General features: G+C 40.1%; 2 protein-coding genes and 1 long non-coding RNA gene across 4 annotated transcripts; 1 reads left to right on the forward strand and 2 right to left on the reverse strand.

The window, feature by feature from the left end:
* Positions 1–451: 451 nt before the first annotated feature.
* On the forward strand, positions 452–1,871 carry LOC308411645. Its single transcript, XR_013974430.1, has 2 exons — positions 452–1,042; positions 1,285–1,871. It is a non-coding gene; the product is annotated as an uncharacterized lncRNA (long non-coding RNA).
* A 6,928-nt stretch (positions 1,872–8,799) lies between these two features.
* On the reverse strand, positions 8,800–19,131 carry LOC308412309 (RING finger protein 222). Its single transcript, XM_080906562.1, has one exon. The coding sequence runs from the start codon at positions 11,251–11,253 to the stop codon at positions 10,633–10,635; it is 621 nt and encodes a 206-aa protein (XP_080762688.1). The 5' UTR covers positions 11,254–19,131; the 3' UTR covers positions 8,800–10,632.
* Positions 19,132–33,855: 14,724 nt separating this feature from the next.
* Positions 33,856–59,334, reverse strand: arhgap44a (Rho GTPase activating protein 44a). Of its 2 annotated transcripts, XM_080906561.1 has the most exons (22): positions 59,045–59,334; positions 49,109–49,148; positions 48,314–48,433; positions 48,158–48,234; positions 47,892–48,003; positions 47,682–47,758; positions 47,460–47,574; positions 47,209–47,277; positions 46,521–46,602; positions 46,135–46,262; positions 45,882–45,993; positions 45,362–45,443; positions 45,108–45,188; positions 44,508–44,621; positions 44,322–44,413; positions 43,305–43,488; positions 42,443–42,460; positions 42,146–42,334; positions 40,493–41,005; positions 38,768–38,913; positions 38,257–38,658; positions 33,856–36,532 (listed from the first exon to the last, which is right to left on the reverse strand). In XM_080906561.1, the coding sequence occupies exons 1-22, from the start codon at positions 59,095–59,097 to the stop codon at positions 36,381–36,383; spliced, it is 2,958 nt and encodes a 985-aa protein (XP_080762687.1). In that variant the 5' UTR covers positions 59,098–59,334; the 3' UTR covers positions 33,856–36,380. The 2 variants fall into 2 exon arrangements, with proteins under 2 accessions (XP_080762687.1, XP_080762686.1); XM_080906560.1 differs by lacking the exon at positions 40,493–41,005.
* Between the last annotated feature and the right edge of the window lie 1,614 nt (positions 59,335–60,948).

The following is a 60,948-nucleotide window of genomic DNA, read 5'->3' on the forward strand; positions in this document are numbered from 1 at the left end:
AAATTCGTGAGCCTGATTCCCTCTCCCATTTATGCTTAATGTACAGCGTAGAGTGATTTTTAGAGGCTTGTATACTACCGAATTTAAGTAACTTGAATGGCTGAGAATCTCCAAAGACATTCACTAAAAACAGTATAATATATATTTATAACAGTATTAGGAAGAGAACATCTTTGGATTGTAAAGCTCTAAGGTTATAAGCAAAGATTTATTTTTTTAATCATAAAAATAACAATTGTAATAAACTAAAAGCACTTGAAAGTCAGAGTGAGTTATGGCTTTAATTGGGATTTTAATTAACATTTTAAAAAGTCAACCAGGTTGGTTACAATTTTAAATGTGCTTTATTTTAATAGAACTAAGATAACCTAAGATAAAAGGTCAGCCCTCTAACCAAATACTACCAGAGATACCTACTCAACAACACTCACACCATTGTGTAAGGTTTGGGGGTTGGTAGGCAGCGGACTAAACTAATTTGAAGTCTGTGAGGAGGGATAACGTCTTACATATATCAAGTGTTTTATATGTTTGATTAGCACAAGTGTTTTAAAAGGAAAACACTGTGTTGTTTAGTATTACATAGTTGTTTTGATTTTTTGAGGGACACCGGGTTAAGACAGTTAGGGGTATACTGAATAACTCCCACCCACAGTGGTACCCCGTACTGAAACTTGATAGAGACCCTTGGTCCTGCACACACAGACTAAAAGGGCAGAGAGATCTTGCTAAGGAAAGAATTTGGGGAGCACTTCACTGTAGCAGCAGCAACCCAAAACTAGTTCTTGGCCATACATCTTCAGCAGAAGCACAACAAATGAGAACAATGGCTGATGAGGCTGCTGATATAGATCAGCTTGAACCACAGCCCAGCCAAATCCACAGTGACTCTCAGTTTACTGGGCTAGACTTTCTCTTGATGCTACTGGAGATTTTGACTATTTTGCTATCAACCATTTGTCTTTCGTTTGATGGATATTTTGGCTGTTTCCGACTTCCAGATATCGAGGCCCCAGAGAGGTTAGCGCAGATTTTGATAATGGTAAGGCTCTTTTATTCATTCATTTTTGTATTTATTTAATCATTACATTTATTGTGCTCTGTATTTTTAAGAACAAAAAAAATTGATGTAACTTAAATAGTGTGGCTGTTTGTCTCAAACATGAAGCAGGGGGGTTTGTTTAGAAATTTCATTCTGGAAGTTAATAAAATAACAGAGCCTTTTATGATGTTTATTAAATGTGAAATTGTAAGTTTTCTTAAGTTGTTTCTGGTTCTTTGTAGATGCATTAATGAAATATCCTGCCAGAGGTCGTGCAGACAAAACAGAAACGTCCACAACAAGCTGCAGCTGCTGATTCTTCAGTATTTGTGCTCCTGACAAGTTTCCAACACACCAGGATATTTTGTGTCTATACGTTTGTATTATAGCCTACAGGCTTCCTCAGTAAGATCTACAATTGCTGACAGTAATTTGTTTCTTAATGTATTAACAAATGGCCTTGTAGTGTAGTGGTTTACACATTGCCAATTTGATTCTGTGAGAACCTTTGGGCTTACATCTGGAAGGGGATGTAGTATAAAAATCTGCCAAATAAAACATCTGGAATGGGCTGTTGTGGTAATCCTTTGTGTACAAGATAGCAGCTGAAACTCATTTACAAGATTGGAAAGTATTACAGTACAGAACCTAATGGAGGCCAGTAATTGTAACTACCCAAGATCCAAGCAGTTGGAGGAGCCCTTGGAAACCTGGAATGAAGAGTTTGTATCTGTTTGCCATTTTTATTTCTAAATAATTGAGATCCAAATAAGTTGCCCGAATAAATCAATTGTGTGACTGTACTTTGATTAAAATAAATAATTAAATACTGGAGCCTTTCTTTTATCACTCATTCAAAGTTAGGCAAAATGGTTTAGTTCACCTCACACTCCACTAATTTAATCCTAATAATTTCCTTAGGGATTAATAAAGTATGCTGATTCTGATTCTTAAGTATTTTTATTCATCTTAAGGCATGAGAAAAAGATTTTTGAACTTCATTTTTTTAAACATACTTTTCAAAGAGTTTTTTTTTTTTTTTTTACATGTGGACAACTGGCTGACCACTGTGTGTGAAAGGGTTAAAAGTTGTGCTGTGAGATAAGCAGAGCAATTTGAGGAAGCCAACATGTTTATTTATCTTTAGCGAGTTCTAATTAAACACTGTTGGGTAGCATACCGACATAACATATTCATATCTTTGTAATTCCAGTATCAGAAAGAGCATTAGACCACACGAGTATGTCATCCCTAACTCTTGTGTTTGAAACCATCAAAGGTTTCAGCACTGATAGAAAAGCCACTCCTGTCCTTTATGTGGAATATCTGCTCCAAGTGACTCAGGTGCTTCTTGTCTCTTGATGGCTATAATATACCAGCAGTGAGGGCTTACTTTGCTGCAGTATGATGGCTACCAGGATGCTGTAATGAGAGCATTACATTAATGTGTGCCCGGAACACATTCTGAGCACACCGTCCTGGCTGTTTTTACCTCTATTACAGTGCAGCATCACTGCATTCAACCTTGTGCTTTGGGTACAGAAACTGGTTCTCTCTTGGTTTGCGGTTTGTTAACATATAATGGTAATGAGCAAAGGTAGATTTTGACTTTCTTATGGTCTCTCTTGAAGCACCAGTGAGTATGACTGAGCCTTACCATTGTCAGTGTGAGCAAACTTGTCTCCATGTTTTGTCTCTGACCCTTGCTGGGCCTATTTTGACACTGTGGGTTTTGACCAGGCAGCAGAGCTTGTCTGCAGATAACAATGTCTTTCGTGCAAAAACAGATTGAAAAACCGATTCTGAGCATACAGGATATTGTGTTCCATAATTTTAAACAGCAATGTTGTCATGTTTATTGTACATGTTCAGTAGCTGGGGAAGAAACATTTACAGCATATTGAACATTCTTGAGTCCCTTTGGCTATCTTCAGTATCAATTGCCTACAGTATTGATACTATTGTCTTCAGCCTTGTACTTGTTTGGGTACAACAACTGGATTTATGTTCTTCTTAAAATTGATCTCAATAATTTAAAAAAATAGAGATCAATAATCAGTCATGGTTGTATCTCTGAAAGCACCAATCATAATTTGGTCTTACTGTTGCTGGTGTGGGCAAATATCTTGTATCTCAAGATCTGTCTTGCGAATGGACACTGGAAGTCTGCAGCCAGGACATCCTCTAAACTGGTTTACCAAAAGCCATGCTAGCACAAAAACTCCTACCACAGAGCGGTTTTACTGCTGAGAGGAACAGAGAATGAGTCAGACATTGTTTTAGCAAAATTACATACAAACTGAATATTGATTCAGCTGGGTGCCATAATCCCAGCAATACAACAAGAATGCGTCTTGGCACCAAAGGAATTTTGATTTGTAGACATGCTTTTGGCTACGATTGTCTTGTCAAAATGCTGGTGGCCATTCATAGTCATGAAGGCATCACAATTATTTGTGCTGTCTGCTAACATCTCATTTTCGAGTGTCAATCATCTTACACACTTGCAATAAATTAAGGTCTACCCAGCACGTGTCGACCTTGACGCATGTTGACTGATGCATTCTGAGCACAGCCAATGCTTGAAACTTTGGCTTGTGTAGTTATTACTGCACAGGGGTGGTAAGTGGCCTCTTTTTACACTCCCTGCTTCCACTGAGTTCAGATGATTTTAGAGGACACATAATGGGTCATCTGGTTGAGAATTTACTTCTGAGTCATGTTTGACATCTAAACAGGAACAACAAATCCAGGCAAATGGAAAAGTAGACGTTCATTACTAAGAAAAATATAACTGTCTTTACTTGATGATTGCTTCAAATGCTTGTGAAATCACAAGTTAACATCATACTACACTGCCCTCTTCTGTTTCAGGAGGATCCTGTCATCTTTAGGACAATGATATCTGAAAAATATCTGAAGGTAGAGTACTTGATGTTTTAAGATGGAGAGTAAGATGGGAGAATCATATCACCAATATAAGTGCACACAAGTATTTGCTATATTTTATGACTACATTAATGTCAAGTTTGTAGTAAAGAGGTTTTGAAAAGATTTGCATCATAAATCATAAACTATAATAAAATAACTTTCTGAGGAATAAATCTGACTCAGTATGCAAAGTTATTTTGTGAAAACATCGTTTAACATGATTGAAGTTAAATTTTATATAACTTCAATCAACCACCTGAAACCTTGCAATTTTTTTTCTATCAAAATTCCTCGTCTGTTCCTGTTGCTCTGTTTTATCTACTCTGTTTACCATACTCATCTTTATATATCTCCATTAGATATCATCCATTAAATTTTGTACATCAGTGCCAATTTAGGCAGGTTCATTAATGAGTTAAGCTATGCCCTCTACAGGATGTCCCTGGTAGTGACATATTTCTGACACATTTCTTTATGCCAGCGGCCAAGTTAAAAGTATCCCAGTAAATACATTTAACTCTTACTAGTGTTCATATTCTGTGCCTTCACAACATGGTTTGAGTTCATTTTGACCTAGGCTAAAAACTCCCCCTGTCAAATCCCCAGTGGCGTGTCTAGAAAATTTTTGTTGGGGGGGCCAGGTAGGGGCACAGATTTGGAGAAGGGTGGCAGATGTAATTGGCAGATAATGTTAAAAACAATTCTACCAACCGTTAACCATAATTCAATAACCCTGTAAACCTAATAACCGTAACCTTATTAGAATGAGATTTTAACCACTACGGTGCAAAGTGTTTAGATACTGTGTTGATTAAGTACAAGAGATACAATCAGTCAGTGTTTATTCAGCATTCAAGGACATCAATATTTGCATAGTATTTTTACTGACATGTAGTGCACATGTGTTTTGGGCAAAAACATTTTTGAATATTAAAATACGAACATTTTTAACATACAATTGGCAAATTAGCCAATTCCAATGCAAAACCAATGCCTGTTAAAAAAAAAAAAAAAGAAGATAATCTTCTCACAAACTGGTGTTTGATTTTGAAACAGGAAAAAAGTGGAGAAACAACTGAAAAGACTAACATTTGAATAAAACCTGAAAGCAAGTAAATACTTTATATGCTGCCTTACTTTGGTAATATTGAGAACAACACTGGCTGATGATGAAATGCAGTCAGCTGGCATGGTGACACTGCCAGTATTAACCTGCAGGGCTGGACTGGGACAAAAAATTGGGCATTTTCACTACAGATTGGCCCACCAGGTATTAAAGCCATAAAGCCTTTGAATGAAAACAAATGCTGTTGTGACAGTGATGTACAGTCTTTTTGGTATATGTATGATTTCTATACATTTTACGTCAGATAAAAACTTTCTTCGCAAGATTCAGATAATTATTTAATAAAAGCTAGATATTTTAAATGAGAATAAGAAAGAAAAGTATTTCTTTATGCCCTCCTTTCCCTGTTAATGCCCTACCTGGCCCCCTGGCAACACTTTGCTAGACCCGCCCCTGCACAGTTACCAGCTGTCAGCTACATAAAAAAAGGATCCTGGTGTTATTTATCTCTCAGAAACAGTTCATAACTTCCCTTCAACTCATTCATGTAACCTAAAAGGTAAACCTGTTTCTCCATCACCTGTTCAGCTCTGATGATTCAGTAAGGACATCTCCTGGTTTCATCTTCATGTTTCCCTCTCACCACATATCCAAACCAACATCATGACCAGCAGCTTTACAGCTTTACAGCTGTGGCTCCAGCAAACATTCTAACTAAATAAATTCTAACAACAGCTGATCAAGCTTAAACGTGCTGCTGCTGTTTAGCGCGACATCTGCTGGTTTCCTCTTTCTGGCTCAAAGTGGGTGATAAACAAACAAGAGAGACGATCAGCTGATCATTGATCAGTTTCATGATTGAAGTAGCAACAGGAGAGAGAGGAGAGATAATGAGAGGAGAAGAGGCAGCTGTGCAGCGTAAAGACAGAATAACTCCAGTTTTGTGTCTTTTTCCATCCTAGCTGAAGTCCGGGACAAACTGCGTCTCTTCTCAGCTCAATACCAAACCCGTAATATTTTCTATGAATGAGGGACCATTCCATTTTTTAAGGAGCTGTTGGCAACTCTACTAACTAACCTTATGAATAAAATAAAGTTCACTATCAGTAACATCATAGCAACCGAACAGCTGTATAAACTCGTCATGCTAGCTCACGCAGTATGAGGTATTGTAACTGACTGTAAAAAGTCAGCACAACGAAAATAAACTCCACCTAAACTTGGTTTATATCTGACCCAGATAGACTGCAGGTCATAACTTCTTACCTGAAGTTCAGTTCACCTGACACTCGGACTGGTGGCCGCCTCGGGTCTCTCCTCCTGCTTCCCCTTCCCTCATCCACCTGCTGGCCTCTGTGGAAGCCCCGCCATAGCCACCACCAAACCACTGAGTTATTTTTACACATCGACCTGCATCTTATAACTCATAACTCTTATGTTAGCTGCCCTCAGTAGCATACTGTCTGAAATATTCGATGGTTGCAAAAATTCTTTAAGTGTTATTTTTTTCCTTGGTATTCTAATTTCACCGAAGTTTACTAAACTCAACAAACTTAATATTACTTACCGGGACATTTATTCTGTCCTCATTTTCTTTCACCGAAAAATTGTTTCCTGCAGTGTTGTCCTTCGTGCTTGGCTCTCCTACCTTTGCTAACGTGATGCGCATAGCGCAGAAGCCGATGCTGCATTCACTTACACTCGGATATCTGAGCTTCACCGTGAAAACATAATCGTACATTTGATATTTGATTGAATTTTATTGTTTTACCTTTGGGGTGGCACCTGGGGTGGCCAGTCTGGTTGGGGGGGGTGGCCTGTGCCCCCCCAGGCCACCCCGCTGGACACGCCATTGCAAATCCCCTCAAATTTTGAGCTACAGATCTGTTTAGGATGTTTATAAAGCCATGTCTGTGTATATAATAAATGGATGATTAAGCTTTAATGGTTTCAAGAGCAGCGGAAATTTTTTTTTAAAGGTTTTACAATCACTTTTAGACAAAGCAACTATTGTCACACAATAATTACTATAATTTTAATCTAACTTATTTAAGAATAAATGGAGGAAAGACCCTGCTGTTATTTAACTAAAAAATCACCTTACCGTGATGTGATGGTGCTAACTACTCTACTACCATACCACCCTTTTTCAGGTCACATCTCTGGGTCAAGACACCCTCCAACCTCTGTATGACCTCTGTTGCATATAAGCAACACTGTTTGTAGATTCACCCATGACCCTTGTAAGACCAGCAGATGTCTCTGCAGGAACCCATTGGAAAAAAAAGTTTCAAGATTCATCTAAAGTCTTAATTTTCTTCATTTAACACTGACTGGATCTGAAAAGCTTTCAAATAGATGCTGGTTAAATTTTTACCAGAATAGTCTCATTTCGGGCTGAAAGAATAACAGAGTTTCTGCTGCTGTCAAATATCAAAACAGGTTAAACCTGACCCAAACACAATGTGTTAACTGTCTTCACTGAGGACAAACTTGCTTGACCAGTATGTGCATGTATGTCATTGACTGACACATATGTGCACTGACATTAATGAATAAATCCACAAACTCAGTAGATGCAACAAATATCTGTGCATAAATTACAGTATATTCTATTGAGTTTTGGGTAAATTCAACTTAATTCAAATCGGTTTTATTTATATAGCCTTGAAAGTTGCCTTGAAACACAGGACTTAGCAGTCCTTTGTCATGGGTCACTCATTTGAGACTAATAAACACCACATTTCAGCTGGGTATGAAGTTTGGAAAGACATTTTGGAAAGAATTAATGACCATTTGATGGTACTGATTGGGAGTGATTGTTAAAATATATACAATCAGTGTAAGTTGAAAATTGTAAATATCAGTGTATCATCATACATTATGTTTTTTGCACAGTTTTGTCATCTAATGCCATCTAACTTTTAAGGTACAGCAGCCTCAAGACCCAATACAGTTAAACATGTAATTAGTTGTCATGAAATTATATATAAGCTATAGATAATAAAATTACTTTTCAAACCAGTCCTAAAAGTGTTTATTCTAAAGTTAGGAGTCTAAAAAATTGGAAGCCAGCCCTCAGAGGTCTTAAAAAAAGCAGTTTTTGATACTTAATTTCGACCTTAGTGTTATTAGCATCAGAAGTGACTGCCTGTTTAATTCATATCCGCTGCCATAAATACACAGCAGTCAGTTCTATCACACCAAAACACCTAAAAATCCGAGAAAACTAAGCATTGTAGGATTTCATTTGTGGTCCCTGGTCCACTTAAAAATAAAGAAAGTCTTGAGGAAAGAGGAAAGAGGAGTAAAGTTCACTCTATTAGTACGAGAAGTCTACTTTTCTGTAATAGTTATTGTAGGTAAGAATTGTTGAGGTTCAAAAAGGAGACAGGTGGCTTAATAAACCTTACAAACACTAATAATTTGTTTTAAAAAATGTATTTCATATTTACTTTCAAAGGATTATATTTAAAAATCCAACTTTTCATCAAAAATAACTTAATAGTTTTACGAGACTTGTTTGTGATTTTCAAAAAACATTATTCAGCATTTCGATTTAAAAAAATACTTTTGAATTAAATGTAAGCATCTCTTACTGAATAATTATAGCTAAAAACTTACAAAGCACCATTAGCATGGCAGATATATTTTCCTTATATTGAAACATTGCTACACTTTGTTCATTAAATGCTGCTTTCCTTTTCTACTTAAAAAATACAAATCCTGCATTCAATATATCTGACATAAGATAAATACCTTAAGCACTTGAGATAATATATTTTATGATGGACAGCATATTCAGTATATATTGCAGCTGGATCTAGTTTATATACTGATCTGTGGCTTAGCTACATTCACACAGCAAAATGTACATATCTCAAAATAAGGTATCAAAGCTTTTCAATACTTGAGTACAGTGTACATTGTTTCTCTCTAATATACCCACTTCATACCAGCAAAGCATGTAGAATCCTATTTCAATTAAAATGTTTGTACCTCCATCTGTTACTGAGGAGGAAAGAAAGCCCCATAATGTTTTTCCTGACGAGCTAATATGTTCAATTTACATCTGAAAGGTCTGAGAATGGCAGTGCTTTATATTGTGCATTTTGTTAGTCGCACTGAGAAGTAACTGTGTTGTATCCGTTTGATGATTGACTGGACTGACTTAAGATTTAATGATTTTCTTTCTTAAGTTTGTATCAAGTGCTTCAGGTTCAATGACCTTCGACCCCTTGCAGTAAAAGCAGAGAGAAAAATACATAAAAAAAAATTTCCTAGCCATACGTAATGTAAATAAATATAGTTATCAGCCTGTGTTGTTAGACTGATTGCATGTTTACTTGTGTCATTAGCCAATATTGTAGCTCAGAACATTCAAAGATGTTTCTACAATAATCATATAACAGATGCTGCAGTTTCACTTTGATAATCTTTGATAATTAAAGAGAAAAAGACATATATAGACAGTTCTCCTCTCAAATGGTTTAATTTATGTAAATATTCTATGTCTAAAAACACACACAGTATGAACATGTTCACTTTTTGCTGTCAATAATTCGAGGCTATTTCTCTTGTGCTCTTGTATCATCACAAATGTATTCTCAATGTGGGGCCATCTATCAATATGGAATCCAGTAACAGGGTATATTATCTAAAAGATAAACTAATACTTTTTAATATTACCATTATGGAGACAAATATATCTGAAAGGAAGAACCCTCTGCAGGTTGCAACTTGTAGGACTGGCTCAGCAAGACAACCAACCCAGAGACTGACAGAAACTAGGAGTGTACGGGTTTCCCAGTATGGTGGTGATAACTGCACAGCACACTGTCAAAATGAGTCTTTGCATTTGTCATGAGGCTCCACCTGCACTGCCATATACAAGTGTTTTAACAGTTTGCTCAAACGTTTAATGTTAAACTTAGTGTATATTTTTAATATATCATTTGCAAGTATGTGTGTTTTTTAAGTTCTATAATCTCATTTTGTCTGCAAAAATAAATAAACCAAGGTCAAGTTCATATTAAATGTACCATTTTGACTTTCTTTTTTGGGCAAATGCAGACAAACTAAACAATCCTGAGATCGGGGTTGAATGTGCAGCTTGGCTTTGCGCACAAAGGTATTTGCTCCTGCTTGGAAACAGGGTGTTGAACAACAAACAGGGTAACACAACTAAAGTTAGCAGCTCTAACAGCAAAGTGATTGTTTTCTTCACCTTTTTAACAGTTCAATTACGTTACTGTGTCCACTTTTATTGGATTTACTATCTATGGGCTGTGATATGTGGTTCTCCAGCAGGTTGAACACGTCAGACAAGATTGCAGAACAAAAGGTTTTACTGTTTGAGGCTTCCTAAGATAAACACTTGCTTGGCGATTCTCAGTAAAGGACAAGTCACGTGTATAAACTTTTCCAAAGAATCAAGGAAGGAAACTGATAACATCTTAAAAATCCTCACTCCAACTAAAGCACATCACTCCATTTTCAGTAATTCTGGACACTGAATACAGCCAATCGCGTGTCTTTCTTTAAATGTCAGTAAATTACTCAATTCTTTGACCGAGGGATGCGGATCGCTGGGCTACATCAGTACAATCCAGGGAAAAACCGAAGCTGTCACTGCGAGTAAAACAAACAAAGACAGCAGGCAGAACAACCATCCCGTTGTCGTGCAAATCCTACGCCTGCGCTGGGGGCGAGCCACAGATATTACAACACCGGGCGCATCTCCTTCAGTCATGGGTCGCCCTTGGGCGCTTATGATGAATATCTGGGATCCCTTTTGGCAGGGGCTGATCCGCTTCTGTCGGCGAGCTCGCTGAGAAAAGCCTCTAAAGCAGCGAGTGATACAGTAAACTTCACTCCGTAAACTGTCTCCTGAGGCGCGCCGTGCGCTCTGCTGCTGTCCCACCGGCAAAGGGAGAGGCACCTTCAGGGTCTGCCGCTCTTTCGGATCATTATCGGCTTCGAGTGAGTTCAGCGCTTCATTTTGTTTTTCGATGAATGTAAGATGTCGGCAGATCGAGCAAACGATCGTGTTTCTGATATTTCCATCGCTGTTGATGGTCACCAGCGTTTTGACGAGACAATCGTGGCAGAAAACATGTCCGCAGCTCAAAGTTCGTTCGGTCCCAGAAAGATACTCGTAACATACCGGGCATTCTGGTCCGTCGTCCTGGCTTTCGTCCTTATAGAGTGCCATACTTCCAGTGTGAACTTAATACAGAGAGCATGAAAAGATAGACTTTGTTTACCCGTTGAGGGAAAGCTCCAAGTTCTTTCTCTTCGATACAACTCTCTTACTTTTAACTGTGGGTGGAGCAGAGGCGTGCATAAACGTGTGGCACAGGGTGGCAGTAATCCTTGAATGGTCTTACCTCCTGGGTAGGTCTTACTTTCAAACTTGTCCTGCCTTTCTCCAAAACTTAATTAGCTCTGACTGGATCTATTCTCTCAAGAATATTTTTTTTCATTTTCATTGTTCAATGATAAAAGCATCAAGATATTTCATCATAGTTTTTGCGCAATCGTTTTTATTTGATTATCATGTTGTTTTTGTCAGGTTGTTTGCAAAAACTATGCAAGGAAAGTTACTGGTTAACAAAATTAGTACACAGCAAATTCAAAAGTGTTAAATGTATTGGTGTTAGTAGTCTTCTTGCAAAAGTAGAGTTAATTTTACTCTAAGTAGAGTCACATTCTTTTAATGTAACTCTGAGGTGTAAAATGATAGTAGTTAAAACCGAGTGTTAAAAATTAGTGTTTCTATGTCAAATCTGGAGGTGTTAAAATGGAAACATTAACTCTTGACCTCTTAACTCCGAACTCCTAGAGGGGCTATGACCAGAGGTGGGTCGAGTATCCAAAAATTGTACTCAAGTAAGAGTAGCATTACTTTAAAATATTATTACCCAAGTAAAAGTGAAAAGTAGTCGTCAAAAAAGTTACTCGAGTAAGAGTAAAAAAGTACTTGGTGAAAAGACTACTCAAGTAGCGAGTAACTGTTTGAAATGTCCGATTTATTTTATAAATAAATGCTATCAGACAAACAAAATAAATATACAAATTTTAGTATTTTCAAAAGGAATATATGTAAAAAGATCCACAAAATAAGGCACAACAATTCTAATTTCAAGATTTCAGATTTTCACAACATTTTTCAAACAGGCTTTTTTCACCAATACCTACAGTAAGTAATATATAAACAGTGCAAACAATTTCCAGTGACAAGATATGCTGTAAACTTTAGATTCATTTTTGCTCCAAATGGCACAGCAGCTTCAGAGAAAACAGAACGAGGCATCTTCAACATATGTACATACAAGGCAGCTCAGTTTACCATAAATTGTATAAGTGTGCATTTTTTTCTGCATATTTAGCAAAAATGTGCCCTTTCTTCACTCGGTGAGGTGATGGTTAAGCTTCAGCAGCAGTTTGCTCTCAAGGTGCATACACATAAGGTAAATGTACACCAATATTCCAATGACAGGTGTGTGATTCATATCGAAGTTATGTGCGGATTAGTGTACAATGATAGAAATTTAGTATGTTTTTAGAGGCCCGTGTGCAGTGTTGGTGCCCAGTCTGGAATTGTTACATCCATTTCACATGCTGGTTTGCCTGCAATAATGTATATAAAAATGTATATAAAAATTGGTGTATTTCAAAAATAAAACTATGAAGATATTCAAAATAAATTTCCTGTGGTGGGAAACTATTTTGTGCAACTTTTTTGTATTTACAGTTTTGAGGCATAAGCCTCTTAAATTTCTCTAACTAGAAATATATGTTAAAAAATCAAAAGCGATTTTCTTTTTTTTCTTTTTTTTTTTAGCTTATTGCACTTTTTTGCAATTTATGTAATTACTATGCACTTAATGCATACATATTATTAAAATTTGGGCTATAATGGTTGTATTGATAGCAACTTGGAATGCTCCCACAAATGGCACTACAACATGTAAAAATATAATATAAGCTCTAAGGTTCACAGGAACAGTTTAATTAGACACACGTTTAGCATTTTTCTTTATATTCTTGTTTCCATCACTGACTAGGGATGGGTATCGTTTAGGTTTTATCCGATACCGGTGCCAAACCGGTACTTTTGAAACGGTGCCGGTGCTTAAACGGTGCTTAAACCGGTGCTTAAAGAATGGAGAACACAAAATTGGTCCAAAAACCTCTCATGTTCAGCTGTTTTTTTGTAAAAAGATAACAATGTTAGCCTTTTCTGCAGCTATAGGGGATTTATGGCATCACTCTTGGCTGGAAGCAGTGCTTAAACAATGGAAAAAACACAAACTTTGTCCAAAAACCTCTCATGTTTAACTGTTTTCCACTTTTTCTTGGCCTTTTTGGCCAGGGTGAAGGGAGTATCTGCCATCAAACAAGAAGACAGCCACATGTAGCTATGATGATGTTTGCTAGTTCACCTTACATACATTAATGTAATAACGTGGTTAGCCTACTCAACGTAAATTACACACGAACAACATTAAGCTACTCATGCAGAGAAGAATGGCTGCTGCTGCCATCATCATCCGTCATCATTTCTGCTACACTGGCAGGGCTAGGGGCCAGGCCTCTCCTCTTCGTGTTTTTGGGGGATGTTGCTAACTCCGGGTCCGATAACAGGCAACCCACCCGCAGTAGATGCGCTCGGTGTGAGGTCTCACAGCAAGCTATCAAATACGGCGCATTTCTCGGCTTTTAAAAAAAACGCTATGCATCGCCAGGTGTTTCATCAGATTTGAGGTGTTACCTCCTTTGACAGTATTACCTTAAATCACTTGTTGCAGGCTGCTGAGTTTGCATATTTTGCTGTGAAGTACAGCCAGACTTTTGACCGCTTTGCCTTGGTCATTTTTAATCTGTAGCTCTGCTCTAAAAGAACGTACGTACCTGGCCCCGCCTGCTATCCTCGGAAACGTAAAATGATTGGCTAGAATCTAAAGTGTATCACAGCTCAGGAAAAAAAAGCACCGAAATGTGCGCTGCTTTTCGGTCTGGTTACTACCGTTTATGTCAGAAGTGGTACTGGTACCCATTCCTATCACTGACATGTTCAATATGATTACTATCAAAGGAGAAAATAAACCCTGTGTAGTTTAAAAAAAACTTTAATTTAATCAAACTGAAATGTTGCCGAACTCTGATGGACATGTCTTTTAATCTTGTCAACAAAATCCGTAATCATCTAAAGCTGCCATTTATCATCTTGTAAAATGTTCCCTCTGCTGCTGTTGCACATCTCCCCCGACACTCTCTTCTTCACCTGTCATGTGCAGCTGGTCCAACCCCTGCATGCCTCCTTAAACTGGTGTGTTTAAATCTCTTTACCTCTGTTGTGAACTTTACACAAAGTTTGTGGTAACAAAATCAAACTGATGAAGATCTCCTTTGAAAAACACACACTCACGAGACAAAATAAAACCAGACTTCTCAAAGTAAAAGCAGAGACCTCAAAGCTGGTAGTACAAAACACAGTGACAACGTGCGTATTAGATACCCTCACTCCAAAAGCATAAATATAAAAAAAATGAATCTCCAAGAATATCACCCTAAAAAATGGCACTGAGGGGGGTGTTACAGTGGAAAAAAAGCAGCCATATTTTCATCAGAAAATGCTGAATTTTAGTAAAAACAATGCTCTGCAGTTTGATACTGTCATTACAGACAAAGCGGATGTTTAAAGCATTTGGACGCACATTTGAAATGCCATAAGTCTCCTTATCAGCTGGAAATATTAAAGCCATAAAATGACTTTTGAGAGTGGATAAAAACTATTGAACAACAGCAATGTTGAGCCTGTTCCAAAATTTGAATGTACATGTGTTGAAGGTGCGACTCTTGTTGAATTATTAAACATATTTTTCTTCAATCTTTCGAGCCATAAAAAAACAAAACAACTTTTAATTTTCTTCTGCTTGAGTCTCAGCCTCGGGTAGCTCTACTTATCATTGATGAGTCAGTTGTCTGTTTGTGTTACTTTTTTCAAGGAACAGTCACCCTTACCAACATTATTGTGGATGTACTGTGGAAAGTTTAACCTTACATACTGTTACACCCCGGCCTAGGCAACCGGCGTGCAACACAGGAAAAATAAAAATAAGGAAAAAAAAAACAAAACAAAAAAAACTACTACGGGTCTCCACAAAAAAATCCCAAAACGAAAGTATCGACAACTACTTACATCAAAGCAAAATAAGACATTTATTTACATCAAAACCCCAAACTATTTACAACCGGGGGGGAAGATCGCAACCCTCACAAACTGAAACACAAGGCTTAAATACATAGAGGGAGCAATCAGGGAATGGACCACAGGAGGGAAACACAGCTGGGGCAAATCAGACCTGACGAGACAAAAAAAGGTGAACTGAACACACTGAGATACAACAGACCTTCAAAGTAAAACAGGAAACATAACAGTCATGCCTAAAACAAAACACTGACAACACCGAATCGTAACAATACATAGATCTGACAGTACAGGTTCTGAGGTAACTATTTACAAAATGTATCCTATCCAAAAGTTCTTTGCAATGTTACATTGAGAAACATTATCCTTAACATATTTGACCCGCATAAAGTACTATGGCCATCACGCTGTCATTTAGAACTGTTTAAATAACTCGTGTCTTAAGTCATCCCATCATACAGAAAATAAAATAGCCGCATGGTTCACTTTTACATCACAAAATGTTAGAAATATAAGCCATTCATAACAACCTGAAAGGTTGGGAGTTTAAAATGCAAACCAATGGAAGCAGAAGTAGAAGACCATAATGTCACAGAGCACACGATGTCTCTTATTGTGTAGACATTTATAAATAAGAGCTTAATAAAGACGCTTCATTTCTTAAGAAATATGCAGGTGGAGTGGTCTTTATCAAAAGTAGAAGTCACGTCTGTGGCTATGCCATTGTACACCACAACTTTAAAAATCTTTAGTGTGTGAGGCTGTGCAAATAAAGGGTGACTTGCCCTTCTTGAACCTGCTGTTGTGTTGCTTTTTGAGTGTTTGAACCCAGCGTGTGACAAACCATCTGTTGGGGATTGTGGATTTGACACCTTAGCATTGTGAAAGTGGGGAAATACGCTTCAGGCTGAGCATAATAAAAACGCAGTCATTCATCTTCCAACTGTATCTTTCTGTTCTGACTTCAGAGTCCTTGTTTGTTTACTGAGTCGTACTTTGGGAGTCATACTGTTGTGATGCTGGGGAGAAAAGGGTAAGGTGTGAGAGGCTAAACCATTACACACAAAACTTCAAAAATCTAAAGAGTGTGTGAGACTGCTAGCTGTGTTGTCCAGCAATAAACTTATCTACAATGTGTTAGTGACTTGTACTTCTGTCCCATTAAGCAACGGTTTAACAAATTTCACTGCAAACTATAAAAGGAATCTGGATCTGTCAAATCTGTCAACTTTGAGTAGAGTTCTGTTATTTTGACCTCTTTTATGGGCCCAAGATTTTGATTCTTTTTGCATGATTTAACCAATTATGTTTTTTGGGTTAAATAAAAAAACATTTTTTTGGACTTTAACCTGTGCCTAAGTTTCCTTCACTGCTCGGTCCATCACACATAATGTGCATGAACTTAAAATCTTTAGAGTTTCATACTTATAAAGTATAGAAAAGAATACATTTATTCCAATGTATGAAATACACTTCTTGTAAAACAAAAAAAGTTGATTCAAAATGCATTTAAAAAAAAGAAGCTCCTGCCATCACCTTTCTCCTGTACACACACACACACACACACACACACACACACACACACACACACACACACACACACACACACACACACACACACACACAAAAAGTGCCACATTAAAAACAAATCAGCAGATCCACGAATTATGGATACAGACTCTTTTCAGCTATAGAGGTAAAGGTATACTTCATGCACTTATCAGCTTACAGTTTAAAGGCTTGCATTACAGTGCATTGGTGCACACTTAGGCATCTTTTATTTAACATGGTTATACCATTGTGAATTTTGCTATATAAATATGCTCAAGAGTCTATCATATGTGTGACATCCAGCTAAAAATCGAAAATATATATTTTTAAATCAGTAACTTTGCAAATTTAGAGGAAATGTTTTTGGACAACAAATGAGTCGCCTTTAAAACAGGGTTTGAATAATTAGCGCTGACAGACAGACATACTTACCGTGTGAAAGGACCGCGGATGTCTTGGAGCAGAGAAGCACGCTGTATTGTTCCTTCTCTCTTATGCATAAGCAACGCCAGCCTGTCAGAAACGCTCTGTGCGGGCAAAGCTGGTTCCAACGCACGTCGAGGCATCAACTGGCCTTTCTGCCGGCTGGCTGGTCCCTCAGCTTTCATGCTGGGATCTGCAGCACAACTTCGCACTGGCCACTGGGGCACGGCAAAACTTGCAAGTCCTAGTCTGACTCTTCACTGCTCGCAAAGAATTAACAATTAAAGAAAGTGATCCAACACGAAACTCAAATCAAACAGCGCAGTCGGAATTGTCCACAACCACGCTCAGTTTCACAAATAAACAAAAAACTTGCACCAGCCATAGACACAGGAGGGAAAACTGAAAACTTCCCAGAAACTGACATTGTAATAAATTAATCACGCTAAAGTCACCTCTACGCCTTTTTGGATAGGTCCAGAGCCTTTATACATAGCATATGCCAAGCAGACTTAGTGCGAGATAAATAATGTGTAGCCTTAGAATTTAACATTTACAGTATAAAGAGACACACAGGTCAGTACCTTCGCCATTGTCTCTAAACATTGAGATCCATTAAAAAAAACAATCAGTTTTATCAACAGAGGACCCATGAAACGAGCAAAGCTGACAGTTCTGAAGAGCACGGTGCATGCTCTCATTTCACAAGTTGGCCTACATTTTCCAGAAAGACCACACAGTTAAAACCTGTAAAAATACTGAATTAAGAGTTTTGCACTATGTTTCACCAAATTAAAAACAAATCCTGCAAAGCTGCTTCTAACACAAACATTTATCTTTCAGATCAGTGTCTAAAAAGCACCAAGCGCTGGAGCTTGCTGCTACTGGCGGATATTTTACCTGGATCTTTGTTTAAAAATGTCTTTCAGTCTATTGGTCCCTGTGTGCTCACAATCATCAATACCTCACTGGTTTCTGGTCAGGTCCCTGTTTATTGTAAGAATGCTGTTATTCACCCACTGTTAAAAAAAAACCTAAGCTTGATGCTTCTCTTCTCAGTAGCTACAGACCGATTTCAAAATTACCGTTCATTGCTAAGATTTTAGAAAAGGTTGTGGCTAAGCAGCTTATAGCTGTTCTAGATGAATACAGCATTCTGGATAAATTCCAATCTGGCTTTCGTAGAGCTCACTCTACTGAAACTACACTTCTTAGAGTCTCCAACGACATTTTGATGAGATGTGATGGAGGAGAATGCTCCGTTCTGTTGATGTTGGACCTGACCTCTGCCTTTGATACTGTGGACCATCATATTCTGCTAGATAGGCTGAGACACTGGGTGGGTATATCAGGGGCTGCTTTGGACTGGTTTGAATCCTATTTGCATGAACGATCCTTTTCTGTGGCTACCTCTAAGTACAGTTCCTCTTCTACTTTTCTTGCCTATGGTGTGCCACAAGGTTCAGTTTTGGGGCCTTTATTGTTCTTGCTGTATTTACTTCCTCTTCAACACTTATTGAGCACTTTTAAGGACATTTCGTATCACTGCTATGCAGATGATATTCAGTTATATATCTCCTTTAAGCCCCATGATGTTTCCAAGCTACAGATTTTGCATAAGTGCATAGACTCCATTAGAGGTTGGATGGCTGGAAACTTTCTTCAACTAAATGAGGAGAAGACTGAAGTGTCATGCCAGGGTGTCTCCCTCCGAGTTGGCATCTCCACCCCTGGGAGGGGCCTCAGTGTTCTGCTGATTGCTCACACCTGTGGGTAATTAAGCCGGGGACTCATAAGGCCAGCGCACTCAACCTCTCTTTGCCAGATTCTCAGCTAACCCTAGTTAGTGCAGGCCACCACTGTGATGTTGCACACACTTTGTAAACTACCTTGTCTCATTGTGTGTTTCTCTCACAGCCACGCACCAAGTTGCCAGTAGTGATGTGCGATACCACTGATTTCCTTTCCGATCCGATACCAAGTAAAATTCAGGGTGGTATCGACGATACTGATCCGATACCGATACTTTGTACAAAAACTTATTTTATTTATTGTATCTCAAATTTAAGTGTCATAATGATTAAAGGACAACAGATTACTTGTTCTTATCACTTAATAATGCAGAGTTCATCATATAGAAATAAAAAAACTGAAGTTGTGCGCTATTTGAACACCTTGCCTGCCTGCAGCACTAAAGGACTCCATGACAGACGTCTGTCTCGCCCTAGCAGCACCTGTCCCTCTCCTCCTCTTCAGTTCGTCTCAACATACGCTCGTCATATTCTGTGATATGATTTACTCTGAGGTGTTTGACAAGGTTAGTGGTGTTGCCACAACACCTCACTTTTTTGCCACATGTATCGCAAACCAGCTCAGCTGTTTGTGGAGGTAAAATACGTCCGCACATGACTCCAATTACGCTCAGCCATTGTTGTGAGTGCGCACGCCAAGGGGCTGCAGACATTTATGCAGCCGTATTTCGCACATGACTATGAAAGGCGGAAGAGGAAGTAGTTCCTTCGAATGTAGACAATCTGAATGATATAGTTACTTTCCACTGTGTTCATGTTAATGGTAAACTACAAATTTACCCTAAATTACTAAAATATCGATATTTTAATGTGAGAATCGATTCTAAAACATAAATGACTGGTATCGGAGGAATCGATATTTCAGGATCGATCCGCACATCACTAGTTGCCAGACACAAATCTCCGCCGAAGAGCTCCAATCCGGACGCTGGACCACCTGACAGTCCCACGGGCTGTTCACCCGACTCACCTGCCTGCCTCCCTGCCTCAACGCCAGGAATTTCGGACCACTCACCCGGACCACCCACCCCTCCACGCCACTACAGACCACCCGCGGCAAGTACGCAGTGCTAAGGAAAATTCAGAACGAACAGCTTGCCCATATTCCTCCTGAACCATACCTGAACGTCTGTACTCTATTTACAGGAACTGCTGTTTCCACTGACCAACACCAGATTGCTTACTTAGCCCAGGCTGCTTAAAACCCTTTTGGTTTAGTTGTGGCATTTTGCACTTGTTAAACACACATTCCAGTTTCCTGTTTATGAACACTAACTGAGAAAATAAACGTTGTCTCTAAAACTACTTATGTGCTGTTCGGCGTCCAGCATTTGAGTCCTTTCTCTTTTGAGGCGGCCTCGGCCGTGATATGAAGTCCTTGTTTGTGCTCCTAAAAATTTTGTACCTAGTGTTATGGAAAACTTGGGTCCACTTGCTACATTTGCCAAACTGTCTATCAGGAACCTTGGTGTTGCTATTGACTCAGCTCTGACTTTGGATGCCCATGTAAAATCTCTGGTTCGCTCCTGTTTTTATCACTTGAGAAACATTGCTACGCTGAGTCCCATTGTATCGCGCTTCGAATTAGAAATTGTCATTCATGCATTTGTTTCATCTCGTCTGGATAATTGTAATTCTTTGTTTACTTATGTAAAGCAGGGGTCGGCAACCCTAGGCACGCGTGCCACAGTTGGCACGCAAAGGGTTAACTGATGGCATGACCATAGCTGGACTGGCCATCGGGCATTTGCTCGGTTTTCCTTTGTAACGGTATAAACAATGAAAGGTGGTGGATTGGCCAGATGCTGGTCGGTGTGTAAAAATTAGGGCTGGGCGATATATCGAGTTTTTAAAAAATATCGATATATTTTCATACGAGATATAAGATGTGACAATATCCTTTATATCGACATAGTCTATGTTACGTTATAATTATACTTGTGAAGCCACAAGTTTGCCTCTCTTTCGTCCACTTTTGTCTCTAAGCAACGTTACTCGGCCTCGCCTCTCCTTGACTGAATACAACTCCCCCTCCCCCATAGCTTCACCTGCAGGCAGCGACCAGATGGACACGGCAAATCTCCGTTAGCGAGTTGTGGGGCTGGACGGCGTCAACGTGTTAGCGAGCTAACCGCGCTAACCACGCTAACAACATGCAGCCCACAGGGGCTGCACGGCCTAAAATCCTTTCATTTTCTCAAAAGTTGACAGCGCGCCTTATGTATGAATTCTGGTTGTGCTTACTGACCGCAAACCGATTTTAGGTGGTACACGGCGCTCAGCAATCTGTCAAAAAATGTTTTACGACTTTGGTAAGCTACGGAGCTGCAGCGCTTGATGAATTGTCGGAGCATTACGGCTACCGTAGTCTGGAGCCTCGCGGAGTGATACGTACTGTGCTTTGATGTAATATTACCGTATTGTGTGTGTATAAGGACCATAAATGGCACCTGTTAAGAGACATGGTTACGAAGCGGATTTCAAACTCAAGGCTGTCAGTCACGCAGTAGAAGTTGGGAACAGAGCAGCTGTGAAATCTGTCTTTGTTATTATGCTCAGCGTCTGTTAGTTTATATTTTGACTGCACAATTATGAGCTTTTTGTTATGCACAAAAACAACATTGTTTTCTTTTATTTATGGAGCATGATTATTTAATAAATGCTGATAATTTATTTTTGAGTAATTTCTTCATGTAAATCTATGCTGTATGTAAATAAAAATGCTGTGTGACATCTGGGACAGTGTGACTAAGAACTCTCTTTTTGTTCTTAACTTATGGCTTTAAAAAATATCGAGATATATATCTTATATTGCCACCCAGCTAAATAATATCGAGATATGAATTTTGGGTCATATTGCCCAGCCCTAGTAAAAATAACTCAGTTGTTTGGTGGTGGCTATGGCGGAGCTTCCTCAGATTCAGTAAGTGATGGAGGCCAGCAGGTGGATGAGTGAAAGGGGAGGCAGGAGGAGGAGAGACCCAAGGCAGCCGCCAGTCCGAGTGTCAGGTGAACTGAACTTCAGGTAAGAAGTTATGACCTGCAGTCTATCTGGGTCAGATATAAACCAAGTTTAGGTGGAGTTTATTTTCGTTGTGCTGACTTTTTACAGTCAGTTACAATAACTCGTACTGCGTGCTAGCTAGCATGACGGAGTTTCTATAGAGTTGGGTGGGTGCTTTGATGTTAGTGATACCATAGTGAACAGTATTTTATTCATAAGGTTAGTTGGTAGAGTTGCCTGTAAAAAGACGGAATCATCCCTCATTTAGAGAAAACATTACGCGTTTTGTATTAATAATAATAATAATAATAATAATAATAATAATAGATTGGATTTATATAGCGCTTTTCAAGTGTGGTGGCAGATTTCTTTTCTCATGGATTAATCACATATTTAATCATTAGGGGTGCAACGATACACAAAATTCACGGTTCAGTTCGATACTTTGGTGTCACGGTTCGATATTTTTTCGATACAAAAAAAATGTTCATGCCTTTTTAATTTGTCATTTATTAAAATTATAAATATATATATTAACTCAAAAGTACAGTTTTTAAATTTAATGTTGCTGAAACAACAAAGTAATAAAAAAACTAAATCTATCTGATCGAGAAATCACTCATCTTTGGAAAAGACTGTTTATTACAGAGAAATGGCTCTTTCCAAAATAAAAGCTATACTATACGCTTCTTCTGGGGTATATTCTCAGCAGCATATTAAACATATCAGGTCCCCATAAGGAGAATCATGTGCTAACGGCTGCCTAAATGACTCGGGTAAAGTTTGTAGCATGCGTGCTTGTTGTTTTTGTCTGCTTCCACTTCTCTTTTCACTAGGATGATGTCGGCGTAAATGTGCAGTCATATTCATTGTGTTCCTACTAGTGCTGTCAGCGTTAATCTCGTTGAAATGACGTTAACGAGCTACCGCGGATCGCCCGTGCATGGGACTGGACGGCCAACACGTTAACAAGCTAACTGCGCTAACGCACTAGTTCCCATCAATGTAATTGAGCATTGCGTGGCACATTCGACATACTGTTTTACTTTTGTCCATGACGCGCTTACCTTCAGGGTCATACTTCACATGAAAACCAAAATAGTTCCAAATGCCAGATCTGAATGAGGGTGGGGGAGGTTCAATTTGCCATGTTGCAAGGAGCTTAACTTCTGTCTCGCTAGCTTGCCCTGCGCTCAGTGAATCTGCGTTTGACTACTCCGCCTAGGCTTCACTGTCGAGCGCAGATCCACTGAGTGCTCAACACAGACAGCATCGTCAGAAGAAAAAAATTAATTAAAAATTTTGTATTGTTCGATACATATGCGTACCGAACCGAAAGCACTGTATCAAACGGTTCAATATCGATACGAGTATTGTTGCACCCCTATTAATCATGTCACATTAGTTATAGTAATATCTCTTTCTCACTTTACTATAGTAAGAGCACTCCTGTCAGTACTTTACATGCATGTGGAAAGTTAACACAGTCAGGCCATTGTAATGGGAGATGTTAAACAGATAGTGAGGTTCCTTCTGCTTATCAGGGATGTAAATCCTTAGGTGATGGCTAAGCAGAAAACAAGGTCATAATTCTCTCTGTGAGGGAGGCAGACTGACAGAAGTGAGGCTGCCATATCACGGTAGGGCAGTGTCTTGCCCAAGGACACAATGACCAGGACAGAGTACGGAGATCGAACCGGCGACCTTCTGGTTACAGATGCGCTTCCCAACCCCCTGAGCCACGGTCGTATTAAGGTGAAAAGGAACACAGTTTGTCCCGTACTTCAGCTAGAATGAAAAAAAGACACAAAGCTGGAGTTATTCTGTCGTTACGCTGCACAGCTGCCTCTTCTCATCTCATTCTCTCCCCATTCTCTCAGTCCTCCAAGTACTCCCATGTCACACCCCTGCTGATTCAGCCGCACTGGCTCCCCGGTAAATTCAGAATCCACTTTAAGGTTTTGACCTTGACTTTCAGGGCTCTGCATGTACAAGCACCAACTTATATAAGTGAACTTTTACATCCATACATTCCCAGCATGTCCCTGAGGTCATGTGACCAGGGCTTGCTGGTTGTCCAACACACGAGGCTGAAAACAAAAGGCAACAAAGCTTTTGTAACTGTGGCCCCCAGATTGTGGAACTCTCTCCCTTTGAGCCTGAGATCTGTGGACTCCGTGGTCGCTTTTAAAAAAACAGCTAAAAACTCATCTTTTTAAACTTGCTTTTGGTTGATTTTTATTTTTAGGTTTTAGCTTCTGTGAAGCACTTTGTGATTTTTATCTTGAAAGGTGCTATATAAATAAAATTTTATTTACTTGCTTATTGTCACGGATTTCTAGAATCGATTCGATTCAGATTCACAAGGTCCCAAATCGATCGATTCGATCAGGGAGAGGATGGACAGACTGTTTTCACTTCTTGAAAAATCAGTTCCAATATCAGTTATGCATTAAGAAATGTATTTATTTGAATATTTTGTGACATTGTTATATGTGTTGCATTAGTTTGAAAGTTTTTTTTGTTATTAATAAATTGATTACAACAAACACTTACTGTCACTGAACTCATTTTATTTTCAGGTATTTTTAACATCTATGAACATAATGGTCACTTTGAACAATTTTACATGGATACTGTTAAATTCTCATTTTATTCCATACAATTCTCATTATTCCATGCAACACTTTTGAGCATAAACCATTGGTAGGGGAGATGAGCGCGGGAGGGTGTCCGCCTGATCTCGACGTGTCTCAGCGTTTCCCACATTCTTATACCTTCAGCCCCCCTTCCACAGTCATAAAACCTAAACATCCACATTCTTTATCCCACTTTTCGAGTTTCATCGCTAAATTGGTGTACTTAGGTGCTACTTTTACAACAGGGAAGCAGGTTTTCTCATTAGCAGAAATGCTTTTACAACAAGGAGGCGGGTTTTCTCATTAGCAGAAATGCTCAATAGACAGAAGAACAGAAACCCCAAAAGAAAATTACAGTGAGATTAAGAGAAACGGCCTTGTTTTACGCACACCACGGGTCAAGAAGGAGTCAGAATAATTTTTGTGTGTGTATATTTGTGTGTATTTATCCCACTTTTCGAGTTTCATTGCTAAATTGGTGTACTTAGGTGCACAAGATTGAAAACAATTTATTCTGAAAAAATGCAGATGAAGAGTTGTTTGTTGACAGTATAGATGGTTTGTTTTTAAACCTCTTACCACTCACAGAGTCCCCGGTGACGGTCTAGCTATGTCAGATGCCAGTCATTTAAGAGACTAATACTTTTTTTGAATTGAAATTGTGCTAAATCACTTTGTTCAACACAGCCCCTAGTAACATTAAAAATAAAACATATTAGAATTTTGTTGGACGCAAGAAAAACTCGAGCATCTTTTTAGGGAGCCGAACTAGGGCTTACAAGTTTTGCAGTGACTTTGCTATCTGCACAGAGCGTTTCTGGTGTGGCTTATGCAAAAGAGAATTGCAACAATACAGCGTGTTTCTCTGCTCCCTTTCACACAGTAAGTATGTCTGTTGTAGACTGTGCTTTATAAATGTCTCTTTGATTATTCAAACAGTGTTTGAAAACTTTATCGTCATCGCCAGCATGCTTTGTACCTCAGGCTCATCAGAGACAATCGTATCCAGAGAATCGTAATTTCAGTGACTGAATTATTGCCGGTCATTCGTACATTTACTTTATTATATAAAATATATAAATTAAATCTCTTTGAAACTTATAGAAAATCTAATCTTTTGGTTTCTTTTTTTTTCATAGCCTTTTATCAAACTGTTGTCTGCTACAGAGTTAAAAGTATTGTACTAGTAGTAATATAGCATCCACCATCTCCTGCTTGCATATTTCTGAAAACATCTTAGTGGTGTGGCAGCCATGGGTTGAGCCAGCCCTGCAAACCCTGTGGATGGACGATACAGTGGACAGTGGGAGGAAGCATCCTAAAGCTCTCTTTGCAGACCAGCTTGTGTGATTCTCCACTCGCCGACCAGAAAAGACAAACGGCGGGTCTCAGTTGCAGCACCTCATCCATCCATGTCTGATCTTGCATCGGCAGATTCAGCAACACAGCCAGAGACTCCCTGTAATCTATTACAGTTGTTAAAAAAACAGTCCAGGAACAGGTCACTCAGGTTAATCCTGTATAAACAACTGCGCCTGCGCTACTGTGCATGTATGAAGTGGACCGACTTGTGATCAGGCACACATGAGGCCGACCGGCTGAGAATACTGAAGGATTCAAAGGAAATCAAACTCTTCTGTCTGGTGAAATGTTATACTTACCAAATCATGCTCCCTGGCCTTATATCCTTTGCAGGTGGAACTGGACCCAGTTGTGAAAACCAATGATTTCCGTTCCTGATTTTGTCTCGCCAACAAAGAGTCCAGGCTGGTGATGATATATTTAAGAACAGAAACACACACTTATCAAATTACAAATAAAAAAAACAACCCACCTAACGAGCCCTGGTCAACCCCTCACTTGAATTTTTGATTTTCAGTTTAAGGCAATTAAATTCAATCCAAAAATTCAACCCCAACAATCAAGTGATTCCCTATGAGCAACGGTGGACAGGAAAAACTCCCTTTTAACAGGAAGAAACCTGTGACAGAACCAGGCTCAGTGTGGGGCAGTCTTCTGTCATGACTGGTTGGGAGGTGAGGGCAAAATAAAACTGAACATAAATGAGAGCACAGTATAGTTATTATGTTATAATTAACCAATCAAGGTGGACAGGTAAACTGCACCAAAAATAGCGCCCGTTATGGCAAGACCTAGACCTAGACCTACGTTACTTGCGAAGTTGGCAACAGCACTCTGTGGTACTTTCTCACGCCTCCTTTCACGCCTCACATTCTCAGTCTCTTCCTTTAGTACACTCAACTCCCATTCAATGTTGTCCATCCTAGTATCAATCATTCTATTTTGCTCTATGAAAAACTCTAAACGCTGAGCTATTCTCTCCATTGACTCACTTTGGAACTGCTGCAGGGACAAGTGTCAAAAGAAAAAAAATGTTCCCTGAATTATTTAAATGTAAAGGTATTACCTTTGTCAAAGGCTCCTGCTTTGCAAAAACAACTCGCTGTTACTGAAGACGCACCAAGGTAAACTGTGTTAAAGCACCTCTATTTAAGGACTCATGTGGCAGAGATGGTGACGTCGACCGTCACGGGAGACTGTGACGTGCGGTCGACCGTCACGTCACAGTCTCCCCTTTGAGAAGATCAAAGGATCAAAGAATAGCTCCGTGTCATTCCGCGCATGCTCAGATCATGCGCATTGAAATGAACGGGATATTTATTTATTCATTTTAAATACCTTGCTATATAACAAAGGCGACTGTGCATTCAAAGGACGAGGAGAGTTCAAAATAGGGCTGTTCGATATAACGACACATATGGATGACAATATGAAAAAGTCTATCGCTTCATATTACGGCAATATTTTTTCATGGTTTTTATGGCTGTATCCCAATTCAGGGTCTGCAGCCTTAAAGTACGCAGCCTCAATGGTCCTCAAGGGCCACGTACTCAAAGACCGCTAAGGCCGGAAGTGCGAGGCTTGTGAAATGGGACGGTCTAGCCTCCGTTGCGCTGCCCAGGTTGCCTAGCAACCATGATAGCTGGAAACGTGTGGTTGACAGAAATTAAGGAGAACATATTTTGTTTGTTTGTTTGTTTCTACATGAGCTTTGTGTGATTTATTAAGTATCTGAGGCTGAGACCACAGGACTGTAAAACATGACTGTTGCATTCTTGCATATTTCTGAAAACGTCTTAGTGGTGTGGCAGCCATGGGTTGAGCCAGCCCTGCAAACCCTGTGGATGAACGATACAGTGGACAGTGGGAGGAAGCATCCTAAAGCTCTCTTTGCAGACCAGCTTGTGTGATTCTCCACTCGCCGACCAGAAAAGACAAACGGCGGGTCTCAGTTGCAGCACCTCATCCATCCATGTCTGATCTTGCATCGGCAGATTCAGCAACACAGCCAGAGACTCCCTGTAATCTATTACAGTTGTTAAAAAAACAGTCCAGGAACAGGTCACTCAGGTTAATCCTGTATAAACAACTGCGCCTGCGCTACTGTGCATGTATGAAGTGGACCAACTTGTGATCAGGCACACGTGAGGGCGATCGTGGCTCAAGCGTTGGGAGTTCACCTTGTAATCGGAAGGTTGCCAGTTCGAGCCCCGGCTTGGACAGTCTCGGTCGTTGTGTCCTTGGGCAAGACACTTCACCCGTTGCCTACTGGTCAGAGGGCCCGGTGGCGCCAGTGTCCGGCAGCCTCGCCTCTGTCAGTGCGCCCCAGGGTGGCTGTGGCTACAATGTAGCTGCCATCACCAGTGTGTGAATGGGTGGATGACTGGATATGTAAAGCGCTTTGGGGTCCTTAGGGACTAGTAAAGCGCTATATAAATACAGGCCATTTACCATTTTACACGTGAGGCCGACCGGCTGAGAATACTGAAATCAAACTCTTCTGTCTGGTGAAATGTTATACTTACCAAATCATGCTCCCTGGCCTATATCCTTTGCAGGTGGAACTGGACCCAGTTGTGAAAACCAATGATTTCCGTTCCTGATTTTGTCTCGCCAACAAAGAGTCCAGGCTGGTGATGATATATTTAAGAACAGAAACACACACTTCTTACCAAAGAAATGAATATTATTTTACAGTGTTGCTGAATCACATGGATGAATTTAACACCTGGACACAGTTATAGCGTGATGACTGGCAGGAGGAGATCTCACCCTGTGTTTCTCTGCCTGTGGTAGAGGTGGAACCAGATCAAGTGGAGCTGATTCTTGAACAGCCTCAAGTCAGAGCTGGATTGGCCTTCTGTCACCAGGTACTGATGAGCCCGCTGTGGAGAAACATCACTGATGATGTTCATGAATCCCCAGCTGACTCTGGTAACCTTAATACAGCACAGAAAAAATGTCACAACATTCATTTATGTTGTGATTATTGTGATAATAACAGAAACAGATGCATCTATGTCATCATCTTTGACCTTTTACACTTAACATAATTATAAAAACACGAGTATAAAAGGTGCTAAAACTCTGATGCCATCTTGGAATACTGCACTTTGTTCATGTCATTACAACATTTCTCTCTTTCTAATCATACATGATGATAATGGTTGGAGCCGCTGCGATGCTTTCGACCAAAACAGGCACAGCTTGATGACATCATCAACATGCGCTATCGCGATAGAGCGATATAATATAAGTCAAAATCTCTATCGTTGGCCAAATTTATATCGTTTCTATCGTATATCGTTTATATCGCCCACCCCTACTTATAAATACATGTTCATACTTTTATTAAACAATCAGAGAGAAAGAAAACGAGAGAGAGTGCAGGACAGACAGACAGGTGACAGTCTCAGGTGTATACACTGCTACAAATCAGCACCAGAGAAGGAGGATTTAGTGTTTGTGTTATTACGAGTGCTAAACAAGAAGAGTTCCCAGATGGTACAGTGGACACATGTGTGACTCCTGTGATTAAAGCATCTTTCTTTCAGCTTAACGAGTGAACCGTCAGCTCGTTCAAACACACGTTAAAGTCCGTTCAGCTCGACACCACCTAACAGAGGCAGCAATATAACATCCTGCTTGTGCTGATATTTATGACACTAATAGAGTAAATTCACAGACTCCGCCCCCAGCACCATAGGCTCCAATCGAAGCTGAAGTGAAGCAGTTTCAGAACATTTTGCTCTACATATTTGAGTTGTCTGCCATGCTTGGTAAGTCATTTTTTCAAAGATTGTTTCAATTATTATTATTAGCTTTTACTTCTGTGGCTCTTTGGAGTTGAGACAAAGCTGTGTGAAAGGCATTAGCCATGTTGCTCGCTGATAGCATAATAATCTGTTTTAGCTAGCCAAATACTACAGCCTTGAAAAAAAGCTTACATGTGAATTTTCAGTCAAATTTTTGGTTAACTTAAATACACCTAAAACAATGTCTAGAATGTGAAATGTTGGTATAATGGTGCTACTTGAAGCCTGAAAACTATCTCCCATAAAAAAACGAGCAAACAGCAGTAGCAGATGTCTTGACTGGGTTCTACGTTAGCATTTAGATCCCTCCAGAGTTTTGTGCACATGGTTTAGGTAAAAATGAAAAAGGTTGAAGTTTTAAATTTAGTTCAGTATTACCTGTTGCCTGTGTCCTTGTCTTTTGGGAAAATACTTTACACAAGTAATGGCTCAAAAATGATTCCTTTTTTTTACTGTGCTGCAATTGATTACCAGATTATTTGTGCAATTAATTAGTGTCAACTAATTTTTAATAAATTTTTAATCAATCTCCACACAGAATATGCTGTGAATATGAAGGTGGAATATGGGGGACAGCAGAAGTGCGTTGAAGTTCCACAAAGTGATGAATGAAGGACATGCATATTGTATTGAAGAAATAAGTGATGAGAATGCTGTTATTTGCATTTGCCATGTCAGACCTTTTGATAAACAAAATTCTAATGAAAGTGAGAACATGTACATTGTTACATCTTTCAGAAAATGTTTTGAAATTGTGGTGCACAGTTCAGAATAAATGTTTTTCAAAAGCCATTGCATCTTTTTAATATATGTTTATTTCCAAAGGAATTTCTAGAAGTTCAGAACAGTAAAATTTCCACTTTTTAGAATTAATTAGAAGATAACTCTTATGTAGTTAAACTAAAATACTCCTTGAGAGTTAATATATAAACTCTTAACACCTAGTTAGCATTAGCAAGTGTTAAATTATCAACTCCAGATAGATTTGGTGTTTAACACTAAATCAGAGTTAACATACCAACTCTCCAAAAAGAGTTAAATTAACACTCTCTGGTGTGGACCCATATAGACACTTTAATAGTGTTGAAATCAAATCTGACAGTGTTAATTTGGACATGCTGGATTTGGTGTGCACTGAAAAGGAGAGAGATGACCTCCCCAAGGGCTTCAATCTGGCTTCACTCAAATGTGAGCATGAATTTGAGTTAAAAACAAAACAGGGCAGAGTGGGTTGTCTATCGGTCAGGAGGTCGTTATACATCGTTGAAGTATCCTTGGGATACTGAAGCCTGAGATCCCCCTGATGCATCCATGAATGTGCACGTGAATGTGAGGTATAGAAAAAAGTGCTTGTATACAATGTTCCCTCTAATTTTTCATGTGTCTGACTGAACACACAAACTTGGACCACTGTGAGCAACAGTAGACATGTGCACTGTGGTCACGCCAGCATCGAATTCATCCAAGTTACATGGTTTATTAAAATAATCAAATTACAGCATTTACATTTATGTTAGACTACTTTTAATTAACTGCTTTAGCCCATTTACAATGAAAATTAAAAAAATCTTGTTCATGACCTGTGTAGTATGTTAACACTATTGGAAGTAAAAACTTGAACTCCAAATTTGAAAACACAACTTTCTTTTTTTTTTTTTTTTTTTTAAAAAGAAAAAGAAAAAAAAAAGCTGTGACTTGTGTTATAGGTATGAGTCTGTGGTCTGGGAGAGAGTCCTGTAACTCTCTGTCTGCAAAATACAGAATATAATGACCAATGTTTGGCAATTAATTATATAGTTACTTCTTTAAAAAAGTAACTGAGTTATGTAAACAACAAAGTTTTTTGCAGCTGTTTACCTAAAAATGCAGCCAAGGCATTTTTTTTAAACATTTCAAACTATTTATAGAACAATCAGGTGTTCTGCATCAAATTTGATGCCACACAAATTATTTGTGCCACTCCAAAAAATAATTTCTGTCCACTATGAGATAAAGAAGAACAACAGCCTGATACCTGCAGGCCTGACAACAGGAGATGTATCACTCCTGTAACACCTGTAACATTCAGTAGTGGCCTCATTGTTCTGACACACACAACAAAACTATTGACTACACTACACACTAACTGCACGAGATTTGCGTTAAACGTCGAAAATCTCTCACTCAATCTCAAGACACTGCCGTCGCTCCTAAAACTTCCCCCTTCCTAAACAACTAAATGCCATTTTGCCATATCGTTTTTTGATTGGTCGACATGGTATATTTTTCGACCAATAGGAAAGGTTGGGGTTTTTTTGGTTTTGTTTTTGCTCAAAGGCGGAGAGCGCTTTCGAGGTTTTCCTTATAAAACACCGTTTTTACCGTTTCTTCCCACAGTAAATATAAACAACGATAGTATTCAGGAAGAAAACCAAACGTTGCATATATTTTTATCATAACTCCGGTTTTACGTGGCCTATCAACGCAATATAAAATCTGGTATAAAGTCCACACTTTTCCCGTCAATTGTTCCGTCTGTCCTGCTCACATCTCCAATGGTTGTACACGTTGTGATTAACGTGGCTTCACTCCACATCAGCCACGCCGCTTTGCTAGCTAAAACCCCGGTGTCTGCACACAAGGACGCTGTCATAGCCTGTCAACGACGTTGATTAGCTGCATATATACGAATGTGAATCTCATTATTAGCTGGACTATGGGATAAGGTGGCATTGTTCTAATCCCATACAGGAGCAGCTAGTCACTTACTGACTAACACTGCAAAACAGAATTGTTAAAGTATTAATTTTACTTTAAATTCAGGTTAGATTTTTTTTTTTGTGTGCGCAACGCAGATTTTCTGTGCGCAATTGCACTCGTGCGCAGCTTAGAGGGAACATTGCTTGTATATGTGTGTAATTGGGTAAATGTAACTTGTAGTAAAAAACACTTTGACTGATCAGTTTGAGTAGAGAAGTGCTATGCAAGTACCAGTCCATTTACCAGAAAAAGGGACATTGATGTGAACAAAAACACATAAGAACCCATTATTCCTCTCCAACATCGGGCAAACAGGTGCCTAATATTAGCCATCAGTATCACCCCAATCATGTGAACAACAACAAAAAATATTACAAAGTGAACTTAACCAAAATATAACTTCCACTAGCATCACATTGTTTACTTTGTTTGAAATTTAGCACTAGTTAACTTAGCTAGCACATCAGTGACCATAACATTGAAGCTTGGAGAGTGGCAGTCGACATGTTAGCATAGCTAGCACGCTAAAAGAATGCAAAAGCTAACCATCAGCTTTTTCTTATGTGCTGTTACTGAAATAAAGATGGTTTCTGTCATATGTAAAATTTTGCATGGGGTCTAATAGAATAATGTAGTAGAGAAATATGCTCTTGAAAAGTAGAAAAACTAACATGGACGTGTCTCAAATTGCAATTACAACTTGAATAGGAACCTTAAAATTGTAACTAGGTAAGGAACTTTTATAAATATTCACTTTATAAATAACAAGACGTATATCAAATAAAACCCACGTTAACCAGGTGAGATTATTAAAAATGTAGAGTTTAATATATATATTTCTTTCTGACATTCTGATAAGGATTGCAGGTAGGCTTCACAGTACACACTGTGTTCCACTTGATATGCTAAGCAGAGGAAGGGGTGGGACGGGTGGGCTTGACAAGCAGCAGGTTTTTTTTGTACATTAGTAGTGAAAGCAGAAGGAGGCAGTACATCCACAGACAACGTCTACTCCTCCACCGTATTGCTCTGAAACCCACAAAGGACCATTTGTCTTAACGATCCACATTCTCTAGAGTCCATCTACAGGCTTAGAGTTTATTCATGGTCCTTCTTACAATCCATAAAGAAAATTGTGATCGACAGAAAACATGGATTATCAAAACACTATCTAAGCGCATGCATGAAACACATTTTCACATTTTCACATTTTACTTTTTTTTTTTTGCTTTTCTTTCACGCCACCCTCTCACCCATGCACGCACGCACACACATGCACACACACAAAATAATGCAAACAAACTGGGCTTTACTTTTTCAACATACTTGATGATGAGGTGAGTTAGGAAATATAGGCCAACTTAAGTTAAATGATAAACCTATGCAACTTTGTTGCAACCGATGGATATGCACTTGAAATCTGCTGTTAATTTACTGTCGTAATATTTCTTTTAAACAATTATGATTTGTGTTATGGGGAAGGGTACAGATTTTTTCCCTTGTTTGGCGACATAATAATTACACCTATATATGCATGCTTTTAAGTGGCTCCAAGTTCCAGTAATGATTCACAAAAACGTTACATTTATGCTGCTCCGTACTGGTAACAATACATGCCATAAGGCCCTAATCAACCTTCTGTCCAATGCTAACTCTTACTTGTCCTGTTAGGTATTACAAAATCAGGTAGCCTGCTATATGAGATCTGAGTCAGTCACATTCAGAAACAAACCTGCCTCCTTGTATAAATGTATGGATCCAGCACAGAAAATTAAATCCTCTAGCACACATTAATTATGTCTATAGTTCCAAAATAACAACCGGTGTGAGGGCACTTGCAATTGTCATACAATTACCACAACTATCAATATAATCAACATCACTAAAATCTTCATAAACAAAGTCCATTGAGAACACACACTGAGGCATACAGTTGATTACTTCTGGAGTGAGAATAATCTATAATTAATTTTGGCAGAGATTAATTCACACATAAAATAATAATAATTATAATCAAAAAGGCTTTCAAATGAAATTAATGGCTTATTTCTGCAGGTTCGGGAAAGGTGACTTTGACCACTTTTTGGACTCTCGTGGATGAGTAAACACTGTAATTGCACTTTAACTGACAACGTTATTGTACTCGGAATATTTGAAGGAAATTATACTACCACTGCAGCATCTGTTACATGATAAATTTGTATCATTAATTGTCTGAAAATAACAGCAAAGGGCAATTATTTCAAATTTAAACGTGCGCCAATTTTACTACTAACAACAGCAGTTTAGGGGATAAATGTGTCCTCATTATGAATTCATTAGATGGCCCGTGCAAACAAATCATTGAGTCGAACAAAAAAGAAGAGAAGATGGCATCTGTGTGCAACTCCTTCGGCCTTTAGCATGCCTGAAGTCAAAGCTTAAGAGGAAGAATTAGAAAGACCACATTTGATTTTTTTTTCTTTAAGCAGAAAAAAACATTCTGCATTTCTGCTGCAGCATTATAGTTACCTGGTGTTAAAGTGAAAAAATTATGACTCTACAGTAAACCTGTTCATTGTGTGTCGGGACAAAAATAACATCAAATTTTTAATCATTACATTTTCTACACAATAAATATCAGCACATATATCATTATTATATATTCAAGATATGCATTTTACATATAGTTTTCCTCTCAGCTTATATACATCAGTTTATGTACAGTCTTTGTATTTACACAAGGGGTCAAAGGTCACTGAACCTGAAGCACTTGAAACAAAGTTAAAAGAGAAAGACATACGAACCTAAAGGCAGTGTAGTCATCCATCCGTTATCACTCACTGTTACAGCACTGGGGTGGGAACTAAAGTTACTTTTCGGTGTGAACAACAACAGTAACACTCGCACAAAATAAAGCACTGCCATTCTCAGGCCCTTGGTAAGAAGCAGGTCGATCGATATTGGCTTGTCATGCAAACACGTCGTGGTGCTTTCTAAATAAATAATGGATGCAAGAAGTACAAAAACTTGAATCATAATAACATTCTTCTCTTACTGTGCTGGTATAAAGTGAGTTAAAGTGAGTTCACCTAAAGGTAAATTTCAGACAGAGCACTGTAGCTGTACTTGCGACAGAAGAGGGGAATTTAAAATGGGGAGTGGCACTAAGAAAAACAACGTTAAATGTTACTCTGGCATGCAAAGCCTGTCTCTGGGGCTCCGCATATTCCTAATGTGCACAAAGCTTGAATACCCTGTGAGCAATAAAATCAGACTACGCTCTCGCTCCGTGTTTCCGTTTCACCCTGAGGATGGGCTTTGCTCCAAACCATGTCAGGCTCTGAGTTTCCCTAACCAAATATTGTACAACTTGCAAATATCATATTGCAATTTGATTGCATGTTCTAATAAGGCAAAAAGAAACTTGAAAACACAGAAATACAGACCACTGCATTAAACGACAAAGCAAAGCTATAAAAAGAAATTAGAAAAAAAAATCTTTTTAATGCAATACTCATCTAAATTCCAGTCTTTCCTCCTAAAGGCAACTGTTCCTCCACTATGGCATTTTGGTGTGTTTTTTTTTTTCTTTTTTCTTTTGGTAGTTGTAGTCACACTAATTTACTAGCAAGCAGTTGGAAAAGTTCAGTTTGTTTGCAGCCTGTAGCAGATGTGAGGGAGGGTTCATTTTCTGGTTGGCAATGGTGCGGCCAGTGTTTTTCCATCGGGCCTTGGCGGAGACAGTTAAAGAGTATGTACAGCCATAGGGGTTCTGGAAATGATGCCTATGGGTGATAGGTCATAGAGTGGTGCTCTGGGGCTCCTCCTCAGGCACACCATCCCCCTCTGGATCTGTCACTGCCATGGACCTCCTGCAGGGGGCACCGCTGAACTCATCGATGAGGCTGTCCAGATTGACATTGATGGAAGGGATTTCATAATTGAAGATATCTAATGGTGAGGATGGGAAAGGTGAGTATGGTGAGCAGAATAGTGTGGATGGTGATAATGAGCACCGGGAAAAGGAAGAGGAGGAGGAGAGGGCAATATGACAATGAAAATGGAGTGTAAAAATGAAAGAGAGCAGAAATAATATTAATTGTTTTGAGTCTGAACTCATGGTAAGTGGCATATGATCGAAGGAATCAGTAGATTACATGTGCTTCACATTTTACAGTGTGGTGCTGATTATGTCAATAAACTTGGTAGAGGCTAGTGTAGCGAGTCGCTGCCTTTTGTGTCTTTTGAGACAGGAAGAACAGATATTCTGTCAGATAAAATACAATAACAAGTCAAAATGACTGCACAGTGACAAATTACATGTTTACAACAGTGGACAGATAAACATCAAGGAGGCAACAGGATGTGTGTGGAACTCTCTGGAAAGAAAATGGCACCAAGACACCAAGTGGGCTTAAAGTAAGAATGGAGATCTCTAGAGGACTGAAATTAGTATTTGCTGTGAATATAGATACTCTTACGTGCTGCTCCATTTAATGGAAGCGGCAGATCCAAACAGAGACGGATGGCTACTCCTGTGTCGGAATGAGATGGAGTGTGGCAGTGTAGTAAGAGGAAGCAGAGGTTATAAAAAGCGATGAACCTGCCAAAGGAGGAGTGGGGGTTACCTGTGACCCCCCTGATACGAGTGGCAGGGGCGTTGGAGATGTCTGCCAGCATAGGGCTGGGAATGGGGAACAAAAGGAAAGGGGCTTTAAGATGAAACCGTTGTAAGCAATGGCATCTGCAATGTGAGCGCAGTGTGATGCACTCTGGGAAGTCCTTAAGCCGTGCATTATTGGTTGAAGACAGTGCAAGGAAAGTACAGCCAACCTGCTAAAAAAGGACGGGGATTATGATTGGGCATTACAGGGTAGGTATGTTTGAGGCAGGCTGCAGGAGACCCCAGAGGCATCCACGGTACGAGGCCAGGCAGTGAGATGGAGTATATGGGGCGGGGGCGGTCTGGCTTACCCTAAAAGTCCCCCTCACACTTAGCCCACACTGAATCCCTGGCCTCACACAGCTGCAAAGTACACAATAGTAGCAGGGGGAACAAGAGAATGATAAATATAACAAAGTGACAAAATCACTGGTGTATATATATTGACAGAGCACCTCAGTTTGAGAACATCATATTGTAGCTTTATCGTTGGGTTTGTCTGGCTAGGTTTCCACTCCTGCTACCCAGTAAGAGATGCTAGACTGGTGTGAACTGTGTAAGCCTCTGACCTACCTCTGCCAAGTGGGGGTCTGGGTAACACAGATAAACAGAGAGCACATGATGAATCTAATGGCAACTTTCATACAAGCAGGACGAGCTATGCTTCTCTGATGTTTCCACACATTACCCAGAAACATCATCACATAACACAAGCAATGAATACATTGTTCAAGAGATTTCCTTACTACAGTAGCACAAGAAATGCTAATATTTACATTTTCTTATCATTCTCAGGCATCTGTGTCTAAAAGGCAACTTGTATTCATTCGGACATTTGTTTGGGAGCAGTCAGTAAAGGGGACAGGTTTGTCTACAGTGACAGGTTCTACAGAGTCCTACACTCGTCCACCGTCTCCATTGGACAGAGCCACAGCGAGTCTGAGAGAGGGCCGCTGCAGCCCCACCTGTGGGGGTGGCGGTGGGGGTGTTGTTGCCAAGGGTTGATGTTTACCTGTAGACATGCTCTCCCCAGGAGACAGTCCATCCAGGAGGCCCTGCTCCATGGGCTGAGGGACTGGGGCCACAGGTGGGCCAGTTAGCCCCGGAGGGGCTATGGGTGGCTGAGGAGGGGGCAGGCTGGGTCTCTGCCTGGGCTTAGGGGCAGGCCGCGACTTGGTGAGTGTCCCCGTCAGGGAAGGCGGGGACGAAAGAGAGTGGGGTGTACCCAGTGGGGTCTGCCCAGGGGAGGACGGTGGTACTTGACCTGGAGGACATGCCAGTCCATAAGGGGAAGGGGTGCTAGGAGGTGTAGGGGACAGGCTGACTGGTGACGGCTGACCTGTGGACTGGTCAGACATCCCTCCAGACTGGCCGTATGGGACCTTAGGAGGCACGGGAGCCAACTTCTTGGAACCTGTTAACACACCATAGTCATATTAAAGTTACCTGTGGAAATACGAATAAGACATGTTTAAAACTTCAATGTCAATGTCAATGAAAGCACATATTACTGAGGCCCTGACCTTTGCGCAGGGTGTGTGGACTGTGCTCTGTGGAGTGGGGAGACTGGCTGCTGCTTTGAGGGCTACTGCTGGGGGGTACTGTTGGACCTGCGACCTGGATGGCTTTGTGTCCAATTACAGGGGAAAGCTCTTTACTCTTCAATGAACTGAAAAGGATGGATATATATTATTATGTGAACATATAAACATATAAACAGTGTTTTGGACTCATCGCAGTCTACATTTACAGTCACTACACCATCATCACCATCATATACATGGCTGCTTCCACTGTTAATAACATTTTTCTAATCTCAAGGAAAGCAGTTCAAAATCTCAACACCTGTTTGTTATTTTTTTAATAGATTTACAAAAAGTTGGTGCACAATATTCTGTATGGATGCAGATGCTTTCAATCCCCCTGCAACAAAAGCTACTTCTGGGTGTTTCCTTATTCACAAGGGGTTGCCACAGCAGGTAGCTCTACATATTTGATTGGGCAGATTTTTACAGCAGATGCCCTTCCTGATGCATCCCTGGAGGATTTCTGTCTCCCTCTTAAAAGGAATCATGGCTCTGTTGCTTGGCAAATGTGTAAACCACTACACTATAGAAAAAAATAAGACAAACACTTCAAAAAATAATTGAGCAATACCAGTATATTGACTATATATGTGCTAAGAAACTCAATTACTGGGATGTGACATTCATTTTCACGAGTGATTAACAAACAGAAAAATTCCACCTGGGCTTGCAGAACGTTTGCCAGATTTAGTAAACAACAGGGTGTGAATACGGATTGAATGTGTCTTTGGACAGTGACAATACACTCAAAATAGATGAGAGACACTTCATGCAACTAGATATGACTGACAAAGTATTAACTGAGTACATAAATGAACCGAAGTCGAGTGACTCTAAATAAACTGCATGAACAACAATAACAAATAATTGCTTAAAAACGGTTTAGAAACTTTGTTTTACATGACCCATTTGAATACCCCCCCCACCCCCTCCACCATCACCACCACCACAAGTAAGAAAAAAACAGACAAACAAACAAAAAATAACACACTTATAGAAGTGCCATTTAAAGTTGCCATCTAATTAAATGGTATTCGTTTTAGTTGTACATCTTCAGCAGACTTCCGAACCACAGGTCATCAGCTTTCCAAATCACAGGAAAAGTGTTAAAAAAACAAGTTCTGACCACAGACAGAGATTTGGTGTAATGATTCACACCGTCCTGTTTGGTAGTAGCACCAAAGACTTCTGACTCAAGAAACTATCAGAGGCAAAACTGTAAAACTCAGCACTTTGGGTCCAGCTGGAGGTACTGCACTGTTAGGGTTCCCATTTTGCTAATCTCATAAATCCTTAAAATTCTTCAAAAAAAACGAAGAGGTTTTTCATGTACTGTGTGCTGGTTAGTAGAAAAACTGCAGCAGACTTGACAATAAATACATTTCTATTCTAGTTCGAAGCCATTCCTTGTGTATTTATCATCTACTCAATAACAGCAACAAACTGAGCGCTATATAAGCCAGTAACATCCTTGGTTGCTAGGCAACCCAGCTGACAGGCATCCTGAGACAACCTGTGTGTTACAGAATCTCAGCTATGCAATTTGATGGGAGAGGTAATAAAAAAAGAAAAAAAGAAAAAATATGAGCCAGCGAGCTAAAGGAGAAATACAGCTGCCACTCTGTGATGCATCCATAGTGGCCAGGCGTGTGTTGTATTTACCTAGTCAGCCTGGGGGGTCCTCTCTCTCTGGCACAGGGGCAGGCAGCCCACGGCGGGGGCGGGGGCACGGATGAAGGGAGGCTAGGGGGGTTGCCAAGGCTCTGGTCATGACGGGTTAGTACCAAGGGGGTTTTGACGTAGAGGGGCAAAGCATTAGTGTCTTGTGGGGGGGCATGCGACATGTCACCAGGCGGGCTGTGTTTGGGGAAGTGAAGACAGCTAGGTTTGGGGTTCGAATTGATGTCAAGTGACGAGGAGGAGGAGGAAGAAGAGGAGGAAGGGGGAGGAACAGGGGGAGTGAAGCCAGACCAGCGCATTGGGGGTGGGGGTGAGCCAGGCGGCTGGGACTCTGGACCTGGTGCCACAGGGCGAGCGCAGGGCGGGGGTTTGGGATAGAAGTGGTGGGGGGCAGTGTGGCACATAGAAGTGGGGTAAGGGGGGGGTGGACGGTCCTCCCCTGGGGGCGGGTGGGCATGAGAGGTGTCCGGCCGATTGAGCGACACGTTGTCTGAGCTGTAGATATTAAGAGAATAGACAGCACAAAAGAAACAGCTCTATTGACTGAACAGGGAAACGCACTGGAGCGATATAGGATAAGCTGTTTGGATGATTAAGGTGTGTTAGTGTGTTAGTCAGTTCGAAGCCGAAACCAGTTGGCAAAAAAAAAGTGCTGCATCTTGCGGTGGGCAGTGGGTACACAGTCAGCTTATTGCAAATACAAAGACAAGCACAAAGAAATAGCAAAGAAAATTAAGTTTCATTGTGAAAGAAAAAATGATACAGTGTGTAGGACTCCCTCTGTGATCACCTTGTGTCTGCACACTGCATAGAGCTGTGAGGATCCTTCTCTGGAACCAAAGTGCTGGTCTGCAGCTTTCAGTAATACCAAGTTGAGTTGATGACTGAAACTCTCCTCACTGCTGGATATGGAAGCCCTACCCGCCTTAATCCTATATGACTTGTTTGTATCGCAGGTCCTGCAGTCAGCCCAGGGCAGTGTGAAACAGACACAAAACCCTTTCAAAGGCTGAAAGAGCCACAGGAAATGGGGGTGGGGGGGAGAAAGACAGCCAAGCCAGAAGCCATAATATTTCTTGTCTGCCACATAGGCAGAGCCAGTGACCATGAGGTGATTACTCATGTGTTTAATTGTGATAATGATACCAAAGAAATTGTGAAATCAGTCTGCGTGTCAACAGAAAAATAACTAATTCACGACCAAAGCTGAGAAAGCCAAGCCACAACAATGGGATATTGGATAGATTAGCATGCACGCAACAACTAGCAGGTTGAAGCTTTGCGTCACGTAGATAAACAAAACTTGTTTATACAGTATTAGGACTAAAATCCTTCAGATTTGAAAAGAAATGGGCTTTTTTTTTGGCAAATTTTACCCACAGTGACCTGACAAATGGACACAAGGACAACTCTAAGAATGTGTGATGTCTGAAAACAAATTCAGAACAGAATGCGACATGAACATGTTGAGGGAGATACTCCAAAAAAAAAGATGGAAGCATTGCATATGAATGGAAGCATGGTTAACACGGCCAAGAACCAGTGCAAGATGATGGTAATGATGGTGATGACAATAAAAACGAACACGGGTGGATGCATGGAGAAGCGAGGGCCAGGGTCTCCACGGTGACTTACCAAACCCTTTCTCCAAGTGGAGGTGTGGCAGACGGAGAGATGGCAAGCTCTCCGGGCTGCTCGGGGATGAGTGTGTCTGCAGGGGAGCCGGGGCCTTGCATGCCTGGAGGAGTGGAGGAAGCCTTACGCGCCAGGGTGGATGAACCCTTACGAGACACCCAGGAGGTATCCATAACCCTGACGCCCATACTGGAGACAAAAACATGTACAGACTCATGTGTGACATCAGCAAAACTCATGTGAGGCAAGTGGGGATAGTAAGGAAAGAAGTCGTGGGAAGAAGGAATGATACAATACCTTTGTATCTTCCTAATGCTGCGTTAGTAAGGGAGAAGAGAGGCAAAAGTGACATGAGGTCATAAGTAATGCAGACAAGGGTCACAAAATGTTTAATATTTGATATGAAGCAATGATTATGGCAGGGAGATGAGTAGAGGGAACAGTAAAGGGATTCAGAGAGAAAGTCAGGTCATAAAACCAGTATGTGCTAATCTGCTGAATGCCATTTAGAGGGTTATTTCTTCCAATTAAACCTTTATAGTCTAAGAAAAGCTCAGGCTTCTCCCCCACATTGAATAGTTGCTTAAACAAATTTAGATTGATGCCTTTAGTGTTACATCCTTTGTGTTCACTTGATTGGGGTGTTTTGTTCAAGGTGTTGGTTCTAATTTCTCCAGTGATATTCCACCGTCTCAGTGAATGAGTCATGCCAGGTGACGTGCAATCCAGACTGTGAACGAGGAGTTGGGTGTGGGAGGATGGGATTGGAGAAATATTTCCTCTTGAAGAAAAAAACCTAGCAGCTCTCCATCAGAAACCTGTTGCCATAGAGACCATGCCATTCAAACTTATTCAGCCCTACGTATTTAAATGAGGGCAGTTTTCAGGCTTCTCTTGATGAATCCTGATAATTAAAGGTACACCTGTATATATTACGGTGAGATAAGATATTTAACAAGAAACTGATTTCTGTGCTGCTTATGAAGGCTTCTGACTCATCCGAATGAAAACTTTAGATCGGAGGATCTTAATGTGCAAACGCTGCTCTCCTCAAATATAAGAATTCAGTATCTGTTGCCTGAGAAGAGGCGTGGGTGGAAAGAGAGAGACTGAAGGAGAGTGAGAGGTGGGTAGCAGAAGTGAGCACTTGGCATCATACCCATCTTTCTTGTAAAACTCCAGCATCATGTTGTCAGTGGCGACACTCAGTGGGCGTCGGCTCTGATCGTGCTGCTGCTTGCGATCGGATTGGTCCATGTCTGGTGAGGGCATAGAGCTGTAGTTGGAGTTGTGGTTGGTGTGGATCGGGCTTCCATAGCTGCCTGTCAAGTTGAACTCAATCTCTGAGGCAGAAGCAGACACACCATCAGCATGTAGTCTATTATACTTACAGTAATGTTTAGAATTGTGTGCGTTTTGAGTGCACACAATTACTCCAAAAAACCCCACAGTTAGTATGAAGAACTGAAATAACTATAATAAAATTAAGATTAAGCTATGCAACAAATACAGTACTAAAATGACATTTTAATGCTTTTTTAGCATATGAAAGTCTACAGAGAACATCCAATCAATAACAGTTAATCTTCAATTTAAGTCACATGCTGCAACATCAGCATTGCACTGTGCTGTGAATCAATGTATAATAGTAGTTGATACACCAACCAGGTGCTGCTGTTCAAATCCACAAAAATGAAAAAAAAAAAAAGATGTATACATTTAAATATCACCAGAGTGAGTTTCTTGCAGTCCCTTCAACATACAGAAATATGAAACATCAGTGGTTCTTTTATTTCTGAAGCGTGACAAAAAACAGGCATTACCTTTGTTAAGGGTCCATAGTGTCTTGTCCATTGTTAAGTATGTTTATGTATGTTTTTTATTGGGTTAGTCAGTTTGCTGTATTGCTGTATGGTGTTTGTTTGTATCATTATTGTCTTGTATTATCAGGTTGGGGAGAATAGCCATGCAACCATATGATTTTTGAGATGTTTGCATGATTATGACATGCAAAACTATGTCCATTTGAATAAAGCTAAACACTTTTTTGTTCTGGGCAATGTTTTTATCATCTCAAATCCCCTAATTGTTACTTACAATGATATAATTTAAACAAGAAAACAGATAAGATGCCCAGCGCAGTTACAATTTTACATACATAGTGTGTAATCCCCACCTCCAGGGAAGAACCAGTCAGCATGCTGAATGATTGGCTCGATGATGCCAACAATCTGTAGGGACACGGTCGTCATCATCTCTGTCATGTTCCTGGATAGAGCAGACAAGTGAGCTATAGCAGAGTCACTCAATCGTTGGTTTAAATCCAAAGAATAAAATTATTAGTTGCTTTAAGAATACATACGGTTCATTGTGTGTCCAGAGCAAGTTTGGTCCAAGGACAATAGCCATGTTACCAGGAGTCATCTTGTTAGCATCCTGATACTCACTCAGCTTGGCTAAGAATTTGATCAAATATCTGTAGGATTGGATAAAATTAACTGTGCATTTTAAAAGTATAACCCACTGTTTTTGGTTAGATGTGACATGTCTGCTTGTACCATTTACCGATTATAAAGTAAAAAAAAAATAATAGCAGCAATATTAGACGTGCCACCTGCAGGCAGTAAATAAGACTGTAAAACAGCATGAGTTATTGCCTGCAGGAGGTACAACTACGAGTACTGCAAAGACATTACAGTAATTTTCTTGTCAGTGATTCTTGTACTTCTAAAGTTGCTGATCCTGCTGTTAATATTATTTCCTGTAGGTGGCACAAGTTGAGTAGATATTTGTAGGATTGAAAGGATTTCACCCGGATTTTCACTTGGATGTGGTCCAGTTTTGTTTCTACATACTTTCCCGGTTTTTGATCTCCTAATGTTTTGTTTATGATAGTAAGGCTACACTGAAACATGTGCAATCCTGCAAATCAATGGGCAGAAAATCAGGGAAAGAAACTGACCTGAAATTGTTTAAGTTGTCTGTGGGGAGTTTTTCACATGTTGCCATCAACGCCTGTAGTCTCTTGTCAATGTCTTGAATGCTGAGGAAATATAAAGTTATTACGGTTTACTGTTGCTCTACTTCTTTATAAATTTCATCATTTTTCTTTTTGACAGTTAGGGGCCCTGTACTAACACGCTGAACTGGTTTCTATTTTTAATCACTGCCAATGGCACAATTTGAGAAAATACTCTTAAGAGTACAGCAACTCACTTGGAGGCTTGAATCCATTCATCATAAAGTTCAGTGGTCATCAGTGGATCTGGGAGCTCACGAAGGTATGATTTCAGGGCCCCTGTGGGATTAAAAAAACAAGGACAGCGTAAAAACTGGTCAGCTCTTTGAAAGAAGTGGAGGGTTGTTTTCTCTCTACTGGCGAGCCCATGCTCCATATCTCTACTCCCCTCTAGCAGGCCCTCATAGCTAGTGCATCTGCCAAAGTCAGACAGCTCAACACAGATTTCATGCTAATCTGTGAAATGAACAGCAATATCTGAAGAGAAAGCTCTTGGGAAGATAATGCAGAGGAAGACATTTTCCAAAGAACCACATTTGCAAAGTGCATTATGTCCAAAAAAAGACTGCAAACACTTCAGCTTTTTACAAATGAACTTTTGATCATGGAGTGAAAATAATTGGCTGTTTACAATTTAGCCTCTAACAATTACAGAGAGTTGGGATTGTTGTTATGGAAATGTGCTTTGAACAATGCATTTATGTGGGTGTAGATCACCTGCGATGGCGTGTGGATCGGAGGAGTACTCCTGCACATCAAGAACTCCACAGTCCAGGGACGCTTTCAGCTTCTTCAGCTTGGAGGCTGATGGAGCCACTCTAAAGAGGCCCTACAGCCCCCACACAGGAAACACGTGATGTGTAATTATCATATCTAACACATCTGAGCAGGAACACAACGCAGATTTTGAATATTTCCATTAAATGTTAATTATGGACAAGTGATTCATGTATATGAGCGTTTCTTCTACCTCCTCTTGCATGCCGCACTCTAGCAACATGGTGACACAGGCTTCGATGGGGAAGGCAATCTCTCTCCCACTTATAGTCAGGTGTTCCTCCAGGGACTTGCCATACGACGGCTTCTCCACCCACGCCTCTGCAATACCAAACAGTGCCCAGAATCACACGTGGATAAAAACAACCCTATGCATCATGTCTTTTGTCTAGCAATTGTAAATTAACCATTAATTAAATATCAAGGTGCATAACTGTTCCTTAATTATGTTGTTATGTAACATGCCAGGCCTATTAGTGTATTCTTTACTGATCATCTTGGTATTCCTTCGGGTACAGAAATGGAGCAGATCTCAACACAAACACACACACATAGCTCTTGACACAATGCATGACTCACCTTGGTGAGCTTTAATCTGGGGTAGGACACTATGAAGAATCTCTAATGACTTCCTGTGATATTCTGCCTGCGTTTCTATCAGCTACAGAGGAGAGCAGGGGGAAATAAAATATAAGATAATGCACCAAACAATTATGATTTTAAAGTCATCTTCAGTGTTTACTACAGCTTGTGCTTAAACGCAAAAAAAATCTGATTCTTATCAGCCGCAACGTTAAAATGTCCGGCAGGTTAAGACAGCAACACTCATCGTCTTATTCATTCATTCACTGACACGTAGTACTCATCGCTGCGCACCAACCACACCCACCAATTCAGACAATGACATGCCCTGAAGGCAGTGGCTTCAACCAGTAGGGCAATGCTAACCGCCAAATAACAAACCCGCTCGGACATGGTTTTAATCGACACAACAAAGACACCAAGGCGTTGACCTAACCGAGCCTCTTAGAATCCTAATCTGGATATGCCAGAGAAGGCCTGATCACAAAGAAGCCAAAATATCAAGTTTTAATGCCACATGTCCTGTCCATACCCCAACAGGTTAGAAGTGACAACATGAGTGGGACCTACATGATATGAAGCAGTTGTGTAGCTCCCATATTTAATGTTGTTGGTGTAAATGAACTCTTACACCAAAAGACAAAAAACAAAACAATTTGCCAATTTGATGACATATTTGACTTACCGTCTGGAAGTAGTTTGCATAGTCTATTTCTTTGGCCATGAAATTGTACATATCTGCTGACAACTGATCCTGAAAAAGAAAAATCGTCTTAAGGAAATAATCTCACTAACATCATAGATAGAACTTTAATATCATTCCATGACTGTGGCCCATTTGTGTCTGATTCATGTGCAAGTGTTATAAATCAAAGAGGAGGGCAAAAGTAGCTGGATGAAGGCATGATATACACGTAGCTCTGATCGTTGACTCACTCTGCAAATTTCCATCCGATTGGCTGTCTCCTCCATCTCCTCTCTTAGGGACTCAGACTTGGCACCGGGCTGCAGAGTGCTGGGGTGACTGGATGACTTGGATGACTGTTGATATCTGTGGGTAAATGAAGCAGTCGCCCCTGCTTTAGACATTCCAAGTTTTTATTTTAGCAATACACTAACCACAGCAGGTTTTAGCCTCACTGTTTGAACACTGTTCACCTTGTTCGTGCTGAGTCCATGTCCAGGACAAGTTTAGCTAAGTGCTTCCTCTGTTTCTGGATATTAGGAATGTCCACCTGAAAAAAAAATCCAAGGAGTTAATATGAAAACAGTCAACTCATTATACTTTGTTTCTGCTAATAGCAATGGAAATAAAAACACCAAAATGCAACTTTTAACTGGTACATTAAAATAACACTATCTGCTCACCTCCGCAAGGACATAAAGAGGCTCCACCACATCTCTCTCTATCTGGTACTCAAACTGAATGAGTTCCTGGGCGAGCTTCTCCTCTGTCTCCCCACAGAGCTTCAGCATTTTTCTGTTGGTAAAAGCCAAGCACAAAGTCATAAGCAATCAAATACAATTAAACACAAGGATAATAAGGACAGAGAAGAATTCAGCTGCCAAATCTGTAATTAAAGATGACTCTGTGTGTGTGTGAGTTAAGCACAGGCGTATTAGTAGTCACTAACCCCAGGAGAGAGTCTTCCCCCAACACTGCAGCCCCTTCTTCCATGCATTGTGCCAGGATGGTAAGCGGTAATTTTTTCTGACGGTACATAGAAAAAATGTTACACGCACTTCTGTAAACTTCAACAGTTGCCAGCAGGACTGACGCCCGTACTCACAGAAGGTGACTTTACAGATCTCTTCTCCATATCAGTCCCCTGCTGACCCTGCAGGCAGGCATTCAGTTTTTTGTGAGTGCTGTGTGACACCTGCTTGACCAGATCTAGGCGTTTCTCCACCTGGGAAAGCACACGCAGAGCAGGTGAATGTGCTTACATGCACACATGTATCCTCACAGATGCAACATAACTGTCAGCTCTAACGCAGCATCATGAATCAGCACCTGCTCTCTCTTCACGGTACATACTGACAGTAAACCTGTGATATTTTAAAAAAGGATTGAAAAAAGGCAAGCTTTCTTGCCATTTCTTCAATTAGTCTTCAGGAATAGTTCTCTGGGCTTCTTGAAGGACATTTAGAGCTCTTCTTTGAATTTTGGCTGGTTCTGTTCTGTGTCAAAATAATAAAAGGGCAGCCCTCAGCCCTGACCGATTGGGCAAGATGGGAGGAAAACAAAGAAGCAAAAAAAGAAATCCTCTGAAAATGGTCATGTTTGAGGATTTGACTGAAAATAATTGAAAAAGCAGCCAATGTCCAAAGAAAAAATACAAATAAAAAACACTTTGGAAAGCTGGCAGAACTGTGACTCAAGTGCACTTTAAAAAAAGTACAGAATATATAGCAATTAAAGTACATTGTTCCCAATGTACCATGTGGTGATTTTGACGGACATTATTTTTGATGTTTAATAATCATTATCAATTTATTACAGACTACTAATAATTCACTGCTGTTCACAGGTGCACATATATACACATCTGACATCACAGCTCCCATACACATCTACAGCTCACCTGTAGAAGGTCTTCGCTCAACACCTCTGTTTTTTCTGCTCTGTAAAGATAAAAAAACAAACAAACATATATATTAATACGTTTTCTTTCGTATTCTTAAATCCACAGAAACATGATTGCATGTGGCAATTTTATCAGTATGTAGGGAAAGATATGGGAATCAATTCTAGACCAATAAAACATTACTGCAAGATAGCAGAAATTCTTGGAAAATGTTCATTCATCATCTTTCCTATGCAGAGCTTATTAAATTTCATATATTAAACACTGCATTCAAGAAAGAGAAGCAAACTTTCTCACTGGGAAACTAACCCATGGTTTAAAGTATTCGGCTTCTCTCTTCCTTGTATTATTTTATGTTATTTTTTGTTTTCTGATGAAAACAAATGAAAGGAATTATTGCACAATGCGCACAAAGAATTACGAAGCTTTGGTATGCTCTTAATTGGGTAGGCGGCATCTTGGTGCTTCCATATACACACAGAACAGCTGCCACAATCACACAGTTTCTGATTCACACAGGAGAAATAACATCAGACATGCTACCTTTTTAAGTTCTTGATGACATGCCAGTTTAGTTTTGAATAATTTAACACATTTTACAATTCTTGCGTGTCTTTCTCAAAATGCTGTGGGTATAGAAGGCTCATTTACCAATGTGGCAATGCTCCAAAATTTATAGGCCGCATGCACACCTGCCTCTTTGGTGTAAGTGGGTGAGTTTGTGTAAGAATGCAAGTGTCTCTTTAAGTTATCATCTTCAACAATGCATAACAACAGCACATTAAAGCCGCCGATTCAAATGTGTTAATTCCCACTGCATCACATCCTACTAAAAATCCAGCAGATGGGGATTGAGCCAAAGACTGAAGGAAAGGGCTGCAGAGCAGATGAAGCAGATAAAGCTACTCATCCGGAGAAGTGAAAGAGCCATTAGTTCAGAAAAGAGCAAACCACTGGATTTTACAAATACATGGTGTCAGCTCAGTTCAATCAGCTTTCATTTTATGACTTTAGTCAGCAAGGACATTTTCCATATAGCTTAACATGCCGTTTATGATCCTATAAGAAAAGACAGAATAGCCACTTGTCTCCTAAGAACAATTTTATTGTACATTTTCTTTTTTGTGGTAAACTATTACAGAATCTGACACCAACCAAACTTTAATGCATGCAATATATAAACAATATATAAGGAATACCTAATGTGGAGGTTAACATATGCTTTCTGCCAAGAAACAGGGATCGGGCAGACCATCTGACCTCCTAAAATGAGGCATTTTCAGATCCCCAGCAGAACACAGTTACTTGGGACTTCCCTTCCTGTACACACAGCCTCTTCCTGTGATTGTGCCCAGACTATGCCCATGCCAACCGCAAATAATGAATCTGAATTTATCTTGGCAAAGCAAATTATATAAAGGACCTTGGTTTGTGCAATAATTGTCATGAGCCAGGGGAAATAATTCAGAAGCATATTACCAAAATGCTGTTTTCATGTATGTTATCAAACAGGCAACATAACAGCTCTCTAAAACTGTTGCTAAAAAGAGGCAAAGTATGAAATGACTAAAAAGTGTCTAATGTTGACACACAGTTGTTTACACATTACCAATAACAGAAAGCTGAACTATTGAGACATTAGCATCTCCAGCCTCAGAGAAAAAAAAAAGTGAGCATGGAGCCATGGGAACTGGGTCAAATCATGTACCAGTGGATCTAATCACAGCCAGCCTCTCGGAAAACTGCTCTACTCAATGAGCTAGGAGGCAAAATACAGGAAATGTGTGTGTGCATGTCTAAGAGAGAGCGACAGAAAGATAGCAAAGCAAGAGATTTCTGGCGTGATTTATAAGGATAACTGCGATCGCAGATTGCAGATTACATGACAAAGGGAGGACAAAAATAACCCAAGCAGCACACTAAAGTTTGGCACCGTTCTGCTGAACACTCCACCAGACAAAAAAACTCTGAAATGCCATGGTTTATGAAACAACCTCCCATGCAAGACTGTATTATGTACTGAAAGTAGGTAGTTGCTCTGCATTGTCACTGCCACTGTCTATTGCAGGCTGATCAGCTGACTGGATTTGTTGTTTAAAAGGAGGCAATAACAATTTAAATCATAGACATCTAGCATCCTCAAGGACCGCAAGCGGTGTGGCTATTATGACCTAGACATCAAACAGATTGGAGTCTATCTTCAAAGGCAGCGCTGTCTTGTTCTATGAGTTTGTTTGTTTTCAGAGAGTGGCATTTCCTCTTAGGAAAGCAGCATCGCACATAATCTTGCTGCGAAGATGCAGAGAAAAAGCAGCATTGTCGAGACATGAAAACTGGGGGGTACTGAAGTTTCTTGGCCCTACCGAACCTGATGTAAGTCTAGCTTCAGGGACAGCTTAGAGGTGAGGACAGATGTTCTTCTCAGCAAATATCGTGCAAAGTGAGACCTGGGAGGAAAATAAAGACGTGGGAGAGTTGGCAGCCTCGCAGGTGGTATGCTCATGGAGGGAAAGGGAGACGTTGCCAGGTTTATGCCAACCATCTGCCACTATGCAGGCATTCCTTTACCTGGAACTGGTGATGACTCAATACAAACACGTGCACAGTCATCTAAAAATATGCAGGTTAATGAAGTAATGTTCAAATTGCAGACATTTATTACAGTCTTGCATGCAAAATGTAACACTGGTGAAAAGGACTTCAAATCGGAGCAATGCAAACATGAACGATCCCAGAGAGCGGAGGAAGATAAATGAGTTGACACAATATTTGCGCAAGATGATCAGCTGCCAGAATGACAAACTTTTTCTACATCTGGGAGGAACATTAGCAAAGAGCTGACATGAATAAAAGTCTAGGTAAGGTCTGTTTAGGACATATTTGTAAGGTTTCAGAGATTATAATTCGTTGTATTTCTGTTAAGTTGCAGTTAAAATGTTAGCTTGCATCTATATATTTTTATCTCAAGCTGTGTCAATGTTGGACAGCTGCATCGTTAGCCCCCCAGCACTGAGCATGGTTTATGAAAGCATAAATAATCCATGCTGACATAATCAAAATGCGAATAAAGAAGCAGCCGCTGTCTAGAACATATTGCATTGGTAGCGAGCCAATTGCTGGCTGTTGCTGACTTTCAGTTTGTCTGAGATTCAGCAGGACAAAAAGGAAAAAAAAGGTCATTATCTGGTTTGCTCACACTGCTAGCATGGCTAACAAAGGCCCCTACTCTGAGGCCTGGAAGAGCTACACTGGATGCTAGGTCTTGTACTGCTAGGGGAGGGTAGTGGAGCAGAATGGTGGCCCTGGGCCTCAGCGGGGCATTGCACACCCTGGAGCGCTGGCATGAGATCCACAGTCAGTTATATACATACACACAAGCAATGACACACACAAAAACCCACAATGGTGTTTATGCTTGAGATGCTCCGTGAATATTTCTCCACTGATTGCTTTTTGTTTTCTCTAGACCTGCATCGTGCATCTAAAGGCCCAGTTGGTTTCTACCCAAACGATGAGGCGGGGCAGGCGATGGGATACGGGGTTACTAAAACAGAAAAACCCACTTACTGTAGTTGTCCACTAAACTAGGTCACAGTTCTGTCAGGTATGCAACTGTGAGCACATACATGCACACAGGCATGCACATATACACACACACATGCGTCCAGAGAAGGAGTGAATGAAAGAGAGAGTGAGAGCCTGCAGTGTTCAGTAATGTTTCACTGGAAACACAAGCACTGAGTTATCTCTAATAACTTTATTCATGGTGCGCTGAATAATTTCGACAAAAAGGCGCGCAACAATGTGGCTTAACTGTGTTTTTACACTTGTCATCTTCCGAAAGACAGACACACACACACACACACACACACACACACACACACACACACACACACACACACACACACACACACACACAGCAGCTAAATGACTTCAAATGCAAGCAAACAATAAACTACGACAAAGCAGCAAAGGTCAAAACAATCCTTTACTTAGAAATGAAACCTTTTTTTTGCCACCTTTTTTGTTAAAGCTATAAATTTCTTCACCATTTTGGGAAATGTAACATGTGCGCTGGCAGAGTCAAACGAATGTGATGAAACAGCTAATACTAAATGAGCGTTTCTAGGCAACCAAAGCAAAGGAACGACTATATTTGCTGTGCACAAAAAAAAAGGAGCTGGAGAATGATTAAACAGCAAAGGGGAAAAAGCAAAGGGGAAAAAGAGGTAAATAAAACAGGAAGTTGTTATTAGTAGATCAGTGCTTCCTGTTCTGAGCCTATTGACATTCTTGAATGGACGGAAGTGAGCATGCTTAAAGGGAGTCACCCGTCTCGTTTTTCTTTTTAACAATGCCAAGCTTGTCCAGTTCATTTATAGCAGTTTAGTACTAAGAATTATATACCAGAGAACTTTATGTACAGTGGTATCATCATAAATTTAGCCTTTAGTGATTCATTCTCTGCATCCCTGTTGGAGATGATATCATGAGCAACAGCCTGGGTCAACCCTAATACTTTGACATGTCACGTCAAAATATTGATGCAGCAATGCTATTCTACTGCTTTCTCTTGCAATCCAGTTATTGAGTCACTGTTAAACAGTTAAACAGCTTCCCTGACATTTTGACTTGCTATTTTACGGGTTTTTGTGGGGGGAGGCCTCTCAGATAAATGAGGGTAATGCGAATGGAAACTTAAATGAAGAAGAAGATATTCACAAGAGGAAAATGGTGGATGGTGGTGGAAAGCGAATCAGATCTCTAATTAGCTCAACTGACACATTACTGGAATGAACAATAATGACATTACACACACACACACACACGCTCACACTGACATTAAAGCGCAGTGAATAAATACACAATCCCTATTTCTTTTTTTTTCTTTTCTTTTATTTTCTTTTTTTTTTTTTTTACCAATTTAGGGCAAATTACTTCAGTTACACAGATCTCATTATGTATCAGAGAAGATTGTCTTGTGATATATTGCAGAATTTCTGTGACACCATTATTATCATGTGAGTTCTTCTATTTGCCACCCTGCTGTGTACATGATCACTTGTACAGGAGCCAGGTCAATAGGGACAAAACGAAAATAAAACTCCACAGGAGAATCTGGATCTGATGGGATTAATCAATCTCCTTCAAAATGTTGCAAGTTTTGTTGTTTGTTCTTTAAAAAACAAAACAAAACAAAAATAAAAAATCAGTACCGAGTTTTTTAGTTGATCTTTAGTACAGGGGCTCTTTAAGAGGTTAGTCTTTTGAATGAATCAACACGAGTGACATGGAGAGGGAGAAACAGCGCTTCTCTCTGATATTACATCATCTCTCTTTTGATGGCCAAAATGGCCCCTTGACAAAGGCTCTTTATCTCTACCATACCCTGTAGTATGCTGTCTCTGAAAGGCACTGATGGGGATATGGGAGGGTTACACTTATTTAGCAACGGCTCTCGCATGATCTAGCGCACACTTAATGATTCACTTCTGACTGTTGATGGCTTCATAATAATTCATAACACCATAATGTCGTTCCATGTTCAGCTAGAAATGATTACAAAAAAGACAATAACAGCAGTGAATCAGATTGTGAATGCAACTTGCTCCAAGATTTCTATGGTTCCAACCCAGAGAATCAAGGCTAAGAGGAGGAACAGAGAGCTGAGAGGTGGGGGACGCTGCATTTTCATGCAACAAGTTACCTGTCAGCGACCATATGCCCTTTTAGAGCCTGGCACACATTCTCACCAAGAGGTGTGAATGTGTTAATCTTGCACTGAATTTAAAAACAAGCACAGACACCTACTTCTTATTCTAACAGTAATTTGTTTTCAGTGTTAATATGGTCAGCTACATATTAGTGCTCAATGCTGTTTCTGCCCCTTCCTCTCTCTACTTTATACAGTGCAGTGAGAAAGTATTTGCTTCATTGCTTATTTATTTTGTGCATATTTGTCACACTTAGATGTTTTAGATAATCAAACAAATTTCAATAGTAGAAAAACCCAACATAACTCAAGTAAATACAAAATGCATTGTTTTATATGATGATTTCATTTATTAAGGAAAAAACGACAACAACTTATCCATACCTACCTGATCCTGTGTAAAACAATAATATGAGCCCTAATCATAATAACTTGTTGCACCACTCTTGGCAGCAAGAACTGCAATCACGCGTTTCTAATAACTGGCAATGAGTCTTTCACATCACTGTGGAGGAATGATGGCCCACTCTTCTTTGCAGAATTGTTTTAACTCAGCCACATTGGAGGGATTTTAAGCGTGGACAGCTTGTTTAAGCTTATATCTCAACCTAATATTAGTACTAAACTTCGATTAGGTCACTCAAAAACCTTTCAAATGTGGACTTCCTGGTGTGTTTTAGATTGTCCTGCTACATAAGCCGAGTGTGCTTGAGCTTCAGGGTATGAACTAATGACCAGACATTTAACTTCAGGATATTCTGGTCGACAGCAGAATTCATGGTTCCATCAATTACATCAAGTCGACCATTTCCTAAAGCAGCAAAGCAGCCCCAGAGCATCACACTGTTTGACCACCACCATGTTTGACTGTTGATATGATGTTATTTTTTATGAAATTCTGTGTTAGTGTTACACCAGATATAACGGGACTGAAACCTTCAAAAAATGTGGACATTTTCCACATCCACAATCTGTAAATCGGCCACCTGCGTGCTTAACAATAATTCATTCGCCTACTGCGTCAGAAAAGAGATAGAAACCGAGTAAGAGACAATGCATGAAAGAGAAAGCAGCCCACAAATGACTGCCATTTTCAGATAATTGCATTGTGGATTGGTGAGCTAGAAGGCACAAGTAAGAAGAATGCATCTATCATAGAGGTATTTGCGAACACCACAAAGGTGGCAGAAGCAGAGTGCAAAGATGGAATGTGGGTGTGTTAGGGAATGAGATAGTCCTGGTTTTTTTTTTTGTATCTATATGTAAATGTTACTGTGCAGGAAATCATATTCTTACAGTCTTGAATCATAGAATCTTTTTAACAGTCTGTCCTAGACCTACATAGGACAGTGAGTTGGGAATAGAGAAATAGGTCAAGAGAAATGAAGGGTGGGAGCTGGATGAACCAATATAATCTTTTGCTTGCTTCCTGTAAGGACACCAAAAAATTAGAATGTCTTTTTTTAGACAAATGCAAACACTAAAGTACAGGAGAGTTTTCACGGAGACTAAAATCTCAATTAAAGGTTAATGTCCAAAAATAATATTTATAATACAGGTCTCTCCTGCTGTACCAAAACACATTTCTGTTAGCACTAAAGTATGCATGGCTGCACACCCTTTTGCTCCACAGAGGTAATTGGTCAAGCTGGTGATCACATGACATGGGTCTCACCCAGGCAAGCTGCAGCAGAAGCAGAAGCAGCAGCAGCAGCCGCCTTGGAGAGCCAGAGGGATGCTGACACAGCACACCTGAACACCAACCCCCAGCTAAAAGAAGACCTTCATTATAGACTTGCCATTACAAATGCCAATACAAGACAAAAAGACGAGCAGATATAGTAAAAAACAGTTATTAAAAAGATATGAGTTATGAGTCTATTCTTAATAAAGAAACCTACAATAAATAAACTAAAGCATAATTTTATTATTAAATCTTGTTTCTAAATGATAAAATGTAACTCTACATATTCTTAGTAACAGGACCTGTCACTGGTATTATCAAATCTAAAGAGAGCACTGAGTTTCAGGGGGACCAAAGGCCATACCCACAGAGAAACCCTGCTCCAGTCTGAGGATGGTTAAAGCTTGAGTCAGCAGAACAGTTAATATGAAGCCTGTTTTCACTGTTTTGGCACTTTATTCTTTCCTATAGGAGCCCTGCATTACTCACAGGACAAAACCAGCGGAATTAAAAGACAGCTCAGGGGTAAAGCTAAATCAAGTCCATTTTACTTAATGCACTATATAATAGTATACCTTCTGCAAGAGCAGTGTGCAAGGAAGAGCAGCAAAATGACATTGGCATGATAAGACTGTTTCTTGTATAAATGCTTGTAAAAGTCCAATAAATCTGCACATTTGTGATATGTACACATTTTTCCCACTGTCCGACACTAACACTCTAAGGCATGTAGGTGCAGAACACCTGGATCCACACATAGTGTATGCATACAGCATACGTGTTTACTTTATTGGTGGTAATATCAAGAAACATTTATGTTACGCGGTTTAATCTAAATAAGAGCTGTTTAAATTTAGCTCTCCAAATGAACCATGCTTCAGCACCTCTATACACCTCTTAAAATCCTTCAAATTATAAGTGGTGGAGAAATACAGACATAGTTACTGAATGGAGACACCTGCTCTTTTCTAGCGAAAGAAACCTCAAAACAAACAAAACATGATCGTCAAACCAGCATGATCGGGTCATTAGTTGCTAGATTTGGTTTTTCCAGATAGATAGTGATCTATCTCCATTGGCATAGCCAGTGTTTGACACTGTTCAAGGTCACCACAGGGTCAGATCCATTACTTCTTGATCCAAAGATCAAATCTCTGACTATGGTTTGAGAGTGGCAGTTCTTGTTATGGACCACTGTTATTATTAAGAGCCCAGCAGGGCTGTCCGGGGAGAGTTATGTTCCTCATTATCACTGTGGTACAAACAGACCAACTTAGACAGCCCCAGAAATGAGCTAATTTTCTACTTACACTAGCACCACTTGGACCATCTGCATTAAATAAGCTGTATATGTGCACGTACACATGCATAAAAGGAAAAGTGCCATATCTTCTGTGGCCATCTGAAGTCCTCCAACCTGCTTGCCCACACACATATCCAGAATCACACCCACACACACAAACACTCTAATGAGTCACTAGAAGAAATGATGATAAAAAAGACTGAGGCTAGAAAAAGCAGTATGACCTATGGGGAAAACAAAAATGATAGCACCAACACAGCCTGCAATGTGTGCCCCTCCGCATAATAATAATAATAATAATGACCCACACCTCCTGGTCCTAATCCCCCACCTCCCCTCCCACCCCCCTGCTGGGCAGAGAACACCTTCTGGCCCAGCGCTGCTTGACAAGCTGCTTTCCCTGAACACAGAGGGTGGGGGAAGACTGATAAGCCCACTGGATCGGTGTAAAATGTCACCGGATTTCAGAACCATTCAGAAGCAGAGCAAGAACATGAAAAGATTGGACGGTGAGGACAGAGGTGGAAATCTGTCTTCAGAAACCCCTAATTTAGTTTTAGCACGTTCAGTGGAATGGAAAACCGTCCATTTAAACTGACACATATCATTCCAGAAGCGCATCAGGGAGGCGTGATCACGACCTTCAGGAATTCACGGAGTGGATAACTCACGCCTAAGAGGTGCTTCCCTCCTCACAGCTGATATCACTGCGTAATAAAAACATTGCGCCTTTTTCTCATTTTCCCCTCACGTCGCAGCCCACACTGCATCCGTCTGCATCACGTTTACCTATCGACAGGTTCGGTGACAGGAGTCTATTTTAATCACGACATAACTTGGCAATGCCATATTTGTCAAACTCCACCGATGATACTCTGTCATAAAAATTGGGTCGTCACTATTTGATGGTCCATGTCGCTGTGATTTTCTATATTTAACATATTTCCGTGGGCAGGTTGGAGCTACTGTGGCAATGCGCCTACACGCTGCCTATGCGGTAGCCTATTCCAGTTGGTATTACACATAGAACACTTAGGGCGTTTTGAACATGAGGTATACAATATACTTCAGTAAATAAGCAAAAAGCGCAAAAAGGGGGAAAAAGGGGCAAATTAAAGAATGAAAGTCTGTTTGCATTCATCCGATTCGCATCCTTCTGGGGCCATGCAGGGGGGTTCTCCTCTCTTTGACTTGGCCAGTCGCGACAATAGCGCACGGAAACGGTTTCCTTACCTTCCCACCGTTTGGTTGGCGAGCTGTCGCATCCGATTGAATTGCTTCTTCATCTTGTATTTTCTCTGTTAGCACCTACGAGGGGAAATATTCCGCATTACTTCTCACAATACATATCTCCATCCTCCACAGAGGTGCAGCACAAATTCCAATCTCCCATTCCCCCCCTTTCCCTCATCGCAAGCTGCCAGCGCCGAAGAAGTATTCCACGATTACATATTTTCAATTGATAGATATATGTATATTTTTTGCACATCTATATTTGCTCCATTGCCTGCGCAGGGATGCTGGACCAGTCCACCGCGCGTACACACAGGCAGGGAGCGACAGCAGTGACAAGTAGCGGCTGCGCAGCAATGCAGTGTGGGAAATGTAGTGTATCTATGGCTGACTCTTGAATAAAGACTCTATTCTTGCCGGTTCCTGTGAGCTATTAGGCTTAAACGGATCAAATGTGTATTCATTTTTGCATTTTTGTATTTATTTCTTATGTGTGTGTGTGTGTGTGTTTCTGTAGATATCAGTGGTTGCCTATACTGGTCCACTGAAAGCGTGAAGGGAAGCCCAGTTAATTACTGATTGATTGGTTGATTGATTGAGAAAATTTTACTATTCATTTGTATTTTTATTTTTACCCTTATGGCAAATTAAGCTGCTACAGGAGTTTCAATAAGGAAACGTGCACTCAAACCTCCACTAATAGCTCAATTACTGTAAGTCAGCCTTGGCCACAACCCCATCTAATGTCCATTATGTGCCAATACATTGCCAATTCACCCTTTTGTTGCATTTGCACAACATCCCCATCTAGTGTCATTTGTTTGCCAGTGCAATGTAACTACATGGCACATGTAGTATTAAGTTATAATATTAAGGGGGAAAAGTTAATTATTACGTGAAAAATACGAAACTTTGACTGAAGTTCTTGTGCTCATAATGTAATTTTTAATGACACTAAGAATAACACACATATTTCTGAAATATATTTTCTGTCCTATAACTGGTTGGAGTGCAGAACTGAAAATATCAACTATGAAGGGGTCTTTCTATTTGTCTCCTTTGTGAAAGTTAAAAGTAAGGGCATAGGCTTTGTTGCATCTGTGTTATGGGCTCTTTGCTGCTTTTAGGGTAACTGTCCAGAAGGGAGCAGTCTTGCTTTATAAACCACTTAAAATTTTCACAGCTGCAGTGTGAAATAACAGTGTTAGCATCATAACGTCTGGTATGTTCCCACATTCAAACAAAAATGATGTGTGAGCTCAAATGTTTGGACTAGCTGTACTTGTCTTTTGTGCATGCTCGTCTGCTGAGTTTATCACATAAATCCAAAACTTGCAAATGTAAAATGCATATTTATTAGTCACAGTGTCATTGCTGCTTTTTTATTTATTGCCTGAAAGCACTGTGCAAACCTTTATTCAAGGGAAACACTGCTAACAATTGTGACTACAACCTACGACACATCATTTTGCGTTTTTCTTTTCTTCTTAATGCTAAGCGAATACTTATAAATTAAGCTATAGGAAGCCTATGGATAGAGCTATCATAACAAAATATGTCCCTGCATGTCAGTTCACAGCACAAAGCAGTTAAAACCTCTGACTAGGAGTGACGCCCTCTGGCTTAGTGTCATATGCCTTAATGGGCCAACAGGTGGGGTACACGCTGCTGCCATAAGGTTCAGAGGCCTCGGGGAGTAAATGATACAGAGAAATAGCTGTTTTCTGCCCTCATTAATCTCACATGTTGGAAATTGAGAAGGGCGGGGGAACCTTCAGCCTTGATCTCAACCTTTTGACCTTGTCAGATCATTTGTTTTCATTAGTCCGCACTCAGATGAACTGGCCAGTTCCAGTTCAGACACCTACCCTGCCCCCTTAAAGAAGGGAGGATTCCTAAAAGTA

The sequence above is a fragment of the Rhamphochromis sp. 'chilingali' genome (assembly GCF_963969265.1).
Source record: "Rhamphochromis sp. 'chilingali' genome assembly, chromosome: 15".
NCBI classification, from domain to species: domain Eukaryota; kingdom Metazoa; phylum Chordata; class Actinopteri; order Cichliformes; family Cichlidae; genus Rhamphochromis; species Rhamphochromis sp. 'chilingali'.

Bases quoted from the DNA above. Each gene is read 5' to 3' on its own strand.
- LOC308412309 (XM_080906562.1), bottom strand. From the start codon at position 11,253: ATGGCACTCTATAAGGACGAAAGCCAGGACGACGGACCAGAATGCCCG.
- arhgap44a (XM_080906561.1), bottom strand. From the start codon at position 59,097: ATGAAGAAGCAATTCAATCGGATGCGACAGCTCGCCAACCAAACGGTG. The intron at 46,603-47,208 runs GTAAGTCAAATA...TCTCCTCTGTAG, and splicing joins ATGCAAACTACTTCCAGACG to CTGATAGAAACGCAGGCAGA. The intron at 45,189-45,361 runs GTGAGTTGCTGT...ATATTTCCTCAG, and splicing joins GAATGGATTCAAGCCTCCAA to CATTCAAGACATTGACAAGA.